This window comes from Zea mays, chromosome 2 (assembly GCF_902167145.1).
Source record: "Zea mays cultivar B73 chromosome 2, Zm-B73-REFERENCE-NAM-5.0, whole genome shotgun sequence".
Taxonomy (NCBI): Eukaryota; Viridiplantae; Streptophyta; class Magnoliopsida; order Poales; family Poaceae; genus Zea; species Zea mays.
The window spans coordinates 126579410-126651498 of NC_050097.1; the positions used below are offsets into that span (position 1 = coordinate 126579410).

Below are 72089 nucleotides of genomic sequence, written 5' to 3' on the forward strand. Positions count from 1 at the left end.
ACGAAGCTTGAAAGATGACTCTTAAGGGAATGAAGTAAATTTCAAAGCTCAAAAGTCATCCCTAAGGGAATGCAGAGCCAAATAACGCCGAAATATAAGGTGAAGAAGTTCAAAAGTCGTTCCTAAGGGGATGCAGAACTTATACCACCAAAATAGAAGGTGAAGAATCTCAAAAGTCGTTCCTAAGGGGATGCAGAGCTTAGACTCAAAAGACGTTCCTAAGGGGATGCAGAGTCTTTCGTGTACCAGTGTGGGCGTATGTGTGGGTGTTAAAGCATCATCATATTGCATCATATCATCGCATCATTTAGCATAGCATCACATCATACATTATATCGCATCAACAGAAAGATTGAATACGAAGCAAATCTTTGGAAATACTTTGTTGAATGAAAATGTGCTAAGGCACGAAGCAAGCTTCGGGTGACAATTCTATCAGATCTGCCCTAGAAGGGGCTTCCTTCTTTACGAAGCATGAAAAGAAGGGAAGGTGTTTTTCGTCGAAGGCTCAAAAAAGTAGTATGTGTGTATGTTTCATGCATCGCAAAGAAATAAATTACAACAGCTTACATATTCGATTCAATGTTACATACAGCAAATGTTACATAGTTTTGTTATAATAGAAGCCTAATCTTCCTTCAATTGTTCCATACATCAAACATTTCAAAATATTATTACAATAAAATCTATTCTTCTCTAAGGACTTTTTCTGCGACTTTGTTCAAAAGTTTATCGACGACTTCGTCAATAATGGAGTTCGCCATGTTTATAATATCCAGTGCTTCCTTCATCTCTGGATCAGCTAGGGGATTGTACGGCTCCCGTGGCGGGGATAATTCAGCTATAGTAGGTAAACTGTTAGTTCGAAGCCACAAAGCAAATACTGAAGCCAAAAAATCAAAAACAATACATATGCGCCTTTCGCGTTCAGCAGCCTCTTCAGCTCGCTTTGCTTCTTCCTGGGCATCATGGGTGTCTTTTTCATTCTTATTTATAATTTCGTTGGCCAGCTCTCGGCCATCGTTCACCCAGACATCGGAATAAAACTTTCCGCCCACTAAAGTTGCTTCGGCTGAAGGATCCTTCGTGTCGTCTATAGAGAAGGCAGCTTCGGCCTAGGCTATAGCCTTAACATGATCACATCCGGCCTTCTCCAGAATAGCTACAATTCCCTGAACGTCGCAGAAAGCACAAATATCCCCGCGATCATTCAAGATTTCCTCGAAAGCCTCAGCTTCTCCACTTATCCATTCAATAATGCCCTTGGGGTCGCCTCGGATAAAATTTTCTTCAGAAGAGTAGGCGCCCACTTTGGAGAAGCTAGTTTTTATTTTCTTCACGCAATCCAAGGATTTCTCAAAACACTTTTCCTTGGATTCGTGAAGTTCTTCAACATTTTTCTCTAGCTTATTCTTCCAATATTCACTAATTTATTGCTTAGCCTGTGCGAGCGCGCAGTTCTCATTAGCTTCGGCACGTTTTTTTACAAAGATCTTCAACCTCGGCTCTATGAGCTTCGGCCTGAGCATTACACTTAGCTTTGTCTTCTTTTATTTTATTCACCAATGAAATCAAAATTTTGTCTTTCTCCAAACCTTCATTTCTTAGCTCAATTACCTTTGATCGAAAGTTGCTGAGAGCTATTGTGCAACCTTCGTCTTCGGCGCTCTTTTGTGCCCTCAAGGCATTGCTAAGAATTAAGCCCTGCAAGAAAAAGAAATAATTAAGTATAGCAATGAAATTCTTCATTTCCAACTTTAAAAGTTAACTTCTATACCTTTATACTGTTATATGCAACGCTATCAGCAAGATCATCCTTCGACATGGCCGAAAGGCCTTCTTCAAGCTTCGAAAATCCCATACTCTTAGTTATCTCCCGGCAAACGGATATTTCTTTGTTGTCTGGGAGACAGTATAGGAAATCATCTTCGTTAGTGCCATTGAACACTAAGGCCCCCTTTGGATATTTTAGTTTCTGGGTGTAGTGCCTAGCTTCTAGGATTTCTTCTTCGGACAATTTTTTCTTCGAAGCATGTCGGATAATGTAATCAACATTTTCGGCCAGAGCTTCGAGGGCAAGAGTTTTTGCTTTTTCCATTACATCTTGTCCCGCTGTCATGCTGGTATCTGAAGTTTGTTGCTCAGTTTTATCCTCAAGCGCAGCCGCCTTCATCTCAATGGGCACTGAAGGCCTAGCTTCGGCTTCGGCCTGAATTTTTACAGCTTCGACAATTTTCTTAGTAGGAGCAGGGCTCAAGGCCTTTGTGGTCTCCATAACAGCGTCTAGCACGCTGGCCATCCTCCTCCTCTTGGGAGTTGTGGCAGGAGCTTTTTGCACCTTTGACAGTTTTGCCTCTGCTGGTGGGCTCAGAATTTCTGGCATTTTCATTGTTTTTCCACCTTTGGCTCTTCGACCGTATCATCCTTAGCTTCGGCTGGCCCGACTGTAGCCACCTTCGGCACTACAATCGGCTCTTCAGCGCTCTGCACAATGGGAGCAGCTTGCACAATCGGAGCAGCTTGCTTTGTTTCGGCAGTTGAAGAGGTCCCTTTGCCAAATTCAGGCACTACGGCCAGTTCAATATATCGCGGCCGGTGGGTCAGAACCTTCACTTTTTTGCCCTTCGGCATAGCTGTGGTGGTCGAAGCGGCAGTCTTTCTCTTCTTTCCTTGCTTTCATAGCGGGTAGTGATAATCAGGGTATACGAAGCCAATCGCATCAAATACCTTGTTCAATCTTTTCTTGCCACGACCCCCGAAGGCTACGGACAAGGCATCATCTTCGGCCTTGGAATATGTCCCAAGCAGCTCATCACTGGTAGCTTCAATACATTTCAACTAGTCATCATTTGGCTCATCAAACTTCTCTCTAAATCTGAAGGTATACTTCAATCGAACCAGGCCACCTTAACTGGATTCGGCAGCAGTCTCCTTCGGCATATCCCAGCTCTCCACAAGTGGCCACACCCTGAAGGTTATGTGCTCTTGAATTATATCCCTTGTGTCAATGAAGGCACAAACATTGCTAAAGGCCTTCTGGCACGCTTCGACGTCACTTTCAATAGTGACCTTCGGCCTTCGAAGGCCGAAGTGAGACCAGATGGGGCGCTGGATAATTTCCTTAATGTCTCCCCTTTTAATTAAATCATTTTTAACGTAAAACCACTCTTCCATCCAGGCCCCGAGCCATCTTTTCCAGAATGTTGACACCAGGTAGCTTGCATTAGAGCGGGCAATGAACCTGTAACAACCAAAGTTGTTGTGGTATTGTTCTTTGCCGGTAGTGTTCGTCTCGTATAATAGCTCATGCATGTTGCAGAAGCACTTCGCGCTCGGCTCCAGCCCCTAGCTCCTTACAGCCTAGACAAATATTCCCATTGATTATAGCTTCAGGGGTAATCTGGTGAAGAAAGATTTGGAATATCTTTAATACCTCAGCCACAAATTTACTCAGTGGGAACCGAAGGCCTGCCTTCAAGAAGCTTCGGTAAATAACAACTTCGTTTTCCTCAGGAGCAGGGGCAGTGCTGTCTCTCCCAACTCTGACAATAGACATGTCGCGAAAATATCTCCCTCTCATGGCGCCAATATGACTTTGTTTGATAGTCGATTTTCCGAAGATAGTATGGCTTGGTCGCTAGGGCCGATCCTCAGAATCTTCATCCCCACTTTCCACGTTATAACTATCATTGTCATCAGAATCTTCGGACAAACCCTCCATGATCTCCTTAGTAATTTTCTCTGTATTTGTTTTTGCCATAGACTCATAAAACCCAGCAATGAAAGGATCCGCAACTTTCTTCTCTTCATACAGCTTCTTCTCCTCGATTATTTTCTTCTCTTCAGTCATCTTCTTCTCCTCACTCATCTTCTTCTCCTCAAATTTGAAGCAAGCACGCCTTTAAACCGAAGCTCTAAAAGCTTGAAAATCAGGCGAGAGCTATTGAGCAAGAGCTAGAAATTTGAGAAAATAGCGCAAATAGTAGAAATAGTGTATCAAATGCTGCCGATGTGGGTTCATATTTATACGCCTAGTGCTTTGCAACTTGGCGGGCCCCGTCTGTCATTGACTGTCGCTATTCTAGCGAAGGGAAGGTATTTTTTCGGACCTTCAGCTTAAGGCCTTCGTTCATGTCGCAGTTTAAATTTGTTGTTATAACAAATTAATACTGCGAGGGGCTACTATTGGGGGCCTTCGTCTTCCGAAGGTCCTCAAAAACATGACTAACATATTTCCCAAGTATAATATATGTACAGGAACCTTTGGACATGGGATGAAGTTGTACATGATATGGAGAGCGCGGTTCGAGAGAAGGATGAACCAGTTCCGAAGCTACCCGTGGAAAAGCTTCGGCTTAGCGGTGGAAAATGAAACCGACTTAAAGGGGAAAAGGTTGTCTAGTCCTCGATAGATTATCCCTAAGTCAATAGTAAATGTCAAGGGCATGAATATAATTCTACACAGGCTGTGTCCTGTGCCTATAAATAGATGAACAATGACATCGTATTGTTCACACTGACTTGTATTAGCTCGCACGTCACACCTGAATTTTCACCTTCTGTCAAGCCGAAGGTATAAATGTAACTCGATATTGTTCATGTTTATTCATGATAATATAAGAAAAATGCTTTGATAATGTCATATGATTATTCATGTTATTTTCCATGTTTCATATGCTTCTACTTTCATTATTATATGCTGAGATGATGAAGGTACGTCCTTCATGACCATCGTCTGAAGATCATTATATCCTAAGGGAGATAATGCTTCGAAGGACGAAGGTTTTTAACCATTAACATTTTGTGTTGCCTTGTTCTTAACTCATAGCATTTGAGAACAAGTCCCCAACATTGTGCATGATGTGTTCCATGTGTCTCAACTGAAGAAATGTTTGAGAGTGCCAGAAGAGTAGTTGCCAACAGAGGATCTTATTGAGAAGCCAACTCAAATTCTAAAGACAGCAGATCGGGTCACTTGGAGAAGCACCATTAGGATGTGCAAAGTCAAATGGGGCCATCACTCAGAAGAAGAAGCAACATGGGAAAGAGAAGATGATTTGAAAGCCAAGTACCCTGAGCTCTTTTCTAGCCAACCTTGAATCTCGAGGGCGAGGTTCTTTTTAAGGGGGATAGGTCTATAACACCCTGAATTTGGGGGTATACAATTTCTTTCTTATTATCATCCAAATTCAGGTGTTACTCACTCTAGTTTCTATCTCTCTCTAGATTCTCTCTCTCTTTTTCCTTTTGAGTAGATTTAGCTTAAGTTGGGAAGGACTAATTATTTATTTATTTTACCAAAACATTATGAGTCATGAAATGTTGCATCATGCTGAGCTTAGATATTCCTTGAATTGTTGCACATGTTTGAATTAGTTTGAATTTGAAACTTGGTTTGAGTTTGAATTGAAAACCCTAGAGAAAAAGAAATGGAAAAGCAATTACAAATTCTAGGGAAATAGAAAAAGCCAAAGCAGCCCAACCGGCCCAGCTCGGCCTAGCCAGGCCGCGCACCCGCGCCGCCTGACAGGTGGGTACCACCTGTCAGTGGCGGTTTCCTTCCCTGTGCTCTCTCCCCTCTCTCTGCCCAGTGGGGCCGGGTTGTCGACACCGGTTGCCCTCGCTCGCACGCCCTTTTTCTGTCTCTGCCTCGTGGGCCCGCTTCATCAGCACACTGAGTCGTTCCCTCCGTGCGCCCACTCCCTCTCGCTGCGCCGTGGGACCGCCCTGTCAGTTCCGCCTTCCTCGTGCCCCGCCGTGGACAAACACGCGTGCACTCGCGCATGCACGCCGAGATCCCTGGCCACGTCGCCCGCCCACGCACCCCAGCTCCTTTTTGAGCACCGCCCGCACTCGCTTCCCCGTTCCATTTCGCGCAAGCTCCGCCCCGAGGTGAGACGTCTGTTCCCGTGCTTGGTTTCCCTTATTCACGCCTCACCGTGGCAAATTCGGTCTCGCCGATGTGTGGCCGTGTTTGCTCGCTGCGCCCCGCACGGTGTCCGGCCAACCTAGCCCCGTCCCGTATCCCGTTGTAGATCCATAGTACTTCCCACCTCTGCCGGTTCAAGTCGAGCCCTGTCGCAGCCGATTGCCCCTCCCCGTGGTCGGAATTCCTCACCGAAATTGCCCCAACCCGCCCTGAGCCTTTCCTCCGCCTTCTCCCCTCTCTGATCCCGGTCTCATGGCCACAACCCCACCAACGAGTTCGTCGAGTCTTCCTCTTCAGTTCTGGCCAACCCCGGCGACCCCGGAACCGCAGTAGCACGCACCCGCCCCAACTTCGGCGACCTCACCGCCGCGAGAAGGAGCGGCACCGCCCGCAGCCGTTAACCCCTTCCGGTGTTGATCTCCACCGTCTGATCATGATCGCACGGCCGAGATCGCTGGATACCGCTTCGCGCACGCGCGCCCTGTGTCCGGACCCATCGATCAGTCACTTGTGCCCCTGGCACGGGCCTGACCAGTCAGTCTGTCTGCCCGCCCTCGGTCGCTGATCGCCCTGGCCCACTAGTCAGTGCGTGCCTGCGCCCGCATCCGCGCGCTCGCCCACGGATCTGTTTTTAACCGTTGATCTCAGATCTGACGGCCGAGAAAGCCTGATACCCCTTCACGCGGTGATTTTGTTAAAGAGACCCTCGATTTAGTTGGAATAAACCCACCGTCCTTGGTTTTCACGCGCAGGCCCCTGTAATCTTACAGATTGAACCATAGGCTTTTAAATAATTACAGAATTAGACCTATTTTCATATTTTAAACTCCCAAATTTGTTTATTTCATATCTTTTGCATATGAACTCCAACTTTAGTGATTCAAATTGCAAAATGTTCATAGGAATATTCTTTGTTTAAATAAATTAGTTCCATTCACTATCTGCACACTCTATTTTTTATGGCTAACTATGAACTAGTATATGTGTTGATTTATTCATTTAATAAAATAAATAAAAGGAAAACCCCAGAGGTTAAATTATATTTAATCTTGTGCGATTAATAATGTGTATTACACGAATCTATCTCTGGTTTAATTTTTTATGTCTCATTAAAAGGAATTAAATCAGATTGTGTAATCATGGACAATACTTAGGGAATAATCAACTACTAAATGAAAATTAGTTCACCCTGTAATTAGATAACAGTGCAACCATGAGGGTGGAATAGGACGCACTTAGTTGATTAATTAGATGAACCTGGGGGTGTAGTTGGCTTTGCCTGAGGGCTGTCAATGGGGGCCGGGGCATAGTGCTCGCTCTGCCAAGGGGGGTGCAGAGGTTCATTCGATTTGGTTTTGTTAGTCACCCACCTTGGGGAGGTGTACTGCGTTTGTACGACTGGTGGAACCTAACAAGCAGCTATGCACCAGGGGAGTCTTTGTAAAAGCTACGTAGTGAAACCTTGCTGACTCACCTTGGTAGTGTTTGAGGGTTTGATCAACCTGAGGCAAAAAGGGATCACGACTTGTGGGTAAAGTGTGCGACCTCTATAGAGTGTTAGAAACTGGTATACCAGCCGAGCTCACGGTTAAGAGCAGCCTTGGGATCCTCTTTGATTAGAAGAACTTTGATTACTTTATGAAGATGGTTAAGAATGTTGGTTATAATTCTGATCTCTGGTATTTCCTCTTGGAGGGAGTGCTTTTGGGTAATAACTGGATTTATTTCTAAAACTTGGCTCTACTATTAGTAATAAATGTTTGACCAACTAAAAGCAACTGCTTAACCTCAACCCCACATACAGCTAGTCCACTTAGCCAAACGGGACATTTGCTGAGTACGTTGATGTGTACTCACCCTTGCTTTACAAACTACCCCCACCCCAGGTTGTCCCCACTGTACTCAGTGCTCAGGAGGTGATGCTGGCAACATGGTGTACTTTGAGGAGTTCCAAGACTACGACGAGTTCTAGTTTTTCTTAGTGGCAAACACCTAGTCAGCTGCCTGTGTAGGCTTATCCTCTATGTTTCATAATTCCGCAGTTTGATATTAATGTTGAATACTATGGCTATGTATTAAACTCTATGGATGTCTTGGACATCTTGATGTAATTAAAGTACCTTTTCGCTATTTACTTTGAGCAATGTGTGATGATGTCCAATTATGTAATCGATGTGTACGTGAGTTTCTGATCCTGGCACGTACATGGTTCACATTCGGTTTGCCTTCCAAAACCGGGTGTGACAATACCTCAGTAAAAATACCAGCGTCATCCACGAGAGTTTGCATCTCTACCTTGCTCTTTACTTTCTACATTTACATTAAGTATTTAAGTTTCAATCTTGTCTTTTTGTTTAGATTATTTAGATTGAAACTTAGCATTTCCGGTAGAGATAGCAACACTTAAACAAAACCTAGTTTGCACATTCAAGATTATTTATTTGCAAAGGTTTTGCTCTAGGGATTTATTTGTGGCATAGTTTAGAAGATAGTTTTTAGAAGTCCTAATTCACCCCCTCTTAGGGGTCACAGTTTCCTTCAGATGGTCTTTTTGCCTTTGGGCTCATCATCGATGGGGATCTTCTCCTTCTCATCGGACACCTTTTCCCTTCCATTTAGGGTCCATCTGTTTGGGTGGTTAAACCCAAAATGAAGGGACTGGCTCCGATACCAATTCAGAGCACCTAGAGGGGGTGAATAGGTGATCCTGCAAAAATACAACTCTAAACAGAAACTTGGTCTAAAATTAGTAGTTAGCGCAAAACTAAACCAACTTCGTAGAGAGAAGAAGAGAGAAAGTTCTATTTACTTGATCGCTCTTTCAAGATATAAAATAGACTAAGAACAATATTCCAAGTGAATTTTGAGAACTTAGGAAGAGGGAGAAAAATCACAATAAAGTAAGCACGCAAGACATGGTGATTTTTCTTGTGGTTTGGCCAAGCCTAAAAATGCTTGCCTACTCCATGTTGTGGTGTCCCAACGAACAAAGGTTGCACTCAACCCCTCTCAAGTGATCCAAAGATCAAACTTGAGTGCCATGATCTTTATTATATCACTTATATCCCCTCACAAGGAATCTCCACAAATTTAGAGTCTCTTGAGCTGTACATAAGATCAGAGTTACAACTTTAGCACAAGAGAGGGGAGAGAGTATATACACAAGAGCCAAAACCAGCCACACAACATAAGAACCAGATCGCAAGAGCGCAAACACAAAGAGTTACAAGAACGGCTCAAAAAACAATGCTCGAATCTCACTAAAATTGCTGGAACATGTTGTGGCATAGTGGCGGAGTGAAGCATAGCTATTGGTATGCTTGGGTTTTGAAGGAGTGTGCAATGAGGACCTTTTTATAGCCTCAAAAGGCCCCATAGACGTTTCCCTTCCTTCTAAAAAGATGCCAAAAATCAGCTCTGCTTAGGGGCACCGGACCGGTCAGGTGTGCACTAGACCTCCAACAGTAACCCAATCTCCGGGATGTGACTAGTGGTTTCCATCTCGAGCGGTCACCAGACTGGTCCGATGCACCACCACACTGAGGTCCACATTACCTAGTTGTTGGGCCAACTAGCGCACTGTCAACTCACCATTGGGGCAAGGTGGGCTAGTGCCTAAGTCTAGGTTTCTGCGGACCCGGTCTAGTGTGCCACCAGACTGGTCCGGTGAGGTCCAAAACAACCCAACATAGGCTCTTTTGAGCCTATCATCTTCAATTCTTTTTGGTTGTTCTTTGGAGATTTCTTACAACTTAGACAAACATAATTAGCACATAATATAATTGACTAAGTGTAGAGAACTCACCTTTTACATGGTCTTTCGCCAGGATTTACATTTAGGCTCAAACTAAGTCCTAAAAACACTTTTCTCATAGAATAGAGTTATAGATCAAACAAAAGTGCTAAACACATAGTATTAGGCATATTCAACATGTTAAAACACTCAAACCTCATGGTTTTACCATTTTACCCAAAGTTGCACTTTACAGCCTCTAATTCAGCTCTTTAGGACTTAGTGTCTTCAAATTGCCTTCAAATGAACCTATGCTCATACTCATATCGAACTAGTTAGTCCATGTTGGTGTGTTGGATAGTTAATCACCAAAACATATAGAAATTGCTACCTAGCACATTTCCCTTTCAATCATGCTCATAGAGTTCTCCGAAAGCATCAAGGTGTATCGATGAAATACAATCCCATGAAGTGTGCTACATAATGATTAGTGTAAGTGACCATTAATCTCTGTTGATCAACATTTATCAAACAGGAGGTCCAACTTACCAGAAGTATGTCATTGATCTTGTACCTGGGGATCTTCTATAGATATCCAAGATCAGTATATCCAAACATAAGGAGAACATGAGTACACCTGGAGATCATAACTTGATCTCATGTGTTGTTAGCTAGCAAATCTTTGCAAAGCAATATCCGGCCAGATGCTCTTGCAAGATACAATAGCACATCTCATGATCAGAAAGAATCAAATAACAATGATTCTCTCATATTGAATTTCTTCAATATATGTTGGATATAGACAACTTTGTATCCAAGATACTTAAGATAGTTTACTTTGAATTGGAAATCTCTTTCAATTCATATCCTCTATCTTGAACTCCGTCGATAAGTAATGTATGTTTAAAATATGTTGCACATATTTACACTGAACATACCATACTTTGTGTATCCTTTCAAAAAGAAGGATTCACTAGGTCGAATGTACCATATTTGACCAGGATGCTCTAAGTCACAAAGACTTTACAAGCATTGCAAATTTGTGATTGGTGATTATGTATTTGGAATCCTTCAAGACTCCACATATACCATAATCTAGTGACCACATATGCATATGTTGTCACTACATCTATCAACTGCACAGATAGATGATTTACTGCCTTTTGTATTGTATCGGAATTTTACTGCTCACAGTAGAGGAGAATTTATAGCATTAAAATAATGATTGGGTTTGCGTATAAACCCAGTTGCTACTAGCCATGCTTTTTCACCACCTCATTGTTTCCAAGTCCATGAAAACAAACTTGTATACACAGTAAGATACCATGAAGTGAAAATAAGTTAACACTTCTTTCCGGTGAGCAAGGCTATCTCTGCAACATTGTATCACTCAACAAGATCTAGTTTGAGCATACTCGTGCTCTGCTATGGCCATAGTCTTTTGGATCACTTGGAGTGCATATACAATTTGTTGAGATATATGTGTCGACACTTGTAGCTTTTAAATAACGCAATTCTCCACTTGACATGAAGTCATTTTCTTATACACCCTTATGATTTCTCGTGAAATCCCAAAAATGAGAATTAAGAGCTTCCGATAACCTAGCCTCATCAGTGCGCACTGAGCTAGGTTGTGAATGTCTTGCATTCACAGGATAATCCATATCCTCTAGGTGTCCACCAACGCTAGGTTGGTTACCAACGAATAGTTGGTCTGCATTTACTATCTCAGAAGGTCTAGCCTTCAGCTGCTTGCAAGCATCTTAATCCTAGAATTTGTGACCATACTTCTCCCCCTCTTATTTACAACATTATTGTAATAGGGAGTTGAGTGGTATTCCATTTAACCACTCTTTCTGGCACTTCCACATACGCCATCGACAAATTCTCCAAGTGGATCGAGGTCCGACCCCTAAATAGCATCAGGTCCGAGCAGGCGGTGGCGTTCTTCACCAACATCATCCATCGCTTTGGGGTCCCGAACTCCATCATCACCGACAATGGCACCCAGTTCACTGGCAAGAAGTTCCTGGACTTCTGCGAGGACCACCACATCCGTGTGGAGTGGGCCACCGTAGCTCACCCCATGATGAATGGGCAGGTACAGCGTGCCAACGGTATGCTTCTACAGGGACTAAAACCGAGGATCTACAACGACCTCAACAAGTTCGGCAAGCGATGGATGAAGGAACTACCCTCGGTGGTCTGGAGTCTGAGGATGGCGCCAAGCCGAGCCACGGGCTTCTCGCCGTTCTTTCTAGTCTATGGGGCCGAGGCTATCTTGCCCACAAACTTAGAATACGGTTCCCCGAGGGCGAGGGCGTACGACGACCAAAGCAACCAGACCAGCCGAGAAGACTCACTGGACCAGCTGGAAGAGGCTCGGGACATGGCCTTACTACACTCGACACGGTATCAGCAGACTCTGCGACGCTACCACGCCCGAGGAATTTGGCCCCGAGACCTCCAGGTGGGAGACTTGGTACTTTGATTGCGGCAAGACGCCCAAGGGCGCCACAAGCTCACTCCTCCCTGGGAAGGGTCGTTCATCATCGCCAAGATTTTGAAGCCCGGAACATACAAGCTGGCCAACAGTCAAGGCGAGGTCTACAGCAACGCTTGGAACATCCGACAGCTACGTCGCTTTTACCCTTAAGATGTTTTCAAATCGTTCATATACCTCATTCTCTTTACATACACAAATAGAGTCTGACCGTCAAGGAAGGGTCAGCCTTGCCTCGACAAAGCTCGACCCTCCCTCGGGGGCTAGAAGGGGGGGAACCCCCTCTGCGTCAAAATTTTCCTCGGAAAAAGTCTTTCTGCCAGAACATCTTTTGCGCTTTTCGATTGCTTCGATAGCGGGGTCCTGAAAACGACAGAGTACACGTAAGCGGCGAGGCCAACCGAGCCGAGGGACTCCTACGCCTCCGAGATACGGATACCTCACTCATCACCTTCCGTGATAAGTAACTCTCGCTCGGATAAGCGATTCCGCTGCCGAACAAGTCTTAACGCTCAAAAACTTTTCTGGCAGAACGATTTTTCGTGCCTTCTCGACTATATCGATAACAGAATCCTGCGAACGAGTAAGAGTACACGTAAGCGGCAAGGCCGACCGAGCCGAGGGACTCCTACACCTCCGGGATACGGATACCTCACTCATCACCTTCCGCGACAAGTAACTCTCGCTTGGATAAGTGATTCTACTACCGACGAACAAGTCCTGATACTCGGAACAAGAGGAAAAGAAACGCAGCTTTATAACACGACAATAATATGTTTGGGCCTCGGCGGCCGCAAAAAACATACGCATACTACATACAAACTGTTCCTGCAGATTCAGACATCAACAGAGGGAACAGCAGCACCCTCGGCGTTGTTTCCACCTTCGGCGGGATCTGGCCCGGCCTCGGACGGCGACACGGGCGGAAGGATCTCCACCTCAAAGGAAGATGTCAGCACCGCGCCTGGACCATCGCAGCCAGGGTCTCCTCCAGGATCCCGGCCCGGGCAGACGGCTCGGCTGGCCGCTCCGTAGCCTCAGCCAGCTGTCCCCCAAGGACATCAGCCCGGCTCACGGCCTCGGCAGCGTGACTCCGAAGATGGTCTCGCTCACGGATGACCCGGCCAGGCTCCGGCCGCCGCCCTGCACCTCCTCGGCCTGGGAAGCCACCTGCTCCTGGGCCGACGAAGCCCCTTTTCAAGCCGACTCTGCCTCTGTCCATGCTGACACCGCTGCCCCCGGCTTCGGCTCATCACAGAGTAGCCGAGGGTTCCGTAACTGAGCAAGAGAAGCCTTGAGTGGCAAGGCCGACCGAGCCGAGGGACTCCTACGCCTCCGGGATACGGATACCTCACTCGTCACCTTCCGCGCAAAGCAACTCACACTCGGTTAAGCGGTTCAGCTAGTCGATAGGCGAGTCCCAATGCTCGAAATGAGGGGAAAACACGGCTTCACGCCCAAATACACAGATGTTCAGGCCCCGACAGCCGCAATGAACATACACCGGCACTCAAGGTGCCATTACAAACGGAACTCCGGTTCCACTCGGAGGGCCTGCGGGACGACAAACTCCGGGTGGCTCGCCGACGACCTCTGCAGCAGCAGCGATGGCCCCAGGGCGAACGTTACCGCTGGAAGGCCCTCGTTCACGTCCCTCACGGGGGACGAGAACCAGCCATTAAAGCCAAAGAGCTGGAGGCCCGGAGCGCGGGTGGCGTTGACGGTGTCGTCGGCGGAGAAACCTTCTCCGGCTGCCACCACCTCAGCACCGACGGCAGCATCCACCTGCCCACCAACACCGCACCAGCGAGCGTCGGCCGCCCCAAAGCGCACTGGCAGGTCCTCACTCCCGTCCTCGCCACGAAAACGAGAACGGGACCGTCCCAGAACACGAGTACCGCCCTCGCGGCGCACGACGTGTTGAGCGACCCCTCGGTGCAGCCGGCCACAGTCGCCCGGACGGAGGACGGAATGCTGCACCCTGGCCAGGCAGCAGCAGTTCGCCTTCCTCCGCATGGCTGGAGGACGCCTCCTCCGCAGAGCTGGAGGATGGTTTCCACCCCCAGATGCTGGAGGAAGAAGCGGGTCGCCAGCCCACACGAAGGCAGACTCCGGCTCGCCTCGCCCCCCGCCCCAGCAAGGATGATGAAGATCCTTGAAGCTGAGGGCGGGGCAGAGGCCGCAGCCCGGCTTGCTTCTCCCCACCATCGAACCGGTGGTCACCCTCCTGCGTGACCATTGGTGAGGGAATGCAGCCGGGATGCCTGATGAAAATCCTTGAAGCCGAGCGATGGTTGAAGGGTGCCAACCTCCGCGAAGTTGCGCTCCTCCAACAGCAGCAAGACGAAAGCAACACGGGTGCTCCCCATCTGGGGGCTCGGAAGGAGGAAGGGCGCAATGCATGAGGGGAGTGCGAAGGCATGGCTACCGCCCGGGGGATCGATCCCTTTTTAAAGGCGGCTCTCCCCACTCGCGTCCTCAGGCGTCGTGGCCTAAGTATTCACCGACGTGCTCCAGGGCCCTCCCCCTACGACATGGGGGCTGGGTCCCACACGTCATGCAAGCTGGCCCAGAACAGAAGAAGCCAAACCGCCACGCGCGGAGCGTGTAACCGCCCCACGGTTACAAGCACTCCTCCATCCTCGCCGAAACCAGCGGTTGAAAGGGCGGACCGCCATGCAGGTGGCATGCAACTGCACCACGGGGACGCACCCCTTCGACTTCGACGTATCCAGCATGGAGGCCCAGGCTCACACGTCATGTAACCAGCGCGCCGGTTACTACGTGCGAGAAACTGCACCGCTACTTGCGCCAATCCCGCGCCTTCTCGACTGCGGAACCGGTGCCGCAACTCGAGGCAACCCTCGCATGGCCCAACAGTGCCAGCCGAGCACATCGGTCACGGGTCAGTCAGCCGCGGGAGAAGGCGCAACGGTCGATATAGCCAAAAGTGGGCCGGCAGTAATGGCGGCAGCAGGCGAGCGGAAGCAGCGGTCAAATCGTCTGCGGGCTCACGTCCCCTCCTGGAACAGCAGGGGAGCCCTCTCCCACGGTGTAAAGACGACGCGGCCGTGTTCCGTCCCCCGAACGGCTCGCACAACGACCGCCCCGCGAACCACCCGTCCCGTCGCATTAACTTCGCGGCAGGGCAAGCGACACCTTTGGCAGGCGAAGCGGGCGACGTTTCACCTCCGCCATAATGACAACGTCAAAAAAGGTGCGCCACACCGTTTAAATTCATATCCTTTTCATTCTCCCCTTTCTCTCTCTTGCTACAGGGACCGGGAAAGGGGATACTCCGAAAGGGATCCTTCTCCACGAAGGAAGCGGGCCCCGAGCCCTCCTACGGATCAGGGGTTCGAAGGCTAGCCCCCCGGAAGGGTTCGACAGCCGCCCCAGAGCACTCGGGCTTTAGGCTCATTACTGATCAGAGGTTCGAAGGCTGGCCCCTCAGAAGGGCTCGACAGCCGCCTCAGAAACTCGGGCTCCGCGCCCACTACTAATCAGGGGTTCGAAGGCTGGCCCCTCGAAGGGTTCGACAGTCGCCCCAGAGCACGCAGAGCGAGGGATGACTCTGGGTACATCCGATTCATGGCCGAGGCTCGGGCTACGCTCCCGAGGTACCCTAGGACATTTTCGAGACCAGCAGGAGTGATTTTGTAACAGAATCCCACCAGAGGGAGGCATCGAGCCCTCGGACCCTATCGAACAGGACCGGGTCCGGCAAATCACCTGTAGGTACTTTTGGAGCGCGCCTCTGGGCCACTAGCTAACCCTTATCTAACAGGGCACGGGCGTCCACTCGGATCACTCGTTAGCAACTCACTGGAGACACCATGTTCGGCGCCCTCCGAGGGCAACATGGCGCTTTCCCCCCTCCTCCTTGCGGAAAGGCGATGAAGGGGCGTATGATAAAAGTCGTGTCGGTCCTTGATCGTCCTCTCGCTCCGTGCAGAGGCTCGGGGGCTTCTCTAGCGAACCCGGCTACGGCCAAACCGTTGACAGCGTCAACAAACTAGCCTGGAAACTCGGAACCCGACCATGCACCCGGGCTACCATGAGATCGCATGAGGGAACAACCAGACCGGCCAGGGCATCACGAAAGGCATTAAGACCTCCGAGGAGTCAAACCACTCCTCCGAGGCCTCGGGGGCTACACCCGGCGGGTGCGCTCGCGCGCACCCACCAGAACAAAATGTAACCGAGAAAGGCCGGTCCCCTTGAAAAAAAGTGCGACAAAGCCTCCAAGCGAGTACCAACACTCCCTTTGAGGCTCGGGGGCTACTTTCGGGTACCATAATTAGGGGTACCCCCAACACTCCTAAACTCGGCTGGTAATCACCATCAGCACAAGCTGTAGAGACTGATGGGCGCAATCTAGTTCAAGGCTCCGTCCACTCAAGGGACGCGATCCCTCCTCGCTCGAGCCCAGCCTCGGGCAGGAACAGTAGTCCCAGGTGAATTCACGCCTAGCCCGAGGGCCTCCTCAAGCAACGGGCACACCCTCGACTCGCCCGAGGCCCAGCTCGGGCAGGCTTCACAGTGAAGCAACCTTGGCCAGATCGCCTCGCCAACCAACCGTATCGCAGGAGCATTCAATGCAAGGATCGCCTGACACCTTATCCTAACGCACGGTCCTCAGCCGACAGAGCCGAAGTGACCGCAGTCATTTCGCCCTTCCTTCTGACCGACCTGATAGGAAAACAGCGCCACCTGCCCCGCTCCGACTGCTGTGCCACCCGCCAGGGTGAGGCTAACAACAGCTAAGTCCGGCCTCAGGCGCAACAGGAAGCTCCGCCTCGCCCGACCTTGGGCCTCGGTCTCAGAAGGAGGTCTCCTCCTCGCCCGACCTCAGGGCTTGGCCCTCGCCTCGGCCTCAGAAGACAGTCTCTGCCTCGCCCAACCCCAGGGCTCGGCCTCAACCTCGACCTCGGAAGACGGTCTCCGCCTCGCCCGACCCCAGGGCTCGGCCTCGACCCCGACCTTGGAAGGAATCGCGTCCTCACCCAACCCCGGCCTCGGCCTCAGGAGGAGTCTCCGCCTCGCCCGACCTTGGGCTCGGACCGACCATGCCACATGGGGTACATCATTGCCCTACCCCTAGCTAGCTCAGGCTACGGGGAATAAGACCGGCGTCCCATCTGGCTCGCCCCGGTAAACAAGCAATGATGGCACCCCGCGTGCGTCCATGACGATGGCGGTTCTCAGCCCCCTACTGAAGCAAGGAGACGTCAGCAAAGTCCCGGCAGCCCCGATAGCTGTGCTTCTATAGGGCTCAAGCGCTCCTCCGACGGCCACGACACCGCATGCAACAGGGCTCTAGCACCTCTCCGACAGCCACGTTGGCATGTACATAGGGCTCTGGCTCCTCTCTGCCAGACACGTTAGCGTATTGCTACACCCCCATTGTACACCTGGGCCCTCTCCTTGCATCTATAAAAGGAAGGTCCAGGGCCCTCATACGGAAAGGTGGTCGCGCGGGCCGACGGGCCGACGAACAGGCTCTCTCTCTCTCCCTCGCGAACGCTTGTAACCCCCTATTGCAAGCGCATCCGCCCTAGGCGCAGGATAACACGAGCCGCGGTCCTTCTCCCCCCTTGTGTTCCATCTCGCGCCGACCCATCTAGGCTGGGATACGTAGCGACAATTTTACTCGTCGGTCCAGGGACCCCCCGGGGTCGAAACGCCGACACCACTCTTATCATGTCGGATGGAAGATTGAAGTACACTTCATATCTTAGCTTTCATGAGTAGTATGCATCTATTGGGATTTCATACACAAGATTAGATGCTTAGGCATACAACACTATACCACGTATAGTGTAATGACAAAGGAGTTTGTCATACTCATTGCCCTTCTCTTTTTTAATGTGCTTATATATTTGCTTTCAAGCAAAATATATGAATACAAAGTGTTAGTCTACAACATAATGTAGACACATATTCATAAGTCCACATGTCTTATGATTTTCTTTGCTATTCATTTTGCGCTTGCATATCAAGCCACAAAAGCACATAAGTTCTTTTCATAAGAACCATAAGAGAATGAGAGCATCACACTTCCTCCAAAGTGAAGAAGTGAATCCCCATATTATGCAAAAATGATCTTTATATCCAATTAACATATCCAATGAACATTGAGGATAATTAAGCCCATTAGGCGAGTTCATCAAACTCTATTAAATAATTATCCTTGAAATAACATAACCATTTTTGTGTGATGTTGCAACATTGCAGCAAAATATATCATATATTCATATGTTGGAGAAATCCAGGTATCACTTAAAGTGTACCAACAGATTTTTTTGAAAAAATTGATGGACACAACGTAGATAATCTCCATGTAATGAAACAATGGAGTAGATCTTCCAGTAGTGGGCAAAAACTTTTGCAGCCTAAAAGCATGGTCTCTGGGCTGATATATTCATAGAACATACCGCAGCCAATGCTTAGGACTCCACTACCCTGTGCTTGACCAAAATTTCAAAAATAAAATGGAAATCACCATAAATGTGAATAACCAACACCACATCTCCAACATATCTACTTGGGAGAATACATAGGTAATCATCATGACTATATGATGTAGACCTCTTACTGATGGGCAAATAACCTTTTGCTGTCTAAAAGCTTGGTCTCAGGGCAAATAAATTCAAAGAACTTATTGCAGCCAAAGCCTAGATCTCCATCATGTGTTAAATAATCCCAAGTTCAAGATATGTATGCATCATATTTTGCAAGAATTCATCATTTAATTAAGTAGTACTTAATTAAAAGAATTCTTTGAGTTGCAAGCATGTTCGCAGCGTCCAGCCTGGCACCATAGCCTGCGACGCCTGCGTGGTCCGTGATCTTTTTGGGTTAGCACGTATAGGTAATCATCTCGAAAGATATAGACCTCATAGTGATAGGCATTTCAAATGCGGCCTAAAGCACGGTCTCTGGGCTACTAAACTCTATAAAGAGTTTAGCGTGCATCCCGGCGGCTGGCCTGGCACCGCCTCGGCCACAACGGTTGCGGCCCCCTACAGGCGAGCGGTAGACCGGTATTGCGCCGGCGTGAGTGCTCGTAAAATGCCGTTCAACACAGAAACTAGCACCCGCACGCAGTGACCGTGACCACATGAATCCACTGTATTTTCTTGCACCCCATCGTCGAGAATGACAACAAAAACAAGAAAAATTAAACAAAGGTGCCATAACAACGCAAGAATTCTTACTGTTCTTTGCGTTATGATTGAAAACCTTCATGCTTCCATGGTCAATAACCGGTGAGCACTGAGCATCAAGTCGCCAGAAAATTCTTCCGCCAAGAGTAACTTCTTTTCGAAAACGGCGAGCGATTTGTTCTTCTCTGGTCTCGCGAGCACGTGCTGTTAACGTGTTGGAACTCAGTGAAAACTAGACGCAGAGAATAGAGAGAATGACAGCGGTGTGTCCTTTATTGCAGGGAAGACTTGTTTATATACATGTGACAGGGGTCGAGCCCCTTGGATTGGTCACCATATCACATATAACTTTGTAATATGTTATTTTGTAACACCATGTACAGGTCGGCCCAACTCCCAATCCACATGCCGTCCGTGTCACGCGTGTTGGTGACGGTGCCCGTCACTCAATTTTTTTGTATTTCAACCCTTTTCTTAAGAAAAATTCACATTTAGATCCCTGTAAGAAGTATTCTAGTTTTTGGACCCTTTACTCAGCGACATAGGCCGTGACACCGAGTTAACACGGTTTGGCGTCACATCCCATAGCGTCGAGGTATTGGCTCTACTGTCGTGTGCAAACCGAGCTAGCAGTGATGTGGCCGAGCTCGCGCCATAAATTATAGCGCCGAGCTTCCATCTCAGCCATTGTCGGACCTCCGGATCTGTGTCGCTTCCGAGTTCCGACTCCTTTACCACCCTAGATCGAGGAATGGCTTCCTAGCGTCCTACGGGCCATGGTCGGCCTCTCGAACACCGCAGCCCGTCGTCGAAGGCACAAAGGGCCTGTTTGGTTCAGCTTTTTTCTGACCAGCTTTTCTGAAAATCTGGCTGTGAGTAGAATCTGAGCATCATTACAATTACGTGTGGAGGAAGATAAAGTTGTTCATAGGACTCAGGATCTAGAAAGTGATGGATTCCTACTATTACAACGACTTAACCGATTATGTGTTTATATTGATTTTGGATGGTTTTTGTCCCAACGAATTTTATAGAAGCTGGCTGAAAAGCTGAGCGTTTGGCAGTCCGCAGTAGCTTTTGGTGGCCAGAAGCTGCCAGAAGCCGAAACAAACAGGGCCAAAGTTCACAGAGCGAGAAGAAGCACGATAGCTCGTGAACGAAGAGCCACACGATGCCTAGGCTCTTGGCCACGTCCGCTGTCCACGGGACGGGTATCACTAGTCCGCGCGCACGTAGCCCTTGAACGGCCGGCGAGCTCACTTAACGCGTCGAAGGATGGCCCTATAAAATAAAGAATACAAGTGGTGTATATATCGTCATCTCGAATAGTAGGTACTTGCATGGTTTCAGCTTGTTAGCTATTTTATTTTAGAGAATAATACTAGCTAGCTAGATACTAAGTAGGTTGTTGGTCACTTGTTCTCAAATGTTACGAGCTAAGAACAAGGCAACACAAATGTTAATTGTTAAAAACTTTCGTCCTTCGAAGGATTATCTCCCTTAGGATATAATGATCTTCACACGAAGGTCATGAATAACAAACCTTCATCATCTCAACATGTAATAATAAAAAGCAGAAATATATGGGACATATAAAGGACATGAATGATAATGTCAAATATTAAATTATCTATCTTCTCAATATATAATCGTGAATAAACATTAATAATATTGAATTACATTTATACCTTCGGCTTGACAGAAGATAAGAATCCAAGAGTGACGTGTAAGTGATTACAAGTCAGCATGAACAGTACTGTGTTACTGTTCATCTATTTATAGGCACATAAGACGCAACCTGGGTAAAATTACATCCAAGTCCTTGACATTTACTATTGACTAAGGAGTAATCTGTCGAGGACTAAACAGTCTTTTCCCATTTAGGTCGATTTCATTCTCCATCACTGTCTTTGCGCTAATCCGAAGCTTCTCCATCCATAGCTTCGGAACTGATTCATCCTTCTTCCAGACCGCTCCTTTCATACCGTGCGCATCTTTATCTCAAAACCGAAGGTTCCTGTAACAATATATTACACTTGGAAAACATGTTAGTCGTGTTTTTGAGGACCTTCGTAAGACGAAGGCCCCAATATAGGCCTTTGGTAATGACACACATGGATGCCTCGACAATAAAACCGCACTTGTTGGACGCCACGACTCAGCATTCAGCACACTACACACAGGCTACAAAATATAGAGTATTCGGTCCCACATATGATAACATATTTTATAGTCATCTTAGTTTATGTTAATATTTTTTTGCTAATCATCGCCTATAACTCGTAGCGATGTTTAAGATAATGTTATAGTAAATCACTTAATAACCTCGTAAATTTGCTAGAAACCAATTTAGGAATTATCAAGAAAACTAAACATGCGAATAAACTCACTGATATAGGCTCTCTATTTTTGATTTAGATATATAAAAAGAATATGCATGCAATATTAAATTATTAGTGTTGTAAAAAAGACAACAAACAAGGAAGGTTGTTGTATGCTACATTGGCAGTTAAATAGCAATCAAATTTGTTACCTAGTGTCGGAAATTTATTGGAGAGGGTGGCCATGTCCAATAGAAGCAGCTGTTCGAGAGGCCGAGTTGAAACTCGGAAGCGACACACGTCTGGAGGTCCGGCAATGGCCGTGATGGGAGCTCAGCCACGTTATTGTCAGCTCGGTTTACACACACTAGAGTCAATATTTTGGTGTCATGAGCTATGACGCTGAGCAGTGTTACCTCGACGTCATGACAGGATTAAAAAACGAGAATACTTATCACAGAGATCTAAATGTGAATTTTTAAAAAAGCTGAAATGCAAAATAAATCGGGCCCGTCACTTCCAATGGCGCGCTGCCACCTCAGCCTCGCCACGTACTTCCCTCCTTTGCCCACGGCCGTGTCCGGCCGGCCACGCTCTTTTGCATTAACTGACATCGTGGGGGACACCCGGGCCCCAGTAGTCATCGACGTCGTCCCGACCTTCTTTTCAATCCCGTCTCGGATTCGTTCCGTCTCAGCTACCGCGACCACGACGCCGACGCGAGAGGGCAGGGAACACAGCCACTCGCCGACGAGACCCCGGCGCGCGCGAGAGAAAGAGAAGAGAGGAGGATCTTTTGTTCGTGAAAAATATTGGAGGCGGAGGGAAGGTGAAGGAGGGGGATCGGAGATGAACGTGTTCCGGCTGGCGGGGGACATGACCCACCTCCTCAGCGTGGTAGTGCTGCTCCTCAAGATCCATACCATCAAGTCCTGCGCAGGTACGCCCTTCTCTTCCCCTCTCCGCCCCACTGGGATCAGGGCTAGGATTCTAGGAACCGAAACTAATTGCGCTGCCATTTCTCCGTATTTTAACGACTGGTTCTTCTGGGACCGCACCGGAGATCTCGATCTCGAGGGGAGCAGGTAGCTGTAGTGTTGTACGCAATGCGGCGTTGGCACTGCGTGCCTCCCGCTGATCCCTTCTTTCCGCATTGTGAACGGCCGCTAGGAATTTATTGTGTAGAAACGAGCAAATGTAATGAGGGACCTTGCGGCTGCTCTTCTCGAATTTGAGGAGGCTCATCCGTATACCCTGCAACAATGGTTGGCAAAGTACATATAATTTTCTTCTATTGACTACAAACTTTTTATTTATTTTTGTCGGTGAATAAGCAGATAACATTGCTCCTGAGAAGACCCATCAAGGAGGAATATGTTGACTTGTTGAGGTTGTCCTGGAATCGGCAGTGCCATCTAAAACGCCGCCAAATCTCACCGGGAGGCATAACGAACAACAAAATATAGAGGAAAACAGATAAAAGAGATAATAGATGTATTTTTAATCGATTAGATGTTGGGTACCTTAATCAGCTGTATTCCTCTGGTACTTAGTAACCAGGTTTCCGGATCGATGGCATCGAGAAACGGGAACATGGTACATGGTACGCTACTAAAACTAAGTTTTAACACTACGGGAACGAGCTTGTTCCCACGTTCCCGGAAAGAGGAACGTGCCAAGTTCCCAGTTCCCTGTTACTAAGCTCTGGTATATATAGAGAGGGGTCGTCTTATCCCAGTAAAAAAACAATTCTAAAACATGTTTTATATGTTTTCAATGTCAAAAACCAATATAGAAGTTAATCGATTCAGAATCTAGCAAAAGTCGCGGTAGTCAATGATTAAAGTCAGCTAGGTCAGGCACGTGGGCCGGCTACTATAGCCGGTATCACATGACAATAGGAAGTTTGGCCTAGCTAGCTTCTATGGCCAACCTAGCCGATGTTGTCAACCCGGCCTAGTCAGGGTTTGTGCCATCTTTTTCTACTTTTTGCTAGACAATTTTTATGTTGGGACATTTTTATGTGTCAAATATGCCAAAGCTCTAAATAGTGACGATGTTGAACTCATTGGCTATTTAGCATCTAAGGGTAAAGGGTGATGGTGATGCATACATTGATCATATTTGTGCTAAGGGTGATACAAATACCCGATATTGTTCAAATAACACTTTAGTCTTCTTGCCAAACACTTGGAAATTACTTTTTTTCTTGAGAGGCTAGAAATCCTGTCCCTAAAACATGGTGGGTTGTTGTATATATATGAGAGCATCTCCAACAATATGCCCTATAAAAGTGCCCTAAAATTTTAAAATAGATATATTTTATAGAATTTAGGGCACCAACAAAAAAAATGAAGCTCCTACAGTAAAGCCCCAAATCAAGTGATTAATCAAAATCCGATAATCTACTCCGTTCGTTTGGAAAGGAAAGTTTTGTGAAGCGTCGGTTTGTTTAGATCTAGATATGGGGCAACCTAATAAGGTGCAGTATATTTGTGGCACTTCAGGAGGTGACCTATATTTTCGCCAATATTTTGTAAATTAGGGCACTTTTGTAGCATTTTTTTAGCTTGAGCCCTATAATTTAATTTGGGGCACTGAGATAAGTCACTTTTGATGCTCTTAGAGAGGGAAATGAATGTGCTGGGCCAAGGCCCATTACTACAACAAACACATCATAATCCAACCGCCACAGTCGAAACTCTAGCCGTGACAAATGTTGAGACTGAAGCGAAACTCCGGGAACAGCGAGGAGGGAAGACCCTTGGTGAAGATGTTGGCAAACTGCGAGCTCATTGAGACGTGATGGACATGGATGTCCCGACAACAACACGCTCACGGACAAAGTGGAGGTCAATGTCGACATGCTTCGTGCACTGATGGTAGATGGGGTTGACAAAGAGTTAGATGGCGCTTACATTGTCGTAGTATACTAGGGTACTCTTAGCGAGGGAGATGTGAAGCTCTTAGAGAAGCTGGTGTAGCCAGCTCGCCTCAGCCACCCCATTAGCAATAGCCTGATACTCAATCTTAGCACTGGAGCGTGAGACCATAGACTGTTGCATGGAAGACCAAGAGATCAGGTTGGCTCCAAGAAACATCGCATAACCGAAGGTCGATCGATGGGTGTCTAAGCACCCGACCTAGTCGGCGTTGGTGTAGACAATCAACTCATGAGTGGAGGAACATCGAAGGTGGAGGCCGTAGTCGACAGTGCCCCGAAGATACCGAAGGATCCGCTTGACCGCACCCAAGTACGGCTCACGAAGATCATGCACATAAAGGCAAACCTAGTGAACGACATATGCGATGTTAGGCCTGGTGAAGGTGAGGTACTGAAGAGCATTAGTAAGGCTCCGATAGGCGGTGGGGTCAATGACAGGAGCGCCATCGCAAGAGTGCTTGGCTTGCATCTCGACCGGGGTCACATAGGGCTTGCAGTCCAGCATCAACACACTTGAGGATGTCTAGGGCGTACTACCATTACTGGAGGAAGAGGCCCCAGAGCGAGTCTCAATGGCAATCCCCAAAAAGTGAAGGGGGCCCAAATCCTTCATGACAGACTCATGCTGAAGAGCGGTGATGACTCGGTACAGTAGAACCGAAGAGGTAGTGAGCACGATGTCATCAACATAGAAGAGTGGGTACACGATATCGCTACCACCGGTAGATGAATAGAGATATGTCCGACGTGGCCTCAACAAAACCAGGAGAGAGCAGGTATGTGGCGAAGCAGCAGTACCAGACGCGAGGTGCTTGCTTCAAGCCATAGATGGACTTGTTGAGCTTGCATACCATATCGGGGTGAGCAGGATCAACAAAGCTAGTAGGCTTACTATAGTAGACAGTCTCAATGATAGTCCCATGAACAAAAGCTATATTGACATCCAGTTGATGAACCGACCAAGAATGGGACAATGCCAAAATGAGCATGGTACGGACGGTAGCAGACTTCACGACGAGACAGAACGTATCATCGTAGTCAACACCAAGGCGTGTATACCACCGAAGAACCCGGTGGGTCTTGTACCGATCTAGAGAGCCATCTGCCTTTCGCTTATGGGTCTAGACCCACTTGTCAGTCACCACGTTGCCGCCTAGGGGTCGAGGCACTAGCTCCTAGGTGTGATTGGCAACGAGGGCTTGGTACTCTTCCTCCATAACACAATGCCAATGGGGATCGGCAAGGGCGCTATGGACAGAAGACTGCACAAGAGAGGCTGATGGTGAGGCGTTCGTGGAGAGGATGAGGCGATCAACAGGGTGAAGTACCCCAACAGACTGGCAAGTCACCATTGAATGGATGTGGCGAGGGTTGCGATGAAGAATGGGATGGGGTGACACACTGCTGGTTCGGGGCGAGAGCAGGGCGGTGTACCCACCCAAGCAATACGTTGATAGGCATGCATAGGTTGGGCGTAGCGATGAGGAACAGGCATAGGCGCAGGAGCCACAAGAGGCATCAAGCCACCAGCCGAACCAATGTAAGAGAACCTGCATGTGGAAAAACAAACGGTGGCTGACCATAATGCGCCACGGAGTCAGGATCTGTCGCCGCCCGAAACCCACCAGCGAGAGACGACAGGTGACACGAGGAGCCGTGAGGCTCCTAGGACTGCTGGTGGGCCCTGGTCCCTCGGTCAATGGCCTAGATCCTGGCGTACGATCGGGCTTCGAGGTTCGCCTGGCGTGCCACCTGACCTATACCTGATCAGGAAGGTGTCGAGGTGCTTCGAGTGGTTCTCTGCATGCACAAACACACGTAAATGTCAGTCCGAGCCGTGTTCGGCTCCCCAGGTCATATCGGCCATAAAGAGCCGATCGTTCTCCCTAGGATTGCATCGGTTTCGTGCCTTGGTGGCGCGAAGAGCCGATGGCCTCTAGAAATCCCGCTTTATCCGCACCGAGCAGGCTTCGAACCACTACGGTTAAAGCTTCACCATACGACCGGAACGTCCTACACATGGCTGGCCTTAATGATCGTGGCAGACACCCGAACGTCGTCCGGAACAGAGGCCTAAAAGCCGGCCTGAGCCGACTCCCGGAACAATCCCCACTCCGAACCAATGCCAACTGCCCCACACGTCATCGGAACGTCCATCCACCATGCAAGGCCTAACTGTATGGATATTGAACAGATCTTTGACAGACCAAAGACTAACTGTGATAGATCGGATCTACCAAGTGGGATCAAAACAGGGCACTGCCGTCGCGCTCGAGCACCTTGCGCAAGGGGTGGTACAATGCTCGTAATCTGCAGGAAACATGCATACGTAACAACTCCGCCGACGCATAATTCTACGATAACTAGTGCATCTCGCCATAAAAAACGCTTCAGTACGAGAAAACACTAAATTGAATGAGTAATAACAGCACCGCCCTGATCGTAGGACACAATCAGGGCGGCGTGGCACCTACCCGTATAGAACCCTCAGAATAGGGGTGGCAATGCGCCAAAGCTTGCGGTCGCAATTAGTGGAGAAATTACGATCCCTTTCATAAGTGTCTACAGATACATATTTATAGTCCCAGGGACTCTCTCTAACCCTAGTGTAACAGTCGGACTCTAATATCCTTCCGCTCCTCTGGGCCACTCTTCGTGACCCATCCTGTGTTGTGGTCCATCTCAGGCCCTGCTAAAATATGGCGATAACACATGCCCCCTGGTCTTGGCAATGATCATTTCAAAACCACCATTTTCTTCCCGTTTTATTTTTGGTCGTCCCGTGTTCCTTCTCTTGTTCGGTCGTGTGCCGCGTTTTTTAACGTGACAAGACGTGTCTGTTCGCGTCCTTGGAAACTGGCACTGTGCCGTCTCTTACCCTTCCCCAGCCTTTCCTTTGGGGTAAAATTCTTCCCATTTCGGTCTCGGGGACTGACATGTAGGCCTGGTAGGCGCCCTGGCCCACGTGCAGTGGCCATGCTCCTGGTAGCCGATTGCAATGGAATCGGCCCCTTAGCCTTGTTCCGATGACTAGGGTCCTCCGTTCTTTCTTCCTCCACGATCCTTGCTTCGCAACACATCGTGCTACTTTCGCCCGCAATGGCACCTACCTCTTCCTCTTCCTCCTCATTTCCTTACTTCGAGCATGACACCGATCGGGAGCCAACTCCAGTGTGGGACCGCATTGCTGCTTATGAGGAGGCTCCTCCGCATTGGGATGCAGAGGAGTGGGACTTCGCGGTGGAGTCTGAGGATGACCTCTCCCTCACCGATGGCGAGGACCTCGAGCTCCTCCTTGGCGAGGACTGGGAGGACATCGAGGATGACCTTTTCCCTGGGATGGAGCCGATGAGTCGTCGGAGAGTGAGGAGGGCGGCATGTCTTTTGAGGAGGAGTAAGAACCACCCCTCCACGTTCGCTTCTCCGACGACGACGACGACAACGATGACAATGTCGGCCACGGGTCTAGCGACACCAACAGCTCCAGCGGCGACGTCGACGACGAGGAGAGCGATGATACCGGCGGCAGCGGCGATGATCCCGAAGCCGATGTGTCTCCTCCCCCGAATCGCCACAAGGTCGTGTAGTTAGTAGGATTTCCCTTCGGTAGTAGTAGCATTTCTGGAACAATGGTTCTTTTGGTGGTGTTCGTCCGTCCTGGCCGATAAATCGATCGTGTAAAGAACAATCGTACTTTTAACCTATTTAATTACTATTTGCTTAGCTAATCTCCGTTCGTGTGTGTGCCCTTTTTGGATTTTGAGAGCCGACGGCAGCACATCGGCTTCTCCCCCCTCCGTCGCCGGTAGGTATACAAACATGATAGTTCTTGAGAAGGATGGCTCAGAAGAGTGGCTCAGACCTATCAATCTCAATGGCAAGCCACTGGCATAGCCGATGCGCTCTCTCTGTCGCTATCCCCTCTTGAGAAGGATGAAAACCTTCTTAAAACCATTGGCTACTTCTGGTCTGATGCTATAAACTGCTTCCTTTTCGGTCATGGGCCCATGACTCCTACCCTTATGGATGTAGTAATGATCACCGGTCTAGATATCGAGTTTGCTAGCCCTTTAGCCTTCAGCATGCTTGAAGTTCGTTTCAAACTCTCATCCAAGGGAGCTTACATGTCCTAGCATGCCAAAACAAGGTCTAGTAACTAAAAAAGAGCATACAACTTTTCTTAATCTTTGGCTTGAGCGCTTTATGTTCTGTGGCCCTTCCCTTGCTCCCACTAAGAATTATATTTCCCTGGCTCATCGACTAGCCGGAGGTAGCCCTGTTGGTCTTGGAAAACTGTTCTTGGGAGAGGTTTACCGATTCCTACACTTGACCATCTCGAACCTTCTCAGTGGCAAGAAACTTAGGACTGATGGCCCATGGTGGTTCATTCAGCTGTGGGCTCATTTGTATTTTCAACGGTGTATCCCCAACTTCCCAGTCCTGGCCAGCAATTCCTTCCCCGATGAATCTGGTAGGCAAATCAGGTGTACCAGTTATGGTCAGGCTTTATACAGTCTTCCTGGCAGCAAACTGAATCCTAGGGATGCATCTGGCTGGTTCAAACTTTTCTTCTAGGGTCTGGACAACCCTCTTTTCTTTCCTTACTCTGACTCTATTGAGTTTGAGAACCCGACCTCTTTTAGGTTGTGGATAGTTCTACCGATTACAGTGACACTCAACACCTATACTCACTCATGACCCAACCTGGTTTCCTCCCAGTTGGCATGAGTACTTCTAACAGGATCATCAAGCCTGGTTATGAATCTTACCAGCCCGTGACAGTTGCCCAGCAATTTGGCCTCGGACTAGTTCCTCCTCACTTTCACCTTCACCAACTTACAGAATGCAGAGCTGATCTCCCCGACTCCATTACTGTTCAATGGTGCTACTCACTGTTTGACGACCTGAAGATCCTCATCCTAGCCGACTTGTGCTTCACCTTCTCAACTGACGGATTCAGCTCATGGTGGGGGATGGGGAAGTCCCATGCCTTCCAGAGGGCTTTGGGGCCACCGCTGCAGCAGATTGATACCGAATACGAGGTCCTTGACGGGGAGGTATTGCTCCTGATCCTCTCATGATCTGTATCCTTCATTGTTGACTCCACTTGCTCTTCTTTGCAGCAACGGGAAGAACAAGAGCCTTTATACGATGATGGCATCCCCTCCGGCTCCTTGAGGTTACCCCCATGGCCTTCTTCCGCAAGAATGCTCCTCCCATGAAGAAACTTAGGGTGCATTTGGTTGTAATGACAGAACGGGATGAGATAGGACGATCCCTTAAATAAGCTTGTTTGGTTTAGGGCTAGGGGTTGGAACAGGACTATCCCAGTGTTGTTCCAGTTGTCCCTCAAAATTGGAGGGATGAGAGAGAACGCCAGGGGATGTCCCTGTCTTGCCTGTCCCCAGCTGTCCCGCAACCAAACGCATCCTTATACTGCAGCACCGGCCTGATTCTCCACAACCGATTGCAAAGAGAAGTCGGCATTAGAAACTGCTGCCCCCCGGGCCCAAACAAAAGTAAGGAGAGTGGTTGCCAAGAGAACACTTAGAGAGGCACGATCATCATCTTCAGTTCGTGAAGCCTTGACCACTTCTCGGGTACGTTTAACTGCTTGCATCTTATTTTTGATGTTCACGCATTACTATTGGTCATGCTTCATTCACTCTTTAGGCCGCTGTCGTCGAAGCATCTAGCGGAGAGGAGCAAGTGCCCCGAGGCTGCTCACCCTTGGGCACCATTGATGTCCTGACCGAGACCGTTGGTACTCTGGTCGTTCTTCAGGATCTTCATGAGCCGGTCAACCCCATGTTAGATGTTGACCCTTGCCTCGGGACGGGTATGCAACGTTCTTTTAATTCATCTGTACCCTTCCTTCATCCTGACGTCGTCTTCTGCCTTTGTTTCTTCAGGGCTTTGACCTTTCAGAGTTATTATCATTTGATCCTGCCCTGGTGGGTTCACCCATCCTCAATACTGCTGATTAACCGTCAGGGTCGACTACTGTCCTTGGCTAGCTCCAACGTATCAGAGCCTTACTCTCAGCTCCCATTGACGCACTAGTCCAAGATTCCGAAGAAGTAAAGTGCATCTTTGAGGAATCAAGCCTCAACTTCCAGAGACGCTCCATATCAGACTTTGGCCAGCTGGACACCTTCCTTTTTTCGTGCGAAGGTGGAAGCGGCTTGCCGGAGGATCAAGTCTTGGCGTTCTCAGGCTCCTCTGAAGGCTGATATTGCCTGACGGTGCATGTTGCTCAACGAGCAGAAAGCAATTTTGGATGTCAAGTCTGACACTTTTGCTAATGTTGCCAAGCTCAAGCTCTTGGAAAAGGAAATTGGAGGACCTTGAGAAATGCGTCCGAGTCACCGGTTAGCTCATTTAGGATAAGAAAGTTTCAATAGCTAACTCACAACAGGAGGCTGAAGCCCTGACCACTCGGCTGAGACTGAAGTTCGCCGATCTGAGTACATTGAGTCGGCAGATAGTGGCAGGTGAGGACAGGGACGACGATACCGTCATTGCTGAGGTTGACCGTGTTCGTGTCGAAGCCATCCGCGCTGTTGATGATTTCCTCCGTTGAACTGTCGTGGCAGCCCATCGAGTCGTTGCTAGCAGACTATTTTATGAATTTCTGACTCACATCGTCGGCCTGTTGGCCTCTCACTGTTCATCGTCCCATATGCTTGGGAAATACTTCTTCAAGTGTTGGCCGTTAACCGCCACCGGGAACTTAGTCCCGTTTAATTCTTCGAGTATGTATGCGTTCCTAGGTAGGACCTGATCGACTTTGTAGGGTCCATGCCAGTTCGGAGACCATTTGTCGTATGCCGCATCTTTTGTTCCGAGTGGCAGCACTGGTTCCCATACCAGATCTCCGGCCTGATTTTCTTTCGGCCTGACCTTTTTGTTGTACGCCCGGGCCACCTTAGCTTTGTTGTCTCTAATCTTTTCCAACGACCAAAGCCCTAGTTCCGTGAGATCCTCGACATTATCGTTCATCAGAGCAGCGTACTCTTCAGCCGTCAGGTCATTCTGGAATTCCACACATCTTGAGCCGGCTGCAATTTCCCACGGCAGCACAATCTCCTACCCGTATACCAAATGATAGGGCGAAGTCCTAGTGGATCCGTGACAAGAGATCCGGTAGGCCCACAATGCTTCTGATAGTACTTTGTGCCAACACCTGGGATGCTCGTCAACCTTTCTCTTGATTAACTTGATAAGGCTTTGGTTGCATGCCTTGACTTGCCGTTTGCTTGAGCATAGTACAGGGATGATCTTATCAGCTTGATTCCCATATTATCTGTGAACTTTCTGAATTCTTCTGAAACAAAAACCGATCCTCCATCGGTTGTTATGGTCTGAGGCACCCCAAACCTGTGAATGACATGCTCCCTGACGAAGCTGATCACGTCTTTTGTCGTTACTGACTTCATGGGGACGAGCTCCACCCACTTTGTGAAATAGTCTGTGATAGCTAAAATCCACTGATGGCCTTTACTGTACGAGGGGTTGATTTTCCCTATCATGTCCATCCCCCAACCCCTAAATGGCTATGGTTTCACAATGGGGTTCAATTCTGATGCCGACACCATCTGTATTTTCCCAAACCCTTGACATGCCTGACATCCTTTGTAGTATTTGAAGCAATCTTCCAACATGGAAGGGCAGTAGTATCCCGACCACCTGATCAACCATTTCATCTTGTGAGTTGATTGATGAGTTCCGCAAGCCCCCTCATGAACATCATGTAAAAGCTGATTTGCTGCAGGCGGCCCCAGGCATTTGAGTAGTAAACCTTCCATGGTCCTGTAGAGCATGTCATCTCCTATCAAGACATACTTTGAGGCTTTGTAACATATCCTTCTGGGTGCCCCCCGAGCCGAATCCTTCAAATAATTGATGATATCGGCTCTCCAATCTCCTGCCTCAAGCAAGCACACTTGGGAATCATCGTCGTCCGAGCATGCTTTGTATCCTAAGGCCATTTGTGTTAGATCATTGGCTTCAGTGTTCTGAGTCTTGCGGATCTAGTGGAACTTGATATACTTGAATTGTGTCATCAACTCACTGCATTCCATCCGTATCCAGCATCCTCCTGCTGAGGTCGAAAACGACCCTCTCCTGGCTGTCATGTATTTGTACTAGTACTGAGGCAATGGAGGTGTCTCCCACTGATAGGTATACATAAAACGGCTCGCTTGGCCGTGGTGGGACCAACACCGACGGTTTTGGTAGGTACTCCTTAATCCCTTCAAATGCCTTCTGTTGGTCCCGCCCCCAATTGAAATCGTCGTCATTCTTGATTTTAACCAGGCTCATAAACTGTTCAATCCGTCCGGTTAGGTTCAAAATAAACCTCCTGATGAAATTAATTTTGTCGATGAATTGATGTAGTTCCTTCTTCGTGGTCGGCGGTACCATTGTTCTGATGGCTTCTTGACTTTTCAGGCTGATTTTTATCCCTCGTTCATGCACTAAAAACCCGAGGAACTGACCGACCGTCACCCCGAGGGTACATTTCTTCGGGTTCATCTTCAGCCGCCCAAACCTCCTGGTTTGTTCCAGAACTTGGCGCGAGTCATATATATGCCCCTCGGTGGATGCAGATTTGACCACGACATTGTCGATGTAAATCTCCACCAGCTTCCCTATCAGGTCGTGGAAAATGTAGTTCATGGCACGCTGATATGTAGCTCCAACATTCTTCAATCCAAAAGTCATGGCCATGTACTCGAACAATCCTACCGAGCCGGGCACCCTGAATGCAGTCTTGTGCACGTCTTCTGGGTCCATGAAAATTTGGTTGTATCCGGCGTTTCCATCCATGAACCTTAGAATCTTGTGGCCAACAGTTGCGTTGATCAAAACCTCCGCGATTGGCATAGGGTCCTGAAATCCACATACACCCGCCATCGACCATCTTTCTTTTGAACAGGCACTATACTGGAAATCCATTCAGCATAGCGGCATGGCCTGATGAACTCTGCTCCAACATCTTCTCTACCTCTTTCTTGACTTCGTGCAATACTTCGTCTTTCATCAACTGCGCTCGTTGCTGAAAAGGCCGAAACCCCTTCTTTAGCGGAGCCGATGTTCAACAATGCTTCTATCAAGCCCTGGCATTTCCGTGTAATCCCAAGCAAAGCAATCCGAATATTCCCTTAGCAAGCTCATCATCGGCTCTCGTAACCTCGGGTCTAACCTCTTGCTGATGAATGTACGCCGCGGCTTATCCCCGGGCTCGATATCGACCTCTTCTAGCTCGTCAGCTGAGGTAAACCCATATCCCAGCGTCAGCCTGCAAATCGACGGAACATACAGGCAAAGAATAGGACTGAAAAAATTTGGGCCTATCGCAGGGATCAGCCGCCTCATTATTCTCATTAATACTTAAATACGTACATCGAGTTCGTGACCGGTTGCTAGAGCGGGTCTTTACATCATTTGCTATCTTACTTTTACAATTTATTTTTTTCGGGCCGATCACTGGGATCGGCCTTTACGGGCACGCATGTCGCTCCTACTCTTTAAGGCCGGTGGATAAGACCAGCCTCAACCCGTTTTTTGATGCCTCTACACGGTCGCAGCCTTCCAAGTCGATTCTTGATATCGGCTCCTGTTCGTTTGCGTCCCACGCGTTCATATCGGCGAGTGAAATTTCCCACGAATCATCCGCAGGGACCACTTCCACCTTGTCTCCGTCCCACTGGATCAGGCATTGATGCATTTTTGATGGAATGCAACAGTTGGCATGGATCCAATCTCTTCCTAGCAAGACGCTGTACGCTATGTGGCTGTTGGTAACAAAGAATGATGTGGGGATGGTCTTATGCCCAACTGTTAACTACACATTGAGCACCCCCTTCGCCACCGTTGGTTGGTCATTGAAGTCATTCAATGTCATGTTGGTGTTGATCAAGTCTTCAGTGGATCGCCCTAGACGGCGCAACACAGCGTATGAAATGACGTTCACTACTGCTCTGGTGTCCACCATCATCCTGTTGAGGGGTTTACCATTGATATAACCTTTGAGATACAATGCCTTCAGATGCTTGTACCCTTTTTCTGGCGGCTTCTCGAATACGACTGGTTGCGGGCCGAGATCCATTTGCGCTACAGATGATTCTTCAGGTTTTGGTGCATGAAACTCTGGGGAGTACAAACACCATATTCACATCAGCCGATTCTCTTGATTCTCCCAAGGGGCTTGGTGAGCAGGTCCGCAAGTTGATCTTTGTTATTGATGTAGCGCGCCTTGATGCTCCCTTCTGCCAAATAGTCTGTAAGCAACGAGACTCTTACTCTCATCGAGAGGATGACACTATAAGTTGGGGCGATTTTCTGTTTATTTTCTCAAACACTACATAATGACATACCCATCTAAGGGTCGGGGACACATATTTATAGCCCTAGGGACTGCACTACACACTACACAGTGAACACGCTGCACTACACACTACTTTGCAGTATTAGAAATGCTGCTGTCCCTGCTGTCCTCTAGATCCTAAAAGAGGGCAGTCAAAAAGCTCCTACTGTCCTCTAGGTACTAAAGGAGATGCTGCTGTCCTGCAGCATGCTGTCCTTCACAAGACCATGCACTGTCTTCTAGTCTAAAGAACTGCAGCAAAGCACTATTGTCCTCTACCCAACCTGCTGTCCTTAAAGCAGTCAAAAACTGCAGTAAAGACCAACAACAACAGCAGATGCTGCTGTCCTTCGCTGTCCTTAAAGCAGTCAAGAACTGTAGTAAAGACCACGAGACTTATTCCAACAATTCTCCCCCTAAGTCTTGTGCATCGTCTTGTTGGACAGTTGGGCCATCCCGGACCTGGAGCAAAGCTTAAGAAACTTGATCCTCTCAAGGGGCTTGGTGAGCAGGTCCGCAAGCTGATCCTTGGTGTTGATGTACCACGCCTTAATGCTCCCTTCTGCCAACCAGTCACGGATAAAGTGGTACCTCACCCCGATGTGCTTGCTCTGTTCATGGAACACGAGGTTCTTGGCCAACGCCAAAGCAGACTGGCTGTCCACCCTGAGTTCCACCGCTGCAGTGTCTCTCCCGAGGATATCACCGAGCAGTCGAAGCGGTGGAGGCTTCTATGTACTCAGCCTCGCAGCTGGACATGGCCACCACCTATTGCTTGACCGACTGCCAGCTGATGGGGCACTTGCCGAGGAAGAAGAGGATCCTGCTTGTGCTTTTGCTGGTGTCGATGTCGCCGTCGTGGTCGTTGTCGCTGTACCCAACAAGGTGTGCCTCCTCAGGGCACCTCGGGTAGGAGAGACCGTGGTCGAGAGTCCCCGCAACGTAGCGGACGATCCTCTTCACAGTCTACTCGTGCTCCGTCGTCGATCGCTGCATGAACAGACTAACGTAGCCGACGGGAGTATGCCAGATCCGGTCGTGTGTGCACCACTACACAGTGAACACGCTGCACTACACACTACTTTGCAGTATTGGAAATGCTGCTGTCCCTGCTGTCCTCTAGATCCTAAAGGAGGACAGTCAAAAAGCTCCTACTGTCCTCTAGGTACTAAAGGAGATGCTGCTGTCCTGCAACATGCTGTCCTTCACAAGACCATGCACTGTCTTCTAGTCTAAAGAACTGCAACAAAGCACTATTGTCCTCTACCCAACCTGTTGTCCTTAAAGCAGTCAAAAACTGCAGTAAAGACCAACAACAACAGCAGATGCTGCTGTCCTTCGCTGTCCTTAAAGCAGTCAAGAACTGCAGTAAAGACCACGAGACTTATTCCAACAATTCTCCCCCTAAGTCTTGTGCATCGTCTTGTTGGACAGTTGGGCCATCCCGGACCTGGAGCAAAGCTTAAGAAACTTGATCCTCCCAAGGGGCTTGGTGAGCAGGTCCGCAAGCTGATCCTTGGTGTTGATGTACCACGCCTTAATGCTCCCTTCTGCCAACCAGTCACGGATAAAGTGGTACCTCACCCCGATGTGCTTGCTCTGTTCATGGAACACGAGGTTCTTGGCCAACGCCAGAGCAGACTAGCTGTCCACCCTGAGTTCCACCGCTGCAGTGTCTCTCCCGAGGATATCACCGAGCAGTCGAAGCGGTGAAGGCTACTATGTACTTAGCCTCGCAGCTGGACATGGCCGCCACCTATTGCTTGACCGACTGCCAGCTGATGGGGCACTTGCCAAGGAAGAAGAGGATCCTGCTTGTGCTTTTGCTGGTATCGATGTCTCCGTCGTGGTCGTTGTCGCTGTACCCAACAAGGTGTGCCTCCTCAGGGCACCTCGGGTAGGAGAGACCGTGGTCGAGAGTCCCCGCAACGTAGCGGACGATCCTCTTCACAGTCTACTCGTGCTCCGTCGTCGGTCGCTGCTGGAACAGACTAACGTAGCCGACGGAGTATGCCAGATCCGGTCGTGTGTGGACGAGGTAGCGAAGGCTCCCCACAATACGCCGGTATTGAGTAGCGTCCACCTCCTCCGTCGTGCTATCACGACTCAGCTTCAGCCTCTCCTCCATCGGAGTGAGAGCTGGGTTGCAAGTAGTGAGCCCAACCAACTCAACAATGTACTTGGCATAGGCGGTCTGACGAAGTGTGATCCTAGAGTCACTCTAGTGCACCTCAATCCCCAGGTAGAAGGAGAGATGTCCTAGGTCGCTCATCTGGAAGGTGACCTTCATCTCTTCTTTAAACGCCGCCACCTCTGCATCCTTGGCGCTGGTGATCACCAAATCATCGACGTAGACAGGACCAGCAGGACATTTTCTCTATTGCCCTGCCGATAGATGGCCGCCTCGTGCGGGCTTGGCATGAAGCCCATCCTCTTGAGCGTGGAATCCAGCTTGGCATTCCACGCCCTCGGTGCCTGTCGCAAGCCGTAGAGGGCCTTGCGCAGGCGCATCACCTTGCCCTCCTTGCCAGGGATCGCAAAACCTGGCGGCTGGTGTACGTAGACCTCCTCCTTTAAGTCGCTGTTAAGAAACGCCGTCTTGACATCGATGTGATGAACGTGCCAGCCCTCCTGGGTTGACAGCGCAAGGAGGAGTCGCACGGATTCCATCCGTGCCACGGGGCAAAAGCATCGTCGAAGTCGATCCCCTCCTGCTGTAAGAAACTACGTGCCACCAAGCGAGGCTTGTGCTTGACGATGGCGCTGGCTTCATCCCTCTTCAGTTTGAACACCCACTTAAGGGTGATCGCGCGATGTCCATGAGGGAGATCAACGAGCTCCACGAGCTAGCGTCGGAGAGGACGTTCCCGGAGAGGGTACCGTCGGTGCTGGAGTATGTGGTGATGGAGAGCTCGCTGGAGCCGGAGTCATGGCTGGATTGCGTGGTGGTGAAGAGCTCATTGTAGCCGGAGCTGGAGAGCGTGGCGCTGGAGTCGGTGGAGACTTGGGGACTGGGGTAGGCCTACTCGGTGAAGGGTCGTCTACTCCCCCGGCTCCCTCAAAGTGGACGGAGTTGATGGTGAAGTCGTTGTACGTCGGAGTCGTGCCGTCGTCCACCACCTTGTCCCAGGCCCATCCTCGCCCTTCGTCAAACACTACGTCGCGCGCTGTGCGCACACGCAGTGTTCTTGGATCAAGGATGCGGTAGGCCTTCGAGCCCTTCGCGTAGCCAATGAACACCCCTGGGGTGCTCCTGTCGTCGAGCTTGCCGATGTGGCCAAGCTCCTTGGTGAACGCGAGGCAGCCGAATACCCGTAGGTGAGAGACCGCCGGCTTGCGCCCATGCCAAGCCTCATACGATGTCATCCCGTTGAGTGCCTTGGTGGGCGAGCGGTTGAGGATGTAGACCGCTGTCACCACCGCTTCTCCCCAGAAGACAGCCGGCATTCCCCTCTGCTTGAGGAGAGCCCGAGCCATCCCCACAACCGTCTGGTTGCGCCGCTCGACGACGTCGTTCTGCTGCGGGCTGTACGGCACAGAGTAGTGGCGTTGAACGCCCTCATCCGCGCAGTACGACGCGAACTCAGCTGCTATGAATTCACCGCCGTTGTCGGTGCGCAGCACGCGCAGCTTGCGGCCACACTCCGCCTCCGCAGTGACCTGCACACGTTTGATGGCGTTCGCAGCCTCTCCCTTGCTGACATGGACCATCACCCACATGTAGCGGGAGAGGTCGTCGATGAGCAGCAAGAAGTAGCGTCGTCCTCCTGGTGTGGCTGGTGTCATCGGGCCACACAAGTCCCCATGCATGAGCTCGAGCCTATCCTTGACTCGGAAGCTCGACTGCTGGGGAAAGGGGAGCCGTCTCTGCTTTGTCAACACGCAGACATCGCAGAATTGCTCCACATGGTCAAGGCACGACAGGCCTCATACCATCTCCTTGGCACTGCGCCGCTTCAAGGCCTCGAAGTTAAGATGCCTGAAGCGCTCGTGCCACTGCCATGCCCCATCGTCTCGACGAGCAGCAAGGTTGTGCCACCTTCACGTTGAGGATGTAAAGCCGATTTAGACTCCTGCATACCTTGGCAAGAAGGCGACGAGAGGGGTCCTAGATCCTCATGACTCCTTGTTCGGCCTCTACACGCGAACCATTCTCATCCAGTTGTCCCAAGCCTGTGCTCACTAGACGTGGCAGTAAATACGACTGAGCCGGTGCCCTTGATCTCTACGCCGGAGGCGTCCCCAAACTTGACGGAGCCTCGGACGCTAGAGTCGAGCTCGGTGAAGAACTCCCGTCGGCCGATAATGTGATGAGTGGCGCTGGTGTCGAGGCACCATCCTTCGATCATGTCATTGCTGGAGCCGTCGACGAGGAAAGTGCATGCTTTCGACTCATCAAGGTGGGGTGCCGCTGCGGCCGGTGTCGCTGGAGGCAGCTCAATGCTTGCGTGTGCTAGGAGCAGAGCTTCCTCCTCCGCCTCCGCCTGTGCGACGTTGGCCTGGCCGCGTCGTGGTTGTCGACATTCCCTGGACCAGTGGCCAAGCTTGCCACAGTTGTGACAGCCGTCATCTCGTGCCGGCTTCTTGTTGTCGACGGCGCCACCTTGGGCGCCTCCGTGGGCACCACCCTCAGCTTGTCCTCAAGCCCCGGCCTAGGCGCCTCCGCGCGCCTTGCGTGGCTTGCCGCGTTTGCGGCCCCATGTCGAGGAGGACCCCCCTTGTTGTCACCCTGACAGGCCTCCCACTGCTCCCGAGTGAGATGTAGCTTCCCACCGATGGTGATAGGCCCAGAGAGGGCCTGTGGTTCGTCGCCGTCGACAACCTTGAGACGACCAATCGCTTCTTCGATCGTCATCGTGGAGAGGTCTAGCAGAGACTCGATTGAGCGAGCAATCTGCTTGTACTTCTCGGGGATGCAATGGAAGAGCTTCTCGACGGCTCTCTCTTCATCGTAGGTGTCGTCACCGAACTGCACCATCTTCTGGAACAGAGTGTTAAGGCGAAGAGCAAAGTCATCAACATCCTCACCTGGCTTAAAGGCCAGGTTCTCCCACTCCTTGCGAAGTGCCTGCAGTGTGGTCTTGCGGGCACGGTCGCTGCCGATGCGGGCCGCAGCGATGGCGTACCAAGCTTCCTTGGCAGTCCGCTTCTGGGAAAGTGAAAATTGTATCTCGGGCGGGACTGCAGCAATGAGGGCATCTAGCGCCCGACGATCCTCGTAGTAGTCGACGTCGACGTACCGAACTGCTAACCACATGCGGCGAACCTGGAGCTGTACCCTCATCACCGCGGCCCACTCGACATAGTTGGTCTTGGTGAGGGTAGGGCACCCACCCCTGGGACCGATGTCCCTAACAACGACCTGGACCCCACGGTGACCATGGTATCGATCCGGGGAGGGAGAGCCACGCCGCCTGTAGAGGCAGCGATCTCCGTCGACCCGGCCGCCGCCATCGGGTGCACCATTGGCGCATCCGCGCCCATCTAGGCTGCCGCCGCGTGCGTTCTTGCTCGGAGCGCCGTCAGCGCGTCTGCGCCTATCTAGGCTACCGCCGCACGCGCCCCCATGGGGGTGCGCGGCTGCCCATTAGCCGCCTGCTCTTGCGTTGCCTCCCTTGCTAGCCTAAGCTCGTCGTTGGTGCTGCCGTCGCCGGAAACAGAGCTGCCGGCGCTACTGTCGCGCAGAGCCTCGAGCTCTACCGGCGCCGCACGGGCAGCATCTGCCACCTCCACTGCTTCTACTTCCGCTCTCACTGCTGCCAGTTCCGCCGCCGCCAGTCGTGCTGCCCTCGCCGCTGTCGCTGCAGCCACCGCTGCTGCTCGCTCATGTTCTTGTGCCACGGCGACCTCGGCCTCCTGCTAGCGCCACACACTCTAAGTGACCGAGCGTAGGGACATGGTGTGCTAGTGAGGGGTCGCTGCGTGTGGAAGAGGCTGTCTCAGACGAAAGGCTGCTCGTCCGAGCAGGAGAGGAAGGAACAACTGGAGCTCTTGCTGCCGACTGAGTATATGGAGAGGCGTGGGAAGGAGATGAGCAGGAGATGTTTAGGCTGCAGGATAATCTGCTTTGATACCAATTGTAAATAATGGGACTCTTACTCTCATCGAGAGGATGACACTACGAGTTGGGCAATTTTCGTTTTATTTCTCACACACTACTAAAATGCCATACCCTTAGAAGGGTTGAGGACTCATATTTATAGCCCTAGGGGCTGCACTACATACTACACTATACACTGCAGCACAAAGGCGTTGTCCCTGTCCTCTAGATGCTACTGTCCTACAACAGTCAACAGAGATGTTGTGCGGACTGTCCTCCACACCACAAAACAGAGATGTTGTCCTCCACACGAAGACCACATGACTTATTCCATCACATTCCACCATATTGACGACTAGGAACGGTTGGCTGTCGACCTTCATGGTGAACTGCCCCAGGATTAGCCGACCCTGCTCAATGGCCGACTGGATCTGTCGGCGAAGCTCTTTGCAATCATTGGTTGTGTGCGTGAACGAGTTATGGCACTTGCAATATGGTCTTCCCAGTTGCTCCTGCGCTGTGGGAAACTTGTGGCCTTCGGACAGCTTCAATTGCTTTTCTTTGAGTAACAGGTCAAATACCTGCTCAGCCTTGTTCACATCATAATCGAACCCTTTGTAGGCCCTTGCTGCTTCACCCACTTGCAAGATACGAGGTTTGCCCCCTGAGCCCATTCTGCTATCGCAACGTCTTGTTCTTCTGCACTACCCTCATCTTCTTCAGCAACAACCATACCCACGTGGCGCTTGAACTTGTCCTGTAACTTTTCTTGATACAACTTTGGATAATATTGCTCATACGTCGTCAGCCTCTGTGCCAAGTGAGCCAGGGAGCTGAATTCAAGCTGGAAAGTCAATCCTTGATTGGCTTTGCAAGGCCGAGAGTTGCTAGCTCGACAGCCTCCTTTTCTATGATTCGGGACGAGTTGCACCGGTTCTTAACTGCCCGGAACCGTTGGACGAACTCCATGACAGTCTCCCTGCGCTTCTGCCTGATCTATGCCAGATCGGCAATCCCGACTTCAACAGCTTCGGGATGATACTAAGTGTGGAACTGATCTTGCAGCTGCTTCCACGTCCTAATCGAGTCCACGCCTAGCGAGGTATACCACGCGAAGGCCGGCCCTGTGAGGGACTGTGAAAAGAATCTCACCCGCAACAGGTCCGATACCGAGACTGTCTCGAGTTGTGTCAAGTATCATCTTATATGCTCAATAGAGCTAGCTCCCTCCGATCCACTGAACTTGGTAAACTCAGGGAGCCGATACTTTGGTGGCAGTGGGATCAAGTCATACTCACTGGGGTATGGTTTGGTGTAGCTAACTGCCCTTTGCCTCGGGATCATGCCAAACTGTTCTCTTAGAATTATGATGATCTGATCCACAGTAGCGATTCTTGGGACTGAATTCTCATGATTCAGCCTGGTAGCATACTGGTCCAACCATGCCTGCTTCTCGGCGTCCGCCCCAGCAACTACCGCTATGCCAGACCGTATTGGGTGTGCTGTGCTGGCACGGTCCGGCACATACATGCATGAATACTCGTGTGGAATGTGGTTAGGTGGCTCATTGAAGAACTGACAATCTTCCGGACCTCCACCCGTCTTGTACACAACATACGCCGGTGAAGTGGCCGACTGTGCTTCTGGGTAGCAACTGAATACGACAGAGGTGGTTTGGTCCGGAAAGGAATTTCCCCTTTGTGGCTTCCCAGGACTGGGCCTGTCAGAGAATACTGATGCTTCATGATCTCTTGCACAATGCGAATGGCCACACATTCGAATGTATTCATTAGGCTTTTAGAGTGGCGATGGAGCGAGTGAGCCACCATATAGTTGACTTCTTGACGTAAGGCCCTGATGCGCTCTTCCAAGGGCAATGAGAGGTCAACCCCGTTGAGAGCACCTTCGTGCGAGAACCCCTTCCACCGGATGTCATGCCTGCGGGTCCTCTCGAAAGAATCGATGAGGTCGGCTTCAAAAAGAGCTTTGATCTGATCATACTTCGCTTGGTGTTCTGGAGGCAGCTCTTCATATGTGATGGGCCGGTCTTGCCCTAGTCTAGCCATGTTCGCCTAATTGTTTGTCACTTGAGCAGCTGATTTCGCAGATGTTGACATTGTCGGTCCCACTGGGCGTGCCATAATGTCTCGTCGTCCGAAACCCACCGACGAGAGACGGCAGGCGACACGAGGAGCCGTGAGGCTCCCAGCACTACTAGTGGGCCCTGGTCCCTCGGTCAACGACCCAGATCCTGGCGTACGGCCGGGCTTCGAGGTTTGCCTGGCGTGCCACCTAACCTATACCTGATCAGGAAGGTGTCGAGGTGCTCCGAGTGGTTCTCTGCATGCACAAAACACACATAAATGTCAGTCCGAGCCGTGTTCGGCTCCCCAGGTCATATAGGCCATAAAGAGGCGATCGTTCTCCCTGGGCTCGCATCGGATTCACGCCTTGGTGGTGCAAAGAGTCGATGGCCTTTGGAAATCCCGCTTTATCCGCACCGAGCAGGCTTCGAACCACTACGGTTAAAGCTTCACCATACGACCGGAACGTCCTGCACGTGGCTGGGCCTAATGATCGTCACCCGTACGCCGTCTGGAACAGAGGCCTAAAAGCTGACCTGAGCCGACTCCCGGAACAATCCCCACTCCGAACTAACGCCAGCTGCCCAACAGTCACCAGAACGTCCATCCACCATGCAAGGCCTAGCCGTATGGATATTGAACAGATCTTTGACAGACCAAAGACTAACCGTGATGGATCGGATCTACCAAGTGGGATCAAAACGGGGCACTGCCGTCGCGCTCGAGAACCTTGCACAAGGGGTGGTACAGTGCTCTTAATCGGCAGGCAACATGCATACGTAACAACTCCGCTGCCGCATAATTCTAGATTCTACGATAACTAGTGCATCTCGCCATAAAAATGCTTTAGTACGAGAAAACACTAAAACTGAATGAGTAAGAATAGCACCACCCTGATCGTAGGACACGATTAGGGCGGCGTGGCACTTACCCGTAGAGAACCCTGAGAACAGGGGTGGCGATGCGCCAAAGCTTGCGGTCGCAATTAGTGGAGAACTTACGATCCCTTTCATAAGTGTCTACATATACATATTTATAGTCCCAGGGACTCTCTCTAACCCTAGTGTAACAGTCGGACTCTATCCTCCTATTCTTAAGCTAACCTATCATCACACAATTTGTGGATGCTTATCTTGGAATGTCCCTGCGCGAGGCATATCCTTCCGCTCCTCTGGGCCGCTCTTCGCGGCCCATCCTGTGTTGTGGCCCGTCTTAGGCCCTGCTAAAATACGACGATAACAGGATTATGGAGAAAATCCAACTTTGGAAGAGAGGCAATGGGTGGCTAAGAGGTAGTCGAGAATGGAAAATCCGTCTCGCCGAAGGTGACGTGATATGTATATAACACTATTAGGCTGAAACTATTTGTGGATTGTGACACAACCATCAAACTTAATAGAGAAACTCATCCATTTTCTGGCCCTCAATCCTCATAGTTATAGGTTGTGGTGTACTCTTGAAACTTTTTAGCTTCAAAATTCAAATGATCAACATGTGTGGCTATTTAATAGCAATGGTCTGTACACCTGCCTACAGAGCTTTTTTCATTGGAGCGGAATCCTTTGAGCCCTGGAAAAGAATTTGGAAGAGCTGGGCAGCCCCTAAGTGCAAGGTCTTTGTTTGGCTGGCCATAAACAACAAATGTTGGACAGCCGACACACTAAAAAAAGGGGGCTTGATCATCCTGAAAATTGTGTTCTATGTGATCAAGAAGACGAAACTGTGCATCATATCCTATCCAATTGCGTCTTCACAAGGCAATTTTGGCACAATATTTTAACTCCAATTGGTCTCTCTTCTGTGAGTCCTAAGAGAAGAGATTCAGATTTTGCTGAATGGTGGAGAAAGGCTTCAACTAGGATTCCTAAAAGCAAAAGAAAGGGGTTTAATAGTATGGTAATCCTTAGGGCTTGGAGTATTTGGAAACAAAGAAATAGGTGTGTTTTTGATGGAGTTCGACCCTGCCTTTCTACCTTAGAGGACGGATTCAAAGATGAGATGAGACTGTGGTTTTCTGCTGGAGCCAGGAACAAGCGCTTCTTTTTTGACCCTGGCTAGAGAAAGGAAAGTCTTGTAGCCTCTTGGAAGACTGGGGTGGTGGTGTGTCGTGTACCGGTATGCGTCTGTGTTGTGTGTGTGTGTCTGTTTTGTGTGAGTCTGGTGTGTTTTTTTGTGTTGTGTTGTGTTCTGTTTGTCCCAGGCGTCAGGCCTTTTTCCCTCTACTTTAATATAATGATACGCAGCCCTCCTGCGTATTCGAGAAAAAAAATGCCGATGCTCGTGTGACCAGAGTTTTAACCTTATTAGGATCATTTGTTAGATTTATTAATGGCTTAAATAATGCCTAACCCACTTGTTATATTTATTCGGTTATTCTAGTAATTATTGCCTAACAGCATGTTAATGTTTAGCAAGCTTCTATTGTTATATGGTTTGATGGGTCTCTGATTCACATGGCACTTTCTTGTAGGCATATCTCTGAAGACACAGGAGCTGTATGCACTTGTTTTTGCAGCACGGTACCTGGACCTGTTTGTTCATTTTGTGTCTCTGTATAACACTGTCATGAAGCTGGTCTTCTTGGCAAGTTCTTTCTCGATAGTTTGGTACATGAAGCGGCATAAGATTGTGCGGAGGACATATGACAAGGATCATGACACCTTTCGCCATTACGTTTTAGTGTTGCCTTGTCTTCTTCTGGCTCTCCTCATTAATGAGAAGTTTACTTTTAGAGAGGTCAGTGTTTTTATCTTCCTATCTTCCACACTTCTGGCTAATTGCTTACGCTATTATAGTGGCTATTCCCGTCTGTCATCCCAATTACCTTTCTAGATTTTGTACTGACATTTGATCTTTGGTTGTTGCCTTATTGGAGCCATTGTTTTTAGATGTGATGGAAATCTGCTTCCATCCAATCTTGTTGATTCTCTCCTTTTTTTTCAAGGAACCAGGAGCAAGCCCCTCCTGATTAGTATATAATAATCTTGTGGGAATTTCACGTCTGAAATTGTGCAGTTCTGATCGCTTTTGTCATTTTCCGGAGCAGGTGATGTGGGCATTCTCCATTTATTTGGAAGCTGTCGCGATATTTCCACAACTTGTGTTGCTACAGCGGACAAGGAATATTGACAACCTGACTGGCCAATATGTCTTCTTCTTGGGGTAAGAGATCTATATATGGCAGTATCTAAAAATGCATAAAAAACGAAAACAAATGTAATTTTCTTAGAAACAATGCATTGAACAAAAGTTTTGTATGAACAATATTTGATCGGCATTGCCTATATAGTGAAATAGACAACATGGATGAATTTTCTTATTCCGCCTTCTGATATTCGATGTATCATGCTAGGATCAGTCTTATCCTTTTGGACAGAGCCTTAATTTGTCTCTAGTTTATATACGCTATTACTAAAGCTGATTCACTTGGTTACGATGCAGTGCCTACCGTGTGCTTTATATCCTTAACTGGATTTACCGATACTTCACTGAGCCCCATTTTGTCCACTGGATAAGTATGAATTCCTTGTGCCATCCATTTTTATTCCTTGAATGTGATTCGGAGCCGCACATTATTTCATTAAAGATGTTTGCACTCCCCATTATGGTAGGTGTAACCGTTATTCATGCAGCCATTTTCTTTGTGTTTTTCTTAACCCAGGTTGGATGGCAGGAATAGTGCAAACTCTGTTGTATGCTGACTTCTTCTTTTATTACATAATGAGGTAACTCTAGGTTCCTTTGGCTAACCTAGATATCTTTTTTGTTACAAATGTCCCTCTCATTGAAAATGTTCTCCAAACAATGGTACAGCTGGAAGAACAATGTGAAGCTAGAGCTGCCAGCTTAAGGTTGCTGCTCCTGTCCCCAAGATATAGTAGGGTAATATATCAGATAGGCAGGCCCCATACACAGCATGATCATTGCTATCGCCAACTGGGTTATGAAAAAAGCATTTTAGTTGCGTGGCTTGTATCGCCTTGTATCTCTCTGCTATTGTTGGAAGAACAGGAAAGTCAGGCTCACCATGTAACTTTTTACAATAAGCTGCGTAAGATCAGCACTAGAAGGTTGTGAATTGTGATCGTCCTTAGGGAATTTTGTGCTGATGTAACCCTTTCGGCAAGTGATTCTCATACAATATAATCTCAGACTATAATTGGTAATTGTTTGATATCCTTGGCCTAGCATCTGAAAACTAAAGCCTCCATTATATTAGGACATATGTAGTCCAATCGAAACTAGTATAAATGCATGTTGAGTGTTTGGTAATTGTCTTGCATATATATAAGAATATAAGATGCATTTTTTAAGATTGTGTTGGTTGATACTTGCTACTATTATGTTCCAACAGAGGAGACTAGGAGATTTCATTTTTATATGTCTCATTGCTTTAAGTATACCTGAATTTTCCAACACCATCAAATCTTGCTAGCTAATGCTAGAAAATATTCATTACAAATCGCATCTTAAATTCGTGAAAACCTGTTAGAAAAACATACCTAGGATTTCTAAAAAATATTTGAAATCATGCACATTGTCACAAAAGTAAGATATGCAATCTTATTTTGCAAATTTCAAATAAAATTCTAGTGCATATTAATTTGTCTTATAGTGCATATTAGACTTGTTCAAACATTGAGTCGTATTTGGGTCGGGTCATGGACCATTTAGTATGGCTTGTACCCGACCCTTGCCTAGTGTCGGGTTGAGGTTTTTTTGACTTTGGGTCGGGTTTTTTTGAGTTGGATCGGGTTTTGGGTCAAAAATCATGGCTCATACTGGGGCCATGAATTGTTGTGGGTCGGGCTAGGTTTTTTTTTCCGAGCGGGTCGGGCTAGGTTTTTTTTTCCAGAGCGGGTCGGGTGGCCCATGATTAGATTCATATGCACACAAAATGTTAAATTCATATATTTTTAGATGCACTTTGAACTCAATTTTTATGACATATGCATAGTTTCAAGTTATTCAGAAATCCATAATCATGTTTTTCATGTTTTTCTCGTACACACAGGAGAGCTGCACATCATTATATTAAGAAGAAAAAAGGGTCCAACATAGATCGATACAAAATAAAAAGGCCTTATGATGACTGTGGGGGACATATATCCCCGGGTCCACTAGAAGGTTAGAAGGCCTCGCGAAAGACTTTGAGCCCATTATTTTGCAAAGCCATCCCTTCGTGGGCCAGAGAAGGAACCGATGGTAGAATGGATTGATGCAAGACTGGATAGACTCGAGCCCAGACGACTCATTGGGTTTATGCATTATCCACAGTGTTGATCCGATTCTCCCGCGCAGTGCCCTCAGACGTCGGAACTAAACGAGTATAAGTAGGCATGATTATAGGAAGATAAGTTCAATCGGTTCACTATTGCTTAGGAGCACGCAGTTATCATACCCGCATGTAACGCCCCACGATCGAGTATATAAGGCCTAGGGGGCACCCCATCAAAAGACAGGTCACTCATTAGCCATCTATTCCATTCTCTAGCTTCCTTCATACTAGAGAATCCCCCTGTAACCCACCACATAAAGATCCACACCAGGAAGTAGGGTATTACGCCTCTCTAAGCGGCCCGAACCTATATAAAATTGTCTATCGTCTCTCGTGCGCCTAGCATGAACCATTGAGCTACAGTCAGTAACACCGTCCTACCCAAAAGCACCTCGAGGGGTAACCTCGGGTGCGCGGTCAGGTCCCAAACACCGACAGCTGGCGCGCCAGGCAGGGGGTGTGTCGCTGATCCAAGCTAGCTCAATGGCCATCATTTTCCAGCACAAGATCACTCTCTGCCCTGGATCCGTGTTCTGCTTTGGAACTATCTCATCCGTGGCAGACGAAGAAGGAATTCTGCATCGCGTAGCAGATCCACCGGAGAAGAAGCCTTCCTCGAAAATCTCCGGAAAAGCCAGAACGAAGCAGGAAATAGCGCAACCTCCAGCGCTCTGGGCGAAGACCACCTCCTGTAAGCCAGGAGCAGAGAATTCGTTTATCCGGAGAACCCCGTTGTCCACCTCATCCACGGAAAGATGGACACGGATTACAAGGAAAAAAAAAGAAGCAAACGAGATAAAGGCCCGTCAAGCTGCTCTTCTGGCACCTCCGCCCTCAAAGGAGAACAGGGAGAAGCTTGTCGTCACGGCAACTCCATTCTACCCCGATGTCCCCTTCATCGGGGGAAGAGTGGAATCGTCCCCCATCTCCGACGATGAGCCAACCGTGCCTGGGGAAGAACCTCCTCAGCGAGAAGCTCGCCGATGAAGGAATCGACGCCGGAATGCTCGGCGACATCATGAGGCCGGAGAACGAGACCTGGTGCGGCCTGTATCACGAGATGAGATCTCGGAGGTGGGAAAAACTCTTGATGAACGAGTCTTCAGGGAAAGGAGGAATTCCCGCCGACGTGATCGCGACAAGCTCAAGAGCAAGCCGAGCAGGAGGCGAGACAACGCCGAGAGAACCCTCTCTTCGGACGAAACCTGAACCCCGAATTTGCCCGAGCCATGAACACACCGAGCGAGGTCGGTGGAGTGTTGGCCCGGATAGCCGATGGCCTCCCCCGGACTCCAGACGCCGAGGGCTATCGGCGGCTGCTCACTCGGGCAGCTAATCATCTTCTACCTCTCGTTCATCCTCCGAGCGATCTATGACACGCCATCAATAGTCGGCGGGACATGCGGAGCTCCATCAATGCTTCGCGCGAACGACGACATGAGAACGAGATCCGGCGCCGAGAAGAGTATGATCGGGATCATGGCATCCCTGCATGAAGTCAGGCCGCTAGGGTTGAGTCGGCAACGGCTTCAACTGGCGGCACAACCCGGGGACGGTCGAGGCATCACATCGGCAACTCCCCTCCCCGGGACCGACACCACAATCGTCGATAGGAGGACACGTGTGGAGTATCTGCGCTCACTCCTCGTCTCAAGGCCATTGAGTGGCCCCCGAACTTCGAAGTCTCCAACATCAATAAGTACGAGCCTAAGCAGTGATCGAGGAATCGTACCTCAAAAGGCGACGAGGGGATGAGACTCTTCGGTCGTACCTCAAAAGGTTTCAGACCATGAGAAATCGTATTCCCGAGGTTGCTGAAGCAGCAGTGATCGAGGACTTCTACCGAGGATCTAATGACTCGGCCTTCGTCCGAGCCATACTACAAAAGGCACCGACCACTTCCGAACAGCTGTTCAGGGAGGCAGACCTCTACATCACCACCGATGAGCGTGCCCAAGACCTCATCGGAGGGACGAAGCCCGCTCCATCTGCACCACGGCGCGACGTGAACCAGCAAACCGACAAGCGCTGGGAGAAGAGGCCTCGTGAAGAAGTCCATGCCGTTGGACCACCCATCTCTCATGCCCGAGGGACACCCCACGGAGGCAAACGAACATTGGACGACATCCTCGACGCCCAGTGCCCATACCACAAGGATATGCGTCATACCCTTCGGAACTGTAGAGACTTCAAGCACTCCATCGGGAATGGCCGACCCTTCCAACCTCTACCACCTCCCCCACCACGAGGAGGACCCAGAGAACCTCGACAACCTCAGCAGCAGGAAGGGGGAGGATGTGGAGCGTTCCCACGCGTCGATGGAGAAGTCAACGTCATCTTCGGCAGACACGGGTCACAAGAGAACAAAAGGCAGCAGAAGCTCAACGATCGACAGATACTGGTGGCGGCCACCAGTGCTCCCGCCCTGTATCGATGGTCAGAACACCCGATCACCTTTACTCGGGCGGATCAATGGCTCAACTTCGATCATCCGGGCAAGTACCTGCTCCTCGTCGATCCGGTGATCCGAGAGAGCAGGGTAAAGAAGGTGTTGATGGACGGGGGAAGCACCATCAACGTCACCTCCCCCCCGGGCACTCTTAGGCTTGGGAGTCGCACTCAAAGAGCTCCACGAGTCAAACACTCCTTTTTTCGGCATTGTGCCGATCGAAGGAGAATACCCGCTTGGGCACATTTACATGCCTGTCACCTTTGGAACTCTGGAAAACTACAGAACTGAGTTCCTGAGGTTCGAGGTGACGAGCTTCGACTGCGGATACAACGCCATCATCGGCAGGCCAGGGTTGGCAAAATTTATGGCCATTCCACACTATTCGTACATGATACTGAAGATGCCGGGACCACAAGGAATCATCATAGTGCGCGCTGACTTCCAAGGCACCGCAGAATGTTTCCGAGTGGCCATTCAGGCTGCCCTCACCACCAAACTACCGACGACTTCCTTCGCACAGGCAAACTCAAAGCCTGAGGAAGACCTCGCGATACCTACGAATGAAGCTCAAGCCATGACCTCTATGCGGCCGACTGAGGAGACGAAGAGAATCAACCTCGGGTTCGCTGATGAACGCAAGACTTCCATCATCAGCTCTAGTCTGAACGACAAATAGGAAGGCGCACTCGTCTAGTTTCTTCAAGATAACCGAGACTTATTCGCATGGTAGCCTGCAGATATGCCGGGAGTCTCGAGAGAACTGGCCGAGCATAAACTGAAGGTCTATCCCCAGGCAAGGCCGATCCGAAAAAAGTTGCGTCGTTTCACGCGTGACAAGAGAGAAGCTATTCGCGCCGAGCTAGCTCGCTTAGTCGCAGCAGGATTCATTAAAGAAGTGTTGCATCCTGAGTGGTTAGCAAATCCTGTTCTTGTACTCAAAAAGAATAAAGTGGATTGGCGCATGTGCGTCGACTATACAGATCTCAACAAACACTGTCCGAAGGATCCCTTCGAACTTCCTAGAATAGATCAGGTGGTAGATTCGACTACCGGATGTTCTATGTTGTCCTTCTTGGACTGCTACTCTGGATACCATCAGATCAGCCTGGCAAAAGAGGATGAGGAAAAACAGCATTCATTACCCCGTTTGGAGCTTTCTGCTATACCTCCATGCTGTTCGGCCTCAAGAATGCTGGAGCGACTTACCAGAGAGCTATTCAAACATGCTTAGCCGATCACTGGGGCAAGCAGGTAGAAGCTTATGTTGATGATGTGGTAATTAAGACAGAAAACTCAGAAAACTTCATTGAGGATCTGCAGCTGGTTTTTAACAGCCTGAGGCGGTACCGGTGGAAACTCAATCCGGAAAAATGTGTCTTTGGAGTACCGACAGGGAAGTTGCTCGGATTCATTGTCAGCCACCAAGGAATTGAAGCTAACCCAGAAAAAATCGAGGCTATCATGAGAATGGAAGCACCACGATCACAGAAGAAAGTGCAAAGGCTTACTGGATGCATGGCAGCATTAAGTAGGTTCATATCAAGGCTAGGAGAAAAAGGCTTACCATTCTACAAACTGCTCAAGAAAGTGGACAAGTTCCTGTGGACCACAGAAGCACATGAAGCTCTCGATGCACTAAAGAAGTTCTTGACCACGCCACCAGTGCTAAAACCGCCACGCCGAACCATGCCAGATCAGCCGGCGGAAGATCTGCTTTTATACATCTCTTGCACGACTCACGTGGTAAGCACCGCGTTAGTAGTCGAGCGGGCAGAGGAAGGGCGGGCATATCCAGTACAACATCCGGTCTACTTCATCAGTGAAGTTCTGGGACCCTCTAAAAAGAAGTATCCTCAAGTTCAAAAACTATTGTACGCAATACTTCTAACTGCTCGTAAGCTCCGTCACTACTTTGACGACCACAAAGTCATAGTAGTCACCGGGTTTCCAATAGGGGATATTCTTCACAACAAAGAAGCCATTGGAAGAATAGCCAAGTGGGCCTGCGAGCTGGGAGCTCACGACATTGAGTTTCAGCCTTGCATTGCAATAAAGACTCAAACACTAGTGGACTTCGTATCAGAATGGACCGAGCAACAAGTACCAGACAACCCGGAGGCTGCAGAAGTATGGCGAATGTATTTCGATGGCTTGCTGAAGCTGCAGGGAGCAGGCGCAAAAATCCTCTTCATTGCCCCTGGAGGTGAACAACTCAAATATGCTCTTCAGTTATCATTCATAGCATCAAATAATGCAGCATAATACGAGGCTCTGATCCATGGATTGAACATTGCCGTATCACTGGGCATATGGTATACGGAGATTCACTAGTGGTCATAAGTCAGATAAATAAAGATTGGGATTGCTCGAATGATTCTATGGGCAAGTACTGTATAGCCATCCGAAAACTGGAAGACAAATTTGAAGGGCTGGAATTTCATCACGTGGAAAGAGATCGCAATGCAGCAGCAGACACGTTGTCAAAACTAGGATCCAGTCGATCTCAGGTCCCACCCGGAGTTTTCGTCCAGGAAGTGTCACGCCCAAGCATTCCCTCAGATTAGGCGGAAGAGTGCAATGCTTTGAGCCAGCCAGAGTCAGACTTTAATGACTGGAGAGAGCCTATCATCAGGTATATAAAGAATGAAGAAGAACCAGATGATAAGGCCGCAGCAGAACGCATCGCAAGACAGTCGGCCCACTACACCCTCATAGCGGACGCACTGTACAGAAGGGGTGCAATAGGAGTCCTCATGAAGTGCATTTCCTTGGTTACTGGGAGACAACTACTAGATGAGATTCACGCCAGATAGTGTGGGATACACACAACATCCAGAACTCTGGTTGGGAAAGTCTTCAAGTCTGGTTTCTATTGGCCAACAGCAAAAAGTGATGCAACCGAGTTAGTCCAGAGATGTGAAGCTTGCTAATTCTTGTCAAAGCAGCAACATTTACCAGCACAACAGCTGCAGACCATACCTTAACATGGCCATTTGAGTGCTAGGGACTAGACATGATTGGACCCTTCAAGAAAACTCAGGGAGGCTATACTCACGTTCTTCATGTTCTATGGTTCGGACGCAGTGCTACCTGCCGACCTCAGGTTTAGGGCACTAAGGTTGGTCTTCGAAAGCATAGTTAAAGCAGAAGCTACCAGGCTAGAAGATATTGACGTGCTGGAGGAAGAGCGATTGAATATAGTAATTCAGTCAGCTAGATACCAGCAGACCCTGAGGCGCTATCATGATAAGGCTATACGACATCGATCCTTTGTAGTGGGAGACTTGGTCCTACGCCGAATTCTAACGGGATAAGGACGACACAAATTGTCACCGATATGGGAAGGGTCATTCATGGTATCGGAAGTCACTCGGCCAGGATCATATCGGCTTACTCAAATGGATGGCACGAAAGTGGGGAATTCATGGAATATAGAGCATCTTAGGAAGTTTTACCCTTAGCAAGAGCTATCGGAGCAACGTTGTACTCTGTAATCGGAAAATACGTCATCAATAAAAGATTTCATTCTCGAAGGCATTCAAACTATTGGTTATCAATTGACTTTGACTTGATTAGACTTGGAATCAACACACTTACTCGATTTAGGGTGACCACTATACCCTACTAACGGAGCAATCGGCTTACGTCGGCAATGACTTAAGACAGTGCAACATGCTCACGCTTACTCGACTTAGGGTGACCACTATACCCTACTAACGGAGCAATCGGCTTAAGTCGGCAATGACTTAAGACGGTGCAACATGCTCACGCTTACTCAACTTAGGGTGACCACTATACCCTACTAACGGAGCAATCGGCTTAAGTCGGCAATGACTTAAGACGGTGTAACATGCTCACTCTTACTCAACTTAGGGTGACCACTATACCCTACTAACGGAGCAATCGACTTAAGTCGGCAATGACTTAAGACGGTGCAACATGCTCACACTTACTCGACTTAGGGTGACCACTATACCCTACTAACGGAGCAATCGACTTAAGTCGGCAATGACTTAAGACGGTGCAACATGCTCACGCTTACTGAACTTAGGGTGACCACTATACCCTACTAACGAAGCAATCGGCTCAAGTCGGCAATGACTTAAGACGGTGCAACATGCTCACGCTTACTCGACTTAGGGTGACCACTATACCCTACTAACAGAGCAATCGACTTAAGTCGGCAATGACTTAAGACGGTGCAACATGCTCACGCTTACTCGACTTAGGGTGACCACTATACCCTACTAACAAAGCAATCGACTTAAGCCGGCAATGACTTAAGACGGTGCAACATGCTCACGACTACTCGTCTTAGGGCGACCTCTATGCCTTACCAGCCGAGCAATTGGCATAAATCAGAAAAAGACTCCAAAACCAGCATGCCACACTTACTTTCGCAATCGTTCAGGATGACTGTTGAATTCTAACAACAGAAACAAAATGTTATAGTTTTCAGCACCAAGGACACATTCTAGTACCCTATCCACCGAGTATCCGAACACAATGATCACACACACACATAGAATTCACAAATACATTCAGTATTTTCTAAAAACATCACTGCGGCGAAACATTTCTATTTGGTATGTCTTTCTCAGGGGCAATTGAAGAAGAAGGGCGACTCGAGGCATCAGGCGCAGCCTTGACGTCGGCAACAATGTCATCAGGGACAACCACACCAGGCCTTCTCATCAAGATCCGTCGCGCGCGAATGGCTTTGTCCATAGCCTTGTCATGCTGAGCCTTCAGAATGGCGCAATTGTCCTCCGAAACTTTGGTAGCCAGTCGAGCGGCCTCTAGCTCCTGGGCGTCTGACTTCTTAGAGGCACACAGATCCTTGATGGAATCTTTGCTTGACACCAACTGTCTAAGCCGTAGAACCTCATCCTGGGATACTTGTAGTTCACGATGATGATGATCCAGATCTGACATAGTAAAGCGATGGCTCCTTTCCAAGATGGTTAAGGATTACTAGCATCACGATACAACCTATCCAGATTGTCACGAGAAGCTGCAAGTGCTTGTTTCTCCTCCTACAAACAAGAATCAACTTTTAGCACCCAGTAAACAGTAAGCACGACAGAGCCAATTAAGGAAGTTTACCTCATGTGCCGCCTTCTCGGAGTCGAGCTGAGCACTGAGAGAAGAATTCAAAGAATGTGCGTCGTCCAAAGAAGCAGAAACCCGAACCAGGTTGATCTGACCTTGAGAATACTTCTCTTCAAGATCAGAGTACTGTCGGGTTGAGTCGGCTTGATGTTGAAGACATTTTTCCTCAAGCTCAGAGCACCGCCGAGCCATATCTGACAAAGCAGTCGAGGAAGGATACGTGGTTAAAAACAAAAGTTGATCAATCAGCCAAGGAAGAAACAAAGTTACCAACCAGCATTTGACGCCTTCAAATCAGCTATCTGTTTCTGAAGCAGCAATGGGTTCCACTGCGTCAGAGACAGAGCCCCTTCTGGGATAGTGGCACCATGTGATCTCAACTGAGCGGACATTCCGTCGACCAAATCCTGTGATCAAACGCAAATGAGTATAGGGAAGATGATTTACCATGAGGAACAGTAAAACAAAAGGAGCTGAGTTACCTGAAGATTGGAGAAGAATAAGGGTAATCCCAAGTCATGAGAAGCTGCGTTGTAGCTCGACGAAGGAAGATCAACCCGAACAATTTGAAGAACATTGTCAAGGGTTGACTCGGCCACACTAGCAGATATCAGAATTCTTGCATCCGGCTTGCCGACCTCCAAGGCGACTTGCTCGCTCGAAGTTAAAGAAGCTTTCATCTCCATCACTCCATTAGATCATGGTGGAGACGACTTGACATGGACATCCATGGGGGTGTGAGAAGGAGAGCTCACTTGGACACCCTCGGGGGCTGGGTTGTAGCTTGCGCCACCCACTAGAGCCGGATCATCACCGACAATACCCTCGGGGGCTGGGTTGCGGCTCGCGCTACCCACCAGAGCTGGATCATTACCGGTGACACCCTTGGGGGCTAGGTAACTGCCAGCACCACCCTCGGGGGATGGGTTTTCTGCAACAGCCACCTCTAAGGCCGAAGGATCCTCAGTCACCTCCATGGGAGTCGGGCAATCCTGACCAACTTCTTGACATCGAAGACTGCCTTCCAAAGTCGACGATGCGTGAGACACTGCTCGGGATACCTCTAATCCCACGTATGGAATTTTAGAGCAAACATCCATCATATCGCCAACAGTCGGCTCCGATAGCATATCTTCAGGAACGACATCCTCAAGGGCCTGATCAAAATCTTCTATGGACAACTCTTGAAGACTGACAAGAGCAGACAGAGCCGGAGAAGGAATATCACTATCCCCCTACTACCTCTGTAACGCCGGCTATTCTTATGAATTAGCAGAACTTCTTCTTCCTCTTCTTCGTCCTCATCAAAAATACGAACAATAGCCGGTGCACGGTCACACCTATTGGGGTCAGCTTCAGGACGGATACACCCATTGGGATCAGCTTCTACACGGTCACACCCATTGGGGTCAACTTCTGGACGGTCACACCCATTGGGGTCAGCTTCTGCATGGTCACACTCATTGGGGTCAACTTCTAGAAGGTCACACGGATTGGGATCAACTTCAACAAGGTCACACCTATTGGGGTCAGCTTCAACATGTACACCACCATTGGGATCAACCTCAGTAAGGACCTCTGCTGGTACTTCTTCACAAACAAAAGCAGAAGGGCCAGCATCCTGGTCCAAGCATGATAGTCGCCGAAGCCGCCTCTTCTTCTTCTTCTTCTCCTCAGCAGGCGCAGTTGGATAGCTAGCTTGGCGAGGACGTTTCGAGCGAGTACCCTCAGGCTTTCGGGTGTCCACTATTTTGTTAACCTCTTGTCCAACCGTAACAACCATCGGTTCAGCATGGGCCGAGTCAGAAGATTCTCCAGCAAACATATTGAGTACAACATCTATTTCTGCATCATCCGGACTTGCCGGCATCGAAAAGTGAACTTGCCTCTCATCATGGGGAAGATCACGAAGAGGAGCAACCAGAGCTTCAATGTCTTTAGGAGAGGGTCGCACTCTAAGACCCAGACCACTATCACCAGCAGGAGGGTTGGACACAAAATTGAAAAATGACCTAGGAGGTGGCAGATTCGAAGCAGAATAAGCAAAAGGAGCACCAACATTTGATACCTTGCCCCTCAGGATCATATCTAGTCGGCTCACCAGATCTTCAGTAGGAATTTTCCTATTGGTGACCCGAGTTGAGTCAATAATACCGCTGTACAAGTAGGCTGGATACGCCCTGTCTTTCAAAGGCTGAATATTCTTGAAAACAAAGTCAGCAACCACAGCTTCGGTAGTAAGACCTTTCTCCTTCAGCAGACAAATTTCAGCCAGCAGAACCCTAGCTTCCATCACCACCAAGGCAGTGGGAGACTCAACCCAACTCAGAGTGCGCACATCTGGCTGTCTCCCCGACACGGGGAGGGACTTGCCATGGTTTTCCACAATAAACCATTCAAGGAGCCACCCTTTAATGCTGTCCTAGAGAGGAATGTCAAGGTATTCTGTCTTCCTCCCGCGGCGCATCTCCAGACTTGCACCACCAACGAGCTGGTGCTGCCCCCCAGCCATCCCAGGCCGATAGTGATACAAATACTTCCATAATCTGAAATGAGGAAGAATTTCGAGGTAGGCCTCACACAGATGTACAGAGATGGAAATTTGCAAGATGGAATTGGGATTCAGGTGAGTTAGGTTTAGATTGTAAAAATCGAGGATGCCACGGAAGAAGGGAGAAATGGGAAGAGCAAGACCGCAGATGAGAAAAGGAACATAGACAACAGACTCGTGGGTATCTTCTATCGGAACAGTGACCCCACGGCAAATCCGCCAAGAATAGAGCTCTTTTGGAGGAAGAACTCCAACATCGACAAGACGAAGGAGATCTGATTCTAAGACAACAGACATGTGGTTACCTGCGAACGGCAACTGGCTATTGGGGTCGATGGGAGGAATGACTACTGCAGTAGAATTCTGGCTCTTCTGCTTGGGCGCCATCGCAATCTCGCCGGTGGATCGAACAAGGGCGAAATCAGAGGGAAACAGAGGAGTGTTTTGAAGCGGAAATGTGAAGTTAGGGCTCAGAACTCAAGAGCGCATGGCGACATGAGTATAAATGGGGTTTTCCCGGGTTGGGCACCATTTCTAAAAAGTGCCAAGTCATCACTCGGGAAAAAGAGATTTTCGACAGTGCTTACCATAGCTCGGCCACTACCTCTAAAACGTCGACAACCTCAAACACCACTCGGCCATTACCTCTAAAACGCCGACAGCGCCTACCATAGCTCGGCTGTTACCTCTAAAACGCCGACAACATCAAACACCACTCGTCCATTACCTCTAAAACGCCAACAGTACCTGCCATAACTTGGTTGTTACCTCTAAAACACCGACAGTGTCTGTCATAACTCGGCCATTTTCTCTAAAAAACGCCGAGACTCACCAAGCATGGCACAACAGTTACCAGTTATTACTTGGTCATTATTTCTAAAAACGCCAGCAGTGCTAAGCGCGAAGACAAACTGTCAATTGACTATAAAGGAAGAACAGTGGAAAAGCGAAAGACTGCTCGGAACAAGCTGAAATTTTCTTCAATATATGGAGGATGGAAGTTTTTCTACAAACTTAAAGACCAAATCATTATGAGTCGACCTTTTTTCCCTTTTTCATTACATTACATTACTACATGACTACACTACTCACACTACACTATACTACTAACTACTACTACATTATTTTGCTACTACTACTACTAATTACCCATACTAATATTTAAACTAGTGGCGCTTTGCCACTGGCCTTGCTACTGACGCCGTTGCCCTTGCCGCTGCCGTCGCCCTTGCCACTGTTGCCTCCGTCGCCTTTGTCGTCGTCGTCGTTGTCGTCGCCGTCATCGCCGCCATCACCTCCATCGTCGCCGTCGCCCTCGTTGTCGCCGTCACCGCCGCTCTCCTCCTCGGACGAGTCGGAAGAGTTCTCCTCGTCCGAGGAGATCTCCGACTCATCCGAGCCCTCGAGCCCGGAGCGCTCGATGGCCCGGATGTACGTCCACACCTCGACGTCGATCCCCTGGGAATCGTCCATGTCATCGGATGACACCGAGGGAGAGGCGAAGACCGGCGACCCCTCGGACTTGGAGGAAAACTCCTCCTCCGAGTACTCAGAGTCACCAAAGTCCTCCGAGGGGGGACTTGGCTCGCACTTCCGCTTGTCGCCAGAGTGGTGCGACGAACTTCCTCCCTTCTTGTTCTTGCCCATGGTTGATTGAAGAGAAGAGAAAAGTGGGAGAGTAAACAACAAACGACCAGAAGATGTGTGAAGACACCAGTGAGGCAGTCAGTCTATTTATAGAGGCCGGAAGCAACCGCTCATCTCCTACCACGGTCACCGAACAGTCGCAAGTATTCAATAAGCAATTCAAATCGTCTAGAAGCAAGTCAGGCAGCAGGCGCAGTTTCACGTAACACGACACCATTGGGACTAAAGTCAACCGCTTGGACGATATGATTACACCCTGCGGTCACGTCAAGTTACTACTCAAGGACAATTTGCTAAACGCTCGGCATACCAAGCCGTCCCTCGGTTACACCCATTGGGGAGAGGGACGTCCAAGAATTTTCGATAGATTTTCCCAGGCAGTCACATCCATACAGTATACGCAATGAATGTATCAAGACAGAAGAAAGATATCGATGGAGATCGGAGGAAAGCCAAATATAGCTACTGAAGTACAAGTCTAATCAACAGAAGCATTGAAGCACAAAGCAAAATGAAGACCAGCCAAGAGCCATCTACCAGACGTCCAATCTGTCACCGATCAAATAAATTTCAAACCTAACAGGACATGGGTAGATCACACTGTTATTCTCTAAAATAGGAAATGAAGACAACATGCTAATCTCTAAGGCATAAGCTGATGATATAATGCTGAGTTCTAAGGCATGAGATGAAGACAAGATAATAACTTCTAAAAGCAGGAGATGAAGACCTTTGAGTGGATTATTTTCAGTAATCCACTCAAAGCTTGGGGGCTACACCCGGTGCACCCAATGAATCCTCAACCCCTAAAGACATAATGCTGGTCTCTAAAGCATGGACCGACGACGAAACACTGATCTCTAAGGCATAAGACGAAGATCAACCAATGATTTCTAAAAAGCAGAAGATGAAGACCTTTGAGTGGATTATTTTCAGTAATGCACTCAAAGCTCGGGGGCTACACCTATTGGGTGCACCTCCAATGCACCCAATGAATCCTCAACCCCTAAGGACAAAATGCTGATCTCTAAAGCATAAGCTGGTAACAGAGCACTGATTTCTGAAGTATAAAATGAAGACCGTTGAAAGAGCTGAAGAAGGATAACAGAAACTTGTTTTTACTGGATTGATTAGAGTTCAGAAGCAACAATTCGGAAGGTGTACTTCCAGAGCACCCATTACCTAAAATCAAAACCGCAAGCTGGACCTGAAATCTTTGGGCCGATTATTTCAAAATCAACTCAAAGATTGGGGGCTTGTGGGGGACAGATATCCCCCGGGTCCACTAGAAGGTTAGAAGGCCTCGCGAAAGACTTTGGGCCCATTATTTTGCAAGGCCATCCCTTTGTGGGCCAGAGGAGGAACCGCTGGTAGAATGGATTGATGCAAGACTGGATAGACTCAAGCCCAGTTGGCTCATTGGGTTTAAGCATTATCCACAATGTTGATCCGATTCTCCCGCGCAGTGCCCTCAGACGTTGGAACTAAATGAGGATAAGTCGGCATGATTATAGGAAGATAAGTTCAGTCGGTTCACTATTGCTTAGGAGCACGTAGTTATCATACCCGCATGTAACGCCCCACGGTCGAGTATATAAGGCCTAGAGGGCACCCCATCAAAAGATAGGTCACTCATTAGCCATCTATTCCATTCTCTAGCATCCTTCATACTAGAGAATCCCCCTGTAACCCACCACATAAAGATCCACACCAGAAAGTAGGGTATTACGCCTCTCTAAGCGGCCCGAACCTGTATAAAATTGTCAATCGTCTCTCGTGCGCCTAGCACGAACCATCGAGCTACAGTCAGTAACACCGTCCTAACCAAAAGCACCTCGACGGGTAACCCCGGGTGCGCGGTCAGGTCCCAAACACCGACAATGACCAAATAAGAAAATAAATGAATGCCATATGACAAACTAAACTATGACGACTATGCATAAACCAAGGAGCTAATTACACCCCTTGAATAGGGATTGTTAGAAGAGTAATACTCCTAGAGCTCTCTTTCTTCCCTTGCCCTTCTGATGATCGTTGCCACACAAGAAGAAAGCTTATCAAAGACATATTGGTTCCTGTGGTTCTAAATGCTTGTTGGTCACTTGTTTTTGATTGCTTCATGAGATAAAAAAATAAGGCAACCCAATTTAAAAAAAATTGCAGCCTTCTCCCTCCAATTGCTCCTTTCTCAAAGGAAAATTTGAAGAAGGTAGGAGGAAAGAACAAGCGTGTAATAATATGCACAAGAGAAAGAATAGACAAGGGACAAAGCAAGTAACTCACCTTTATGCCTTAGCAATTACCATTTCATTCTTCTCAAGCTAATGCATAATTACAAGCGTACCTTCGACTTACACAGAGATTTGCTCGAAGATACTTCGTAGGCTAGCTAAACGAAGCTATGGGACCTCAAAAGGTGAATTTATGCATGTCACTGTTCACTTATTTATAGGGGAAAGGTAAAACTTTGTATAAAATTATAGATATGCCCACAAAGTTTACATAAGGTTCACAAGTATTACAAGGACAATGCTATCTTTTCTCTTATTCTTTCTTGCTGCAGAAGACTTCTGGTTCCTCCTCTTGTTTGCTTCGTTTGATAAGAGTCTTCGGCAATGAAGCAGCTGGCTTTGGCTCACACCTTTGTGGCTTCAACATATATGCGAAGCACCACAACTTCTCTTTTCTAGTTTGTAGACTTTTCTTTGGCAAAGTTTTTCTTCGTTGTCATTTCACGTTGTACCTAAAATGCACCTTCTCGAGCCGAAGGTAAGGTGTTTTGAGGATCTTCGGCAGAGTAGGCCCCCAACAATAGCCCTTGCATAATGAGTTCGTTTTTCATAACGAGCTTAGACCACAAAAAATATGATTTGGAGGCCTCACGCCGAAGGTTCGAAAAACACCTTCCCATAGCTCGTTATGAAAAGTTGCTTTTTGATAACTCTATTCAGTGAGGTCAAGTGCTTAGTGAGTGAAGCAATTAACTTATTAAAAAATGATTCGTATAAAAGGGGCGATGTCCACGAGTGATGACACAGTATACACCGTGTCACACTTCCTGCCACCAAGGCCTACTCTCCCTTTGAAGCTTGCTTCGAACACTTTCCTGTCTCAAAACCAGCCCTAGTCAGTGTCAAGCAAAGTCTGTCTCCTCAGAGATGGCCGGAAAACAAGTAGCTCATGAGCTAGCTTTGGTGCTTGCTTCTGATGCGCCGGAGACGAAGGTTGAGAGCTTAGCTGTGGTAGCCGAAGCCACTGTATTACAATATGGAGGCACTGTTGCGGACCCATCCAAAGGGTCAAGCGATGACAACGACGATATTGATATTGAGGAGGACAACACCATCATATGCCCTACAAAGCCGAGCCACATTGACTTCGGCAAATCGGAGATTAAAGGAGGGAACATTGAGGTACTCACTAAGTTTTATTACATTGACAATTGAAAGCATCTAGGCCCCTGGTTGGTTTTAGTGATTAATGATGACATAAGATTATATGTGACTAACGTGTGTTTTGCAGAGCAAATGGTAAGTTAGGTCGCATTACAGGAAGTTGTGCTACAACGGTGAAAACAATCACTGAGATGGGAACTTGAAGCAACGGCTGAAACGACGAATCAAACGATGAAGGTCTTCATATTCCGAGTGTCGAAGGAGTTGCAGACACTTGGTATAGAATTAGGTCTTCTATTTTTATTTTAGCCGTATTATAAAGAGGGGTTGTGGATGAGTAGTTTGACCAAGAGATTTCTAGTGTAGTGTTGGTGCATATTCACACTCTCATCTAGTGCTAGGTGTCACTCTATAACACACTCACGAGTTAGAACGAAAACGGTTTAGAAAAACCAAAGGAAAAAGAAGTTAGGGTTTCTATCTTAGGGGCACCAGACTGTCCGGTGCGACCCTTGATAGTGGGGCCAGCCATCCCCGGGGGCAGCGCCTCTGCCCTCGAGAAACCCAAGAGCTACGAGTTAGGAAAATGAATTTTAGCAGCCAGACCGGACTGTCTAGTGTGCACCGGACAATTACTGTTTACTGTGTGGTGCGCCATCAGCCCAACGGCTAGCTATCAGAACTAGCCGTTGGAGTCGATCGTTGGCGCACCGGACTGTCCAGTGTGCCCATGCGCAGAACAGACATGTAACGTCTATTTTGGTGGGTGGGGCTATTTATACCCCACCATCTACGTCATTGAGTGTCTTGCTGCCCACATTGATGACCACACATTGCTAGAGCATTGCAAGCACCACAAAGCCTAGTGAGGTGATTAGAAAATTTTAATCCCGTGTTAGGACCTCATTAGTGCAAGTGAGAGCCACCTGGAGCACACACCACATGCATTAGGCTTCTCTTGGTCAAGTGAAAGTCTATGGCTTGTTATTCTTGGTGATCGGCATCACCTAGACGGCTTGGTGGCATTTGGAGCACGGTGATCACCCTGGAGGATTTGTTGGTGACCCGGCTCAAGATTGTAAGCGGTCGTGAGGGATCCACTGCGCCGGAGTGGCAAAGGATCACTTCATAGTGAGCACTTGGTTCTTGCGAGGACCAAGGTGGAGCGATACTCTTGCGCAGGTGCTCCAACGAGGACTAGGGAAGAGTGACGACTCTTCGATACCTCGGCAAAAAATTGGAAGAGTCTTCTTAACCTTGCTTTACATTCCGCATTTAATTTGAGTATTTGAAGTATTTACTTACTGCTAGTAGTTGGGTGAAGTTAGGCTCATGCTTAGGGTTTAATTGTTGTTGAATTTTTAGAAAAGCCCAATTCACCCCCCTCTTGGGCATCGTGATCCTTTCAATTGGTATCGGAGCCTTGTTGCTCCTAGATTAGCTTAACCACTAGAGTAGCAATGTCTGGCGAGAATGGACCTCCTCCCATTTTTGATGGTGACGATTTTCCTTATTGGAAAATTCGTATGGAAGCTTACTTAGAGGCTATAGACATTGGTATCTATAAAGCCACCACTCAAGGGATCCCCGAACCAAGAGATCCCACAAATCTTGTAGGTGATGAGTTCAATTATGAAAAATGGAATGCTAAGGCCAAAAACACTCTCTTTAGGGGCCTTTGCAAAGAGGTTTTTAATAGAGTAAGAAATCATAGAAATGCTCATGATTTGTGGATGGATATTTGTGCTCTACATGAAGGAACTAAAAGTCAGCGTGATGAGAGATATCACATTGCAATGAAAAAAATAAATTCTTTTGAAATGCTTGCAAATGAAAAAGCTAATGATATGTACTCACGCTTTAACATTCTTGTAGAGGAAAACAATGGCTTGGAGCTCACCAAAATTTCACAACCGGATGTTGTGAGGAAGATTCTCAGTGTCCTCCTAATTGACAAATATGGACACATTGTCACTGTGCTACATCAAATGGATCTTTCAATTGCTACTCCAACTCAAATATTGGGAAAGATCAACGCTCATGAATTGTATATGCACATAAATGACAAGGATGGGTCTTCTTCCAAGAGAAAAGACTTGGCTCTCAAAGCTAGCCAAGAAAAGAAAGGGAAAGCCAAAATGCAAGTTGAGAAAGAATACTCAAGTGATGATGATCTTGATGCAAACATTGCCTTGATGGTGAGAAAGACCACCAAAATGTTGAAGAAACTCAATAGAGAAGGCATTAAGTTTGATTCAAGAAATAAGAAGTTCTTCTCTAGCAAAAGGAATCCCATCTCTAAGATGGGCTGCTATAATTGTGGAGAACTCGGTCATCTTGCTCATCAATGCAACAAGCCCAAGAAGAACAAGTTCAAGGGCAAGAAAGATGATGACAGTGATGATGAGAAGAAGGAAAAGAAATTCTTCAAGAGGAAGGAAGGCAAGCACAAAAGATTCCATAAGAAGAAAAATAGAAAAGCATATATTGTTGGTGACTGGCTCACTGACATTGAATCCTCAAGCGGGTCGTCTTTAAGTGAAGAAGAGAATGATGAAAAGGTTGCCGCCATCGCTGGGGATTTTTCTTCACCACCATCACCATCACCCTCATCCACTTCTCACCTATGCCTCATGGCTAAAGGTGAACGGAAGGTACACCTTGAGAGTGATATTATTGATGATTGTGATAGTGATAGTGATAGTGATGATGAGTATGCTTCTCCTTCCTATGATTAATTAGCTGACTTACTTAAAGAATACACTCAAATTATTAGGAAGTCAAAAGCTAAATGTGACAAGTTAAAAGATGAAAATGAGTTTTTAACTGCCAAGTATGACATAGTTGTAAAAGCTAGTGAAGAAATGAAAGAAGAAAATAAAACTATGTCATCCACTAAAAATGAGCTCAAAAACTCCCTTAAAGATGCCAAAGATAAATGTGAAAAATTAAGTGAAACAAATAGGGAGTTGAAAGATAGACTTGTCAAAGTAAAGGAAGATTATACAAAAATTAAAATTGACTAAGATAATCTTCTTATTACAAATGAGCTTTTATCTTGTAATACACATGAGACTATTAACCCTACTGTTAAGATTGATGTAGCAACTTCATGTGAAGATTTGAGCCAAGTTGATCAATCTAGTTTTCATGATGAGTTGATTGAAAAAGTTGAAGTCATGACACTAGAGAACCAGAAATTGAAGAGGTACTTGAGAGATGCAACCACTAAAGGAAGTTGCTATAGAAAGCAATGACATTAATAGTGAGTTGGCAGTGGACAATGAAAGGCTTATAGATGAAGTCAAGAAACTTAAGATTGAGAAAGAACATCTTTCCACAAATGTACACAAGTTCAACAAAGGCCAATACCTTCAAAATGAGTTACTCATGAACACTGTTATGAAAAATAATAAGACTGGTATTGGATACAATTCTTTTGTGCAAAAGAAAGCAACAAGTCAATACAAGGCAAAACAAACTCCTAAGCCAATCAAGTGCTTTGAGTGTGGAAAAGAAGGACACTTTGCCCTCAATTGCAAAGCCACACCACCAACTCCCTTGCCAAAGCACTCAAGACCATTTGCTTTCAATGCTCATTATATTCTAAGAAAAGTAGCAAATGGAAAAGTCAAAGTAACATATCTAGGCCCACCAAGCAAGAGACAAATTTGGGTTGCAAAGTCCTTGATTGAGAAAGTTACTGGTCCTATGCAAAATAGGGCCCTCCAAATTGAAGCTTGATTTATTTGTTCATGTAAGTGAACTACAAGACCGAAGGGAGCCATTGGGTAATTGACAATGGATGCACTCAACATATGACTGACAACCCACAGGTGTTCACCTCACTTGATGGAAAAGTTGATGAATAAGATAAAATCACTTTTGGGGACAATTCAAAGGGAAAAAATCAAGGGCTTGGCAAGGTGGCAATTTCAAATGATCTTTCAATTTCAAATGTTCTCTTGGTTGCACCATTAAGCTTCAACTTGCTATCATTGGGTCAACTTTGTGATCTTGGCCTTCAATGCTTATTCACTCCTACAGAGGTTGTTGTGTCCAAACTGGATGATGAGTCAATGGTATTCAAAGGATTTAGATACAACAACCTATACTTAGTGGATTTCTCTTTTGAAGATGCAAACTTAAAGAATTGCCTCTTTACCAAAGCATCTCTTGGATGGCTATGTCATAGAAGGCTTGCACATGTTGGAATGAGCACACTCAAGAAGGTTCTAAAGAAAGGCATGGTTAGAGGAAAGGATGTTGTATTTGAAAAGGACAAGCTTTGTAGTGCATGTCAGGCTGGAAAGCAAGTTGCTAACACTCATCCAACAAAAGCTTTTATGTCAACATCAAGGCCACTAGAGTTACTTCATATGGATCTATTTGGACCAACAACTTATGCTAGTGCTAGTGGCAACCTCTATTGTCTTGTTATGGTTGATGACTTTTCAAGATATACTTGGGTGTTCTTTCTTCATGACAAATCTGAGGTTGCATCAATATTCAAGAAGTTTGCCAAGAAGGCTCAAAATGAATTTGACTACAAAATCAAGAAGATAAGGAGTGACAACGGAAAGGAATTTGACAACACCAACATTCATGAGTACTATGATGAAATTGGGATCAAGCATGAAGTTTTTGCAACATACACACCTCAGCAAAATGGAGTTGTTGAAAGAAAGAATAGGACCTTGATCACTCTTGCAATAACAATGATTGATGAGTATGACACACCGGAGAGGTTTTGGGCTGAAGCTGTCAACACTCATGCTACACATCAAACAGGCTATTTCCTCACTGGCTACTTGAGAAGACTCTCTATGAACTGCTAAATGGGAAAAAAACCAGACATCTCCTTCTTTCGGGTGTTTGGATGCAAATGTTACATCTACAAGAAACACCATCACCTAGGGAAGTTTCAAAAACGTTGGGATATTGGTTTCTTACATGGTTATTGTAACACCCCAGGTGTTACCTTGGCTAGAGCCACCTTGACACTAGAAGCTATTTTCACAAAGGTAGAAACTTAGGGCACCACATGAGAACTTTGGAGCTCTTGTGCTAATCAAATGGCCAATGACATAAGAAGCATTACCCTAATCCTTGCACACTTGCTACCTTGGGTAATAAGGGGAGAAGAACCCTAGGCCTCTCAAAAGCCCTACCTTCCAAAACCCTAAGTAAAGGGGGGGAAAGAAAGTGAACAAGTGGGCAAAGCATGTGTAACTTTTACCCAAACCCTAAGCAACATTATAACCATCAATTAAGGGGGGGAAATATTGCAAAAAGGCCCCTAGAGAAACCCCAATTCAAATCTCCAAGTGGAGAGAGAGCTAGAGCTCTCAAATTTTTCCCTCTAAGTCACATTTTAGCCCTAATTCAAAGACCAGCCGTGTTCACTTTGAAGATGGCGCCAAAACCACTTGGGTTCTATACCAAAAATGTGCTATACCACTTAAGGCACCCCCTGGAAAAATTTGAGACCGAGACTCAGACGTTTGACAACACTTGACATCAGTTTTGTCGCTGAGCGGGCAGGGAGACAAGCCAGATTTGGCGCCCGTCTATCTCCCTATCTAGGGCGTATCATCCCTTGGAACTCACACATGTGAGATAGCCCTAGGTGCCAGGAGGAGGTCTGCGCCGGATTCATGGCGAGATTCGCACGTTTGCGATCTCTGGAAGCGTTTGAACATTGGAAGAAACTCACTGCCACGTGTTCGACGCCTTCTGCCCGCGCCAGAGCACGCTCGCGCGCGCCCTCGCACGCCCCGCGCCGCGCCCGAGCCAAACCCGCGCCGTGGCCCGCGCCCGAGCTTATAAATCCCTCCCAGGCTTCGGCTACACCCTTCCGCACACCCTCCACACCTCACCGGAGTTAGCTCGTCGCCGTTTGCCCGTGCGCAGCGAGCCCGCGGCCGCTCAACCCCTCTGCCACCGTAGACCGGCTAGCAGAGCCATCCCCAACCCCGTCCTGCCCTCGGAGAAGCTTGTGCACACCTCTGTGAAGCTCCCCGAGCAAGGAATCGGAGTTCCCTTCGCCGGAGAGGCCAGTCCACGCTCGCCGGAGCTCTCACCCCCGCCGGAGCACGTGGACCGGGTAAGCCACTCCACCATCCTTCGATTCCTTGTGCACACAGTCGTTGCGTGACCCCGTGATGCTCACCGTGCCCTCGGATTGCGCCAGTTCGCCGTAGTTTGGCCGGTATACTCGCCGCCGACGAGGACACCCGCCTGCACGCGTGGACCGGGCGATTCCGGCCACCTCCGACGCCGAGCCGTACCTCGACGTGACCGCCAGGGTCTCCCCAAGCCGACCCCACCCTTCGCCGGACCTCCCTCGCCGCCGGTAAGCCGCGCCGCCCTTTTCTTTCCCGCGGTTACTGTTTCAGTGAGGGGAAGGACTGCGGGTGAGAGGGAAGAAAGGTCAGGGGGTTTTGTGTAATGTCAGCGACACAGGGGAATAGTGGCGTGGGGGTAGATTTGTGAAGGTGGATTTAGTTTAAACCTAGGGACCCCGGTGTAAACTGTTTTTCCAGAAAACCTTAATTAAATCTGTTTTAAATTGAACAGCAACTTTGAAAATGCATAACTTCTGTTTAGATCATCCAAATTTGGTCAAACCAATTTTGTCAGACTCAAATTAATGTGACCTATTTAAGAAAAATATAAAACCCCTTGGTACTGTGGAAAACTTAAAAGTTCTAATTTAATGTTAGTTTTGGCCAAAAGCTAAATAATAGTAAGAAAAATAGTTAGGCTATTTGACTAGGGTTAGGAAAATTTGGAGAAGTTTATATTTACCTACTAACCTGTTTAAAAATGTTAAACCTCTCTGTCCACTCCATTTAAGTTAGATTTACCCCTTATTCTATAATATGCTTAAGGATAAGGAAAATAGAAAATGTAATTTAATTAATGAACCAGAGAGTACCTCTATTTTTGTTAGGTTACTTATTCAATATAGTTCACTGGAAAAATATATTATACCCTGTTTTAGTGTAAAATAAGTAAGATCCCTTTTGTTTTAATAAAACAAGTGAAACTTAGAAAAACTCTACAAAAATAACCCCAAGGTAAAAACACTCCCACCCTTGGGATAACTATTGTTTTATTAAAGAGAACTTAGGAAAAATATGAAATCTGCTGTTTGACATTTTTCAAATAATAATGTAGTAGAAAGTGCCTTTTTAACATTAAACTTAAGAAAATCATAACAAAATAACCACCCCTTAGTTTTCTGTGATTTTTAGCACAGAGACTTATTATCATTATAGGAGGCCAGCAAAAATACCCTTTAGGACAGAACCTACCCCTAGCTAAGAGGTGTAGTGTAAAGTAGCCCATGTTGCTTGACTCTTGCCATTTTTGTTTCAATCCTAGCTTTTATACTTAAAGCCTCAACTTCTTGAAACAAGTTAGAATAGCAAAGGGCAACCCACTGTAATTTTTACAGAATTTTTGGAAGTTATTAAAACCCTGTTGTAGTTCAAACCTACCTTAGAAACCCTAAATAGAAATTAAGGAAAGGAAAAGGAATAATGTAAATTAATGTTAAAAAGAAAACCTAAGCTTAAAAGGTAATAAGTCTATGTCTATGTAAACCACTAGAAGCCCCACAGAACCAGGAAACCCTAAGTTAATTCTTAACTTAGTTTCTTTCGTAATGTTCTTAAATCTTGCATAATCATGACATACTTGTTCATTGCATTTCGATAGACTGTAATCTTGCTGACGGAGAGTACATCCTCGTGCCGGAGCAAGGAGCTGCTCAGGAGGTAGCCCCAGACCCAGCACCCGAGCCTGCACCAGAGGACCTGCCTGCCACTACTTTGGAAGGCAAGCCCCGGTTTTATGCATAACCTGTTATTTATGCTATTTTACTTCACTTAATGATTGTAGGATTGATTGTGCACTTAAGTATAGGAATTGCTTGAAACCCTAGTTGCATGATCTCAGGAATCCTATTGAGATGAATACTAGTATGCTAAGTCGAGTAGCTGCTTTATTAAGTAGGATCTCGGTAGAAGACGAGTGATTTTTCTAGCACTCGCGCGAGGTCAGGACATTGATTGTACCCATTTTCATATCGTACGGATGTTGGTTGTAGGCAACAATCCATGGGGATTAGTTGTCTACGAGATGAAATTTGAATAAGGATTAAGGTGTGGTACCGTGAGTCAAGCGTTTGAACGTACTAAGCACATGCCGAGAAATATGGTAAATCGGTAAGCCTAGTACCTGAGTGAACCTGCCCGCAGATTGCCCTCCTCACGTGACCTGAGACGAGGTCTCCCATTCCGGTTATGGTGGGTACAAGTGCGGTCACTGCACGACGGCCAGTCGGGGTCAGTGAGGCATTGTACGCCAAGGCGGTGAGCCCCTTTCTGTTGCCAGGGAATCGATGAGGACGGTTGATATGTGTGGGGACGGAGTGCCCCTGCATGTCGTGTGTTTAGGTTTACCTTGCAAGGATAAAAACTCGATTCGAATCGTCTGCTTCTCGCAGCTAATGAGACTGCTTGATCCATGCTGCTACATTGAGTAACAAGT

At 48.1% G+C, this 72089-nt stretch overlaps 1 protein-coding gene across 1 annotated transcript; it reads left to right on the top strand.

Moving 5' to 3' along the window:
* Positions 1–22364: 22364 nt before the first annotated feature.
* LOC100282828 (ER lumen protein retaining receptor) lies at positions 22365–47259 on the top strand. Its single transcript, NM_001155734.2, has 6 exons — positions 22365–22595; positions 45566–45831; positions 46142–46257; positions 46537–46610; positions 46757–46820; positions 46909–47259. Exons 1-6 carry the CDS (start codon positions 22505–22507, stop codon positions 46943–46945), a joined length of 648 nt encoding a protein of 215 aa, NP_001149206.2. The 5' UTR covers positions 22365–22504; the 3' UTR covers positions 46946–47259.
* Positions 47260–72089: the final 24830 nt, after the last annotated feature.

What these genes read in the sequence shown, in the direction of transcription:
- LOC100282828 (NM_001155734.2), top strand. Translation starts at nt 22,505, where the DNA reads ATGAACGTGTTCCGGCTGGCGGGGGACATGACCCACCTCCTCAGCGTG. An exon ending in CAATATGTCTTCTTCTTGGG is followed by an intron (nt 46,258 to 46,536) that starts GTAAGAGATCTA and finishes GTTACGATGCAG; the next exon opens with TGCCTACCGTGTGCTTTATA. An exon ending in CCATTTTGTCCACTGGATAA is followed by an intron (nt 46,611 to 46,756) that starts GTATGAATTCCT and finishes TTCTTAACCCAG; the next exon opens with GTTGGATGGCAGGAATAGTG.